The sequence below is a fragment of the Silene latifolia genome, chromosome 5 (genome assembly GCF_048544455.1).
Source record: "Silene latifolia isolate original U9 population chromosome 5, ASM4854445v1, whole genome shotgun sequence".
NCBI classification, from domain to species: Eukaryota; Viridiplantae; Streptophyta; class Magnoliopsida; order Caryophyllales; family Caryophyllaceae; genus Silene; species Silene latifolia.
The window spans coordinates 78,906,529-78,978,617 of record NC_133530.1 but is presented as its reverse complement, the minus strand read 5'-3'; the positions used below and the strand labels follow the sequence as shown (position 1 = coordinate 78,978,617).

Sequence of the window (72,089 nt, the reverse complement as noted above, 5' to 3'; positions counted from 1 at the left end):
CTGTAAAGAACTGTTAATTCATCTGTTTCAGACTTTTTAAATCATTTAGACATATTTTAGGAACAAATCTATGTTGTGTGGACCTGACATTTCTCTTTGCTGCTTATTTTAAGTAGAGTGTGCTGTGCTGATATAACTCCTGTCTTTTCAGGTGCAAAACATGCAATCATGCGATGACTTCTGATGACATAGAAGACTGGGTCAACCACCAGTTGGAGGATACTACTCATCTGTTACATGGTGTCATCCATGCTAACGGATATGGCCACCTTCTCAGAGTCAATGGTAGAGAAGGTGGCTCAAGGGTTCTTTCTGGATCTCATATCATGGACTTTTGGGACCGACTTTGTAAATATCTTGGAGTCAGGTTAGGACTCTTGATTGTACATGGTGATCTTGCCTTTTTGTACTTTCTTGAGAGTGAAAATTTTAAGAAAAAAAAGAATATTTGGAGTGTACCATTACCCTCGTGGTGTTTATGCTTGTCCTGGAATTGGTTTGTCTACAATTTTGAATTCCTTTTTTTTTCCACTTCCATGGTTGATACAACTTGTGAAATCTTTTCTGTTGTTTTGTATACTGGGGAGAGTTCAAGGAGGTAAAATGAACGATCACAAACAAATAGACTTACAGATTGTGGTGCATCATGTATGCTAGATTCGTATTGAAAACCCATTTTATGGAGTGGGAGAAAAAATGATACGAAGAACGGAAAAACAAAGAGCAAAAAAGAGCCTGTTTACGTTCCTTTTAATTGTTAATGTGTTCATTTTCGGAATCTATTCTGCGAATGCATTCAGAATGTTCTATTTCTCTTCCATTTTCACCTTATATAAAGTACAAACATTTTTGTTTGGTTTTTTTTTTTGTTCTTATTTGTGTTCAGAAGCTTCTCAAAGTCACTGAATTTGTTACACGACAGATTTGTCTAGCTGAACATATTCTATAGAAAGATGATTTTCTTAATGGATTCAGTGTACCTTTATATTTAGGATTTCAATTTGCTTTGTGGAATGCTATGTGTTTGCAGCTTCCATTATCTGCTCAATGATGTAACTGGGTTTCCAAAGTTGTGGTTACCAACAGCTTTTAATTGTGGAATGTGAATGACACATTTTTGAGCACTCTTAAAAACCATGTTGTTTTCCAAATATCGACAGAAAGATCAGTGTCATGGATGTCTCTAAAAAGTACGGGTTGGAATACCGACTTCTCCATGCTATTACTAATGGACGCCCATGGTATGGCAACTGGGGCTATGAGTTTGGACCTGGAAGTTTTGCTCTAACTTACAACGCCTATTTGGAGGCCGTCGAAATTCTTTCCCAACTTTCATTATTCACGTTCACTTGTAAACGGAGGAAGCCACGCACTCTCGTTCAAGAGTTGATACTATTTTACCAGTCACTGTCAGAAAGGGAGCTTGTAAATATAAGGGACCTCTTCTCTTTTCTGATGAGTCTTGTTCGTGATCTGCAAAAGCCTCCCTTTTTGAGTGAAGGCCCCTTCAAAAAACGCAAATCTTGTGCGCCAGGCATTCTATGTGCATGGACAACAGTTGATGTTAAACGCGTTGAGGATGCAATGATCAGAGTTTTGCGTGCAGTGACTAATTGCAATTGGGTAAGCTGGCGAACTCTAAAAGGTGCTGTTTGTAAAGTAGGTCCATCAGAGCTACTTGATTATTGTCTTAAGGAACTTGGCGGAAAGCAAGCCCCTGACGGAGCATCCGTTAGTGCTCGTCATAATCCTGATACGGGTGCACTTGAGTTCAGGTATGCATATATTTGTGTTCTTTCTTTGACAAGATTATCATCTATATTGGTTTTTTTATTCTTTTTTTTCATTTTTTATTACTAACTAAAAAATAGTTTCCATATTTTCTGTGATCATTGTAAACAAGTTCCCTTTCCATTATTTTGTTTTCTTTTTGTTATTTAGCCATCGTTAATAGTATCACTGATCAACTTATGTCCGCTGGCCCCAAATAAAGTTGGGATTACGGCTCAATTCCTGTTATCTGATGATTCATTCAGTTACTGAAGCTTATCTGGATGTCTTGCTGCAGATTAGAGCATGGGAGCATCACAAAGCAGGGAAACATGAATTGTGGCGGTCAGTCTTTCTCTAATTGCCCACCTAGAGATCAAATTCTCCGGGATATAAAGTTCTTGTATGAACACATGCTTCATCCCCATACCATGGTTAATTATGGACCCGAAACAAAAAGAGATCATGCCGTAAATGCAGCTTCAAGGCTTCTCGACTGCAAGCAGTTTGTGAAGGACTATTCCCCGGAGACCACATTGTTGCTAGAGGACCCCACCATGATATATATCCTTTGCAAAGTTGAGCTTCCCGAACTATTCGAAGATCATGTCATACGCCCTCCGTTGGAACTCATTGCCCTCTCACCAAACGCTACCATATCAGACCTCAAAGTCGAAGCATCCAAGGCTTTCCAAGAAATTTACATCATGTTTAAAGGGTTCCAAGCACAAGAGCTAGTCGATTATCGAGGTGTAGATGATTCCACCCCAGTCAAGCTCTTGTTGACTCCCCTCACCACTGTAACCCTTCGGGGAAGCTGCCCGATGAAGAATGGTCTAGGAAGGTTCCGTTTGGAAAGAGGGCTAGAGAGGTGGACGGTTGATTGCAGTTGTGGGGCCCGTGATGATGATGGCGAAAGAATGTTGGCTTGTGATGCATGTGGTGTCTGGCAACATACTAGGTGTGCGGGGATTAGCGACTTTGAAGCGGTGCCAGCTAAGTTTCAATGTAGTAGGTGTAGTAGGAACATCAGCAGGGCTGCAGTGGCTAACGTCGCTATGAACTGCAAGGATGAGTCTATGGTGGCTGGTGGCGGGCCTTGCTACAGTGAAAAAGGCTTGGCAATGCTGTTTGATGTGCGTTAAGTGTTTAGCCCGTCTTGTATATTCTTTCTGAATATTTGTTTTCTGGCTGGGGAAAAATGTGTAGATATTCTGAAGGCTGGAAGAATGTTTGGAAGTAGTTTTTTTTTTGGGTTTTAAGTTCAGCTCTTCTTTTGTAGTTTGTACATGACTTTAGCCCTAACAAGAGCTTGTAGGATGTAGATACAAAAAATGAAAAATGAAAAATGAAAGATGAAAGAATCTAACTTAATTTTAGTGTAATTTCTCGTGTTGATTAATCTTTCTTTACACGTTTATTTCAATTTGTTTTAGTGTGTGCGTTAATTATCATAATATTCTCCATTATAGACATATTCAAGCCATGTTAATTCATTGTTGGCAAAAATAAAATAAAATAAAGACACATTCAAGCCATAATGTTAGCTAAAATAAAACATCAAGGTATTTTGGAAAGGACAATGCTAGGGTGACACCTGGTGTTCCATAATCTCGGTAACACATTAAAATAATCAAAAAATAAAAAAAATATAAGTTAGTTTAGATTTTGGCGAGATGTAAGGAAGGGCAGAAAAGTAAAGTATATTTTGTTTCCACTGTTAATGTATTGCGAAGGAAATAATCTACAGGTTACATCCTTCTTTCTAACCTTCTTTCTTCTTCATATACAAGGTTTACATGGCTATACCTTATACCCGACCAGCCATGGGGTTTAAATCTCGATTACGAAAGGAGCTTGCTATAATTAGCTAATACAAACAAATAATACTTCAGTCACGAATCTATTGGTATCGGTTTTGCCGACAACCGTCACATTGCAACCGTCACATCCATCTCCGATATTTTGTCGACAACCGTCACTTAATTTCCTTGAGATGTTTTAATAGCACATTTCGGTTAAAAAGTCGAGTCTATGTTGCATCGTTTCGCTCATCTACGGAAAAAGAGTACGTATTATTAGCTTATAGCGATGTCGCGATGACACATTGGGGATGGATATGACGGTTGGCGAGAAGCAAACTTAACTTAGCTTAATGGATCCCATCATTAACATGCATAAGGACGTAATATTTCATTTTTGCCCTTAGCTGAATTATTTGACTAATCTTATAAAAAATCTTAAAATGTCACTAAATTTACAAAATTACCTTGGTGTTACTCAAAATCGGTAACACCGGGTGGCGCCATCTCATTTTCCTATGTTGTGGACATGGCACGCCGGTCTGACTTGGAATTGACCCGAGGATTGAAAACACGAATCGAATCAACTTTGTGGAGTTGTCACCAAACTTCAGGAGAGTTTTAACTTCACCGTAAACCCCTTGGAATCACATACCACCCTCCTCCCTTGAAATCAAACACCATTTTCCCCTTCTACAAATTTATGGTAAACCAAACAACTTTAAGCAAGTATGGATTTAGAACCTCATACCCGCATACTATCAAACATTCAAACCCCATTCCGTCTTGTTGAACCAAACGACCTCTAAAATTCGTCCACTTGCATTCTATGTTAAAATGACTCTCATAACCACTTGGATTCCGACATCGTGAAACCAAAGATTTTGCATAAATGGTGAAGGTGTGTACATATTAGGAAGTCCTTTAATCAGACATGCGACCCCTCTCGCACTTAGCACCCTTTACTAAGTCAATCATCGGTTTTGAGCTATGAATTAGAGAAATGAAATTACGTAAGTAGTTATTACAACCGGAAACACCCATAATGATACCGTCGTTTAGTACCAAAAATAATTACCTATAACTACTAACAGAAGTTAGCGGAAGTAGGGTTGATCTCCACAGGGAGGCTATTATATCTATCTGCTAATCTAAGTCTGTCTGGTAACAAATGGGGGGTTTTAAATTTGATTACTAAACTAAAGGTGATTAAAGCAAGTGAATAAGGGAAAAGAGCAGTAAAAGCAAAGACAAGTGAAAGATGTGATCAAGTAAAGAGAAGTATGCTAGGAATTCGGTTCACCATGGTAGTTTACTAACTCAGTCATAAATAGTTCAGATGATCAAATGCGATAAGGGCAAGGGAAAGGTCCTTCCGGTCCGCTATCCACCCTAGAATACAACTAACTTAACTTCCGTCCTCATTAGGGTAGTCTACTGTCCATAAAAGGTCTGTTCATTCCAATCTTCCGATCTAGGACTGAATTTAACCAATTTAATGGGTTTAGAAGCGTGCACTCAACTAAACTATTACAATTATTTTGTTAAAAGACAGTTCTCACAATTAATCCTCTAACCTATTCACAACATCGTCAACTCACTACCATGACTCCCCTAATCCTAACATAAAGGAAATTAGCTACTCATGTTATTAATGACATAAACAATAACAACATTGAATAAACTTAAGAAAGACATGATAGATGAATAATAGAGATGAAGCATAAATTACTAATAAAAATAATAAAACAAAGATGAGAGGACAAGGATTAAGAGCAAACAAAGAATTAAATTAAGATTAAAAAGTAGAAAAGGATTACAAGGTTTAGATCCGGAATAAAGAGGCAAAGTAACGCAAGAGAGAGAGTTCCAGCGGTGATTAAGAGAGAAGAGAGTAACTAAGCGTAGTGTAATGTGTGTTTTAACCTAATGACATCTTCCCTTTATATAGGGAAGCGATTATTAATAAAACAATAAACATAACACGGAATAAAATCCCGAGTAAATAAGTAAATCATTCAATCGAGGCATTTCATTCCTCTCGATCGAGTGAATCTTCAGCCAATCCCTTCGATCGAACAAGTATGGCTTTCGATCGAAGGCCTCCAAATCAGCACACTTCGATCGAGCTCAGCAGGGTCTCGATCGAATTTCTTAATCCGTCAAAACTACTCTATCGACCAAGAAAGCACTCGATCGAGCAGTTGGCCACTGAAAACAGCTTGGACTTCGTTTGGTTAGCTTCTAAGGATCTCCTTCACGCTTCCCGAGGTACGACATTCCGCTCTAAGTCTCCCATCTCCTTAATGCATGCTAGGAGGGACGAATAAGGCATTATTTCACCACTTTGAGGTTCGTTCCTGCAAATGAGACAAAACAAACCAAAGTAGCCTATTCGGGGCATTTTGCAATACAAAACAATGAGAATGATATAGAAATACGTGCAATAAGAGGCTAATAAGACTATATAAATTGCACGTATCAAATCTCCCAAAACCGAACCTTTAATCGTCCTTGAGTAAACTAAATGCAAACTAATGGAACGGATAAGAAAACTCGGAGCTAGCTATAACTTGTCCACTTAAACCGTTTAATGCAAACAAAATTAACAATTATAGCTACAATAGTCAAACGCAAACGAGTTGTATGATGTCTATAAATAAGCTGAACTGTCAACCTTGCAAGACCTTTAAAATCGGACTCTCACGGGTCACTCTTCTCTCATGAAGCAAAGAGTAAGTATGAAAGTGCAAGAGAAGAAAAGAAGATAGTCACTCACCTAAACTACGACCCACATAGACATGCTTGTAACAAAAATGATAGACGATTCTAATCACCATAAATACATTCCAACCAAACAGTGTCCGTCACAGCCGATGGCTTACAAAAGTTATGGTTTAGTGAGGCAACGGGTAAGAAAAGGCAAAGCAATTATGGATAAAGTGGAGGTAAAGCGTCAAGCTAGCACCTAAACAAGACCATACTAAGCAAATCCGATTCTCCGCCGATTATGAAATCAAACACAAGTGCCCTTCACTGGCACACAACTCACTAACCAACAAAACAACTCCTCAAATGATATAAAAAATGCATAGGAGCAAGACCGTCAAAAACTTCCCTTTTTTACACGGTCTATTCTTTTTTTTTTCTTTTCTAATGCTTTTCTCATTTTCCTGCCCACATTTTTCTTTTTTTTTTTTCTTTTTTCACAACTTTTTTTTTCTTTCAATTTCAACATATCCTCCTTTCTTTTTCTTTTCTACCAACTCCATATGAAATAGAACGAACCAACTTTCATCAATGGAAAATATACCACAAAAACACACTAAACTAGCTTGACAGATAGACTTAATTTGGGTGTAGTTAATGGGTCAAAAGGCCGAGTTTGGCTAATGTGGAGCTAAATGGGTGAAAATGAAAGAAAGGGAAAAATTGCAAGCACCTCCCTGCATGTGACACCGACCACAAACCCGAATGTATGCAAGCAAAAAGCAACCGAATTTCATGAAAGTGCAAAATGATGAACATGTTATGCAAGGAGTATACTACTCTCAATTCCTACATGAACTGGTCATGAATGACATCAGTTATACGACTCTAATAACTTAGAAATTTTAAAGTAGTTTGCCAATTTTTCAGGCCAAGTCTATATGTTCAGCTTTATTTTTAACATTAACTCGTAGACAATGCGCATGACAAAGCTAATAAACTGCCAATCCGATGCAAGGCTTAAGTGAAATGACAAGTTACAGTGCAAAATCATCACAGAAATCTACCGTTCCGACTCGACCTATATGCAAAATTAAACATGATAAATTTTTTTGAATTTTTGAAAGTTTTCTATTTTTTTTGTGATTTTTCATTATTTTCTGAAATAAAAAACAAATGCAAGCATAAAAAGAAACGTGAATGCAAAATAAATGCAAATTCAGACTCAAAGGATGCAATACCCTCCCCGACAACGGCGCCAAAATTTGATACCGTCGTTAAGTACCAAAAATAATTACCTGTAACTACTTACAGAAGTTAGCGGAAGTAGGGTTGATCTCCACAGGGAGGGACGAATAAGGCATGATTTCACCACTTTGAGATTCGTTCCTGCAAATGAGACAAAACAAACCAAAGTAGCCTATTCAGGGCATTTTGCAATACAAAACAAAGAGAATGATATAGAAATGCGTGCAATAAGAGGCTAAAAAGACTATATAAATTGCACGTATCACATAACATTGAAAACACCAATAGGATCTCACCGAAATCAACCCATATCAAGTAAATTCAACTCAAATTTCAGAACATTAAAAACGGAATACAACTAAAATGTAAAACTTTAATTTTTTTTAATTGTCAAACAAATAGGAACAATCCTAAGAAAGAGTGTTTTATACATGGACATCAGTTCAAATTCCGTCGGCATTAAAATCGTTCTTACGGGCTAGTAGGTGACATTATTGGTCGCAAAATCAAATTAGTATTGTGGGCTTGTAGGCCTGCCTTCTCCCCATTGGGCACAGAGTTAAGGTATCATGTAGGTTGGGCCTTTTTGTACAATGCTCTAAAACATTTATCGACGGACAAACAGCCTACTCAATTGCTCCGAATTCTATAAGAAATAATGAATGTATGTGCCTCAAATTCATGGAATAATGAAGGGGTAAATTTTATTTGGGAGATAATTATAACACCCCGGTTCAAACTGGGTCGGGAGAGGTTACTTATGATAGCTCACCAGGTTGTGTACATAGCCCACAGATCAACACGAGTCTTTTATAGCGCATTTTGTCCTAACTCATGCGCATCCTGGAAACCTTCCCAGGAGGTCACCCATCCTAAGACTACTTCCAGCCAAGCACGCTTAAATGTGGAGTTTTTTTTGCATGGATGACCATAAAAGAAAGTGCACTTTATTGATATGAGTAGTACTTTCAATCGCTTTAAACACTAGTCATTTAAGCTCATCACCGAACCTTTTCAATTAACGTGGAGTGTTACAATAATTACTGGGAAAATTAATTACAGGGGTAATGAGTTCTTTGATAATAGATTTGACATATAAGAGTAATGATTACTGAGAAAATGTTTTACTCCCTTAATCATTACCGGGGGGGTAATGTATTACCCTTTCATGGGAGTAACAGATTCGGGAGGTGAATAGTTACTCCCATACCAAACATGAAAAATGCATCTCATATATCACTCCCCCCTCCCACTTTTACCCTCAATCCAAGCAAGCCCAAAATATAAATAGTTGTTTGGTTGATAAAAAAATTTCAACTGACTATCAACTTTCAATTCATAGGAATTAATTACAACATCCACTTTGGGTGAATTTGGCAAACCGCGTTTTATTGCTCATGTAGGTATTGAATTCCTTAGGAATTTTAAGTGGCCAATGCCAAATAGGTAAGTCACTCTTTACATTATGTAGTCATTAAAAATTCCTTTCTAATTCCTATATTCTCCATAAATTAAAATATGGCAACTAAATAACCTACCGTGTTTTTCAAGTGGACTAAACGACTCCTTTTACACCGTAAAATAATTAGTCTTCTACAGTACAATTTTAGGGTGACATCATCGTATAAACAAATTAATGTTGTCAGACCAAATCATTAACCAAAAGTGGTTCATATTTAAGACAATTTCAAATCCATACGCATTTCTTATCTAATTATGGTGTTAGTGAAATTACTCTACATATAATATTGTCTAATGACAATTTCAATTTCATGTCAGAATATGATGGACCATGGCAAAAATTTTGATCATATATTCATATAATTTCAGAAGTAAATTTTTTTACACAATAAATTAATTTTGGGACAAAATGCCCAATAATGTCATTCTTATGGAAATCAAATGTTTATACAATTCTCCAACTCTTTCTTCCAAAGGTCTAATTCCACCTTCTAATGCTTCACAACTTCTTCTCAATGAAACAATATCAACATTTCCCATTTCGGACTTCACTTGATCATGTAACATCTTCGCGTTCATGACCATAACTTCCAATTCCTTCATCATCCAGGGAGCGGACTTTTTTCGCCTTTCCGCGTTTTCATTCATGGTAATTTGCAACTCATTCAATGAACTTGACCAAGTTGTAGGTAACTTGGATCTCATTTTCATGGACCCTTGCCTAGATTTGAAGGACAATGCTCTTTGAAGAAGATGACATCCCATAGATGCTATTTCTTTTGAGCCACTTAATACTTCATGCAATTCTTGTTCTTGCATGTCATTATTACTTACTTTGATTGCCTTTTGGCTCATCAATTTGTTTAATTTAGGACTACATTTATCTAATTTACCACATTCTAATTCTATGTTACTACATTCTTTAACTATTTCTTGTGTACGTACCAAAGTTGGTACATTAATAGTTGCCCTTACAAAATCTATGTACTTTTGAATCATACTCATCTTTTCCACCAACCCGTTACACGCATCAAGCAATTCAACGTTATCCTCTAAATAATCGTCAATTATTTCCCTACCCGTGGTAGACAAAATAACTGAACCAACAGTGACACTCAAAGACTCATGTGCTACGATTTGAGAACTAATCGTAGCATCAAGAATATCAACAAGCCAACCTGAACTGATACCACAATCCTGGTCCAATGGCCTAAGACCATCAAGCCTCGACGTGACCTCTTCAGAAAAGCGACTTTGCTCTGATAACGGTGCCACGATCGGAGACGTAAACCTCCTTGTCATTGACAATTTTGAAGAGATGCTTCTAACAAATGTTTGTGCCCTCATTGTTTATGACTTGTGTATGTATAATTGTATGTGAATTGATGTATTGATTTTATTTGAATAAAATGTTACACACAAGAGGTCACATATATATAGAGGACCCAAAAACCACACGATAAAATACAATAAAATATTAAGATTCACAAATTCTTACTTAAGACCGGCAGTATCCGTCTTAAATTGTAGACGGATACCATTTTGTGAGACAAAATGCCCATTTGGGTGATAGTGGGAGGCACATGGGGGTGTCCCCACCTTGTCCCCTCTATTTGTTTTGTGAGTGTAGCTTCAATATTCGGCCGTCTTTAAGAAAATACCAACTCATTAAGATTAAGATCTAATTGGGGTGCCTTTGCTTGTTTTAGGGGGAGCTAAAAAGCAACATGGTGAGGGACCCACATGAAGATTGTATAGATATGTGCCCTTAAGAAGGGTTAGGATATGAACCAATGACAACGAGAGTAGGGGACCAATATGGGTGCGGGTCCCATTTGAACCAAACTCCAAATGATTTGGGCCGTATGATTGAGCATTTAATGAGCTGTCTTGGGTACTGTGGCCCACCCAAATCTTGCCACGTTTCAAAATCCATGCATGACATAGTCACATAGGTAGACACCCGTAGTGTAGTCCTTAAATTAGATCCATCTTTTTTTTTTTGCGATCATTAAAGCGACGTTAAGCGTCTTGGGAATGAGCACGTATGCATTTACTCAATTATGTGTAGTTTAATACGTGGATTGATCAATAAGTTGGATGAGTTTGAGATGAGTTAGTTGTGCTAAACTGCTTATTAGAGTAAGTAAATCGGCTTTTAAAGGATGTGTCTAGATATGATAAACAGATGTATCTGGTTGGATTGAGTCGCGTTGGATTAGTTCAATTTGACTTTTGAGGTGTATTGGATACGTGTGTTCGAGTAAGTGTACATATTGCGAGATCAACTAAGTTGCGTTAGATTTCATGAGTTCAATAGCATATTTTAATAGTGCTTCAGGGTTATTCTTTACTATTTTTATTTTTGAGTGTCTCAGTCATTTATTAATTATATTCCCCTTATTTGACATGTTTTTACTTTGTTACCTTACCCAAAGATCCTTACCACATCTACTGATCTACGTGCAACTGAATCCTTACAAGTTACAAGGTAGAATACAAAAAGTGAATGATTTTTTATGACTATGTGCATGTTTGTTTCACCATTTATATTTGCATAAAACTATTTTGCACAAATATTAGTGTAAAATTACAAGTTAACTGACTTAAATATATCCCTAAGGTAACTACTTGTAATAAATTATTTATTAATTTTACACGTAAAATGATTTTATATGAAACTCTATCGTTTAATTTCACTCCTTAGATTTTGTGGAGAAAAAAAACATAAAGAATTGACTGTAATAAGATGGGGATAAACCAATAATAACATGTATGAATACTTTGTATGGTGTAAAGTTGTTGTGGAATATTTTAGTCGAAATAGTATTACCTCTGTAAATGAATTGGTTGGTCATGATTCATGGGCCTCATGACTACGTATTTGTCATGGTAATTTGAGATCTGAATCAATTCATCAAGCAGGCATTTGACCAACTCTTGACTCTTGATTCTTGAAGTTGGTCATGGTGTTTACTGTTGTTTAAGCCCGAATATCTAGTTTTGGACACGGTTAAATAATTGGGATATTCTCTCGTGTACCCCTGAACTTTTTCGTTTTCTAAGGTGTACTCCTCGTTTTTCATAAAAAAACTTTGACCGACAATAATTCTCTGTTACAAGTTCAGAAAATGGTACTTTTTTTTTTCAAACAAATTATCTCGTCAAGGCCTTGAATTTGAAAAAAAAATTCACCGCATTTTGAGCTCGTAGCCGGTAGTTATGGTTGGTCAAACATTTTTTAACGAATAAACTTTGACCGACCATAATTCCCGACTACGAGTTAAGACGTCGGTGAATTTTTTTCTCAAACTGAAGACCTCTTAAAGACGGTCAATGTGGAAACAAAATTTATCGTATTCTGAACTTGTAGGCAAGAGTTATTGACGGTCAAAGTTTTTTTACATGAAAAGAGGGCTATATCGTAGAAAATGAAAAAGTTGAGGGATATACGAGAGAATATCCCTAAACAATTTCAATAGATGGCGAATCTAGAATTAAATTTTGTAACGAATTTTTGTCATGTTGTTTTATACTTAAGTTAAAGTCTCATATTTAAGAATTTTTTGGGTAGCAAAATTCAATATTCTTCACCATTTTTCGGATCCCTTGCTACTAGCTAGGTTCCTCTGCGACTTATATGCTATTACTATCAATCAAACATCAGATACTAATTAACATCAAATATTTCTAATTAATTATATGCTATTAATATCAATCGAAAAATCATGATCGTCTAAGAAGTAATGATATTTTATGTGGCAACAATTTTCTCAAGCAAGTGATTTAGGATTTCAATCTAGTTATTAGTGGAGTATATATTTTTTTTATGTAAAAAATTGCAAGAAGTAAATGCTCGAAATGATACACCGTATAATTCAAGGTAATTAATATTAAAATACAATTTTAGAAAGCTAGCCATATTAACAAAAAAATAAATCAATATAAATTATAATTGAGTTATTATTTGTCAATAAAATAACAATAATATATAAATACTTTGTCAGGACTGTGCTTAAGCTCACTCCGTCAATTAAATATTTTTATAATTAATGGAGAAACTATTATTCAAAAGATATGGCCATTGTTTAAAGTACATTTAGGCAAAAATAGAACATGCAAATGACAACGAGAGTTTAATGTGTTGGACTACTGTGTATCACGTTTGTAAATTGTAATCTCATGCACCATACCTATCTACATTTGTAATTTAATAACAAAAGTGTATAGGCATAGGGCAGTTATTATTTGTGCAAAGGTGTAAAGGGGGGGATTGTTCTTCATAAGTTGTGCGGAGTATATTCTAGATTTCTAGTGTTAGGTTGCTGCAACTTGAAGTATTGTTTTATGTAGTAACATGCAAAATTATGTGATTCATTTCATCAGAAGTAGTGTTGAATAATTAAACATTACAACATTGATCAATAATAATTATAAATATAACAATTAATATGCGAAGTAGTACTCATTTCGTATATCAATACTATATATTAAATCCAAAAACCAAGGGACTTCAATGTAATTAAAGAAAGTTATACAAATTAATTATACTACATAGTTTTAAATCACTAGCATCGTGTGATGGACCCGATTAAGGGATCTCAATGCAAACATTATATAGTTTGGGTTAAAATTAAATTATATAAAAGCTTGGTAATTTTTCTAAACATTTGTAAGAGACTAAAACATGGTCAATTTCCTTAAAATAAAATAATTAATTAAGATCGTCAATTTCCTTAAAATAAAATAATTAATTAAGATGGTAAATTTCAAGGAGACTAAAGAAAGAAGATGTTTGGTAATTTTCCTAAATATTTATAGAAGTCTAGAAGATGGTCAATTTCCTTAAAATAAAATAATTAATTAGTATAAACATGTACACTTATGCTATTAATTATTATCATCATAAAATTATATATTAAATTTAAAATCTATGCAATTTTATTAAACTTTATAGTTTATTAGATGTATAGAGATGTTAATTATTTAACATACAATAATATAATATAAGTAAGTTATAAATAATTCAAGTTAGATTTCATAATATATAATATTGCATAATTGTTTCAATTTGATTTAATGCATATATGTAATATATTTATATAAATATAGAATCCTCTTAAAATTGCATGCTTAAGTAGTAAAAATAATTTTGTCAGTAAAGAAAAGAATTGTAGTAACATTGGATATAGTTATATGACAGTAATCACTCATTTGAATAATAAAAGTAACAATTATCAGCTAGATTAGTGAAAGTGGTAGAAACAACGGGAGTAGTGAAATAATCAATATTAATGCGGCAATAGTGAAAGTAATTATAATTACGGCGGGAGTAGTGAAATTATCAATATTAATGCGGCAGTAACAATAATTACGGCGGGAGTAATGAAAGTAACAATGATTACGGGCAAGTAATGAAATGTTATTACTATTGTTTCATTAATAAGAGTAAAATATTAATAGCGGGAGTAGTGAATTTGTTTCAAAATTTATTTCATCGTAATTTTAGGATATGTCATAAAAAATATATTAATGATAAATTTACGGGTTATGCAACTTTAAGTAATTTTATTTAATGAAAAAAAAATTTAATGGTAAGTAAAGGTAGCCCGGGCGAAGCCGGGCACCAATACTAGTCTTAAGATAAATACCGAAACAGATAGTCTTGTATAAACTGTTGTTTAAAACAAATACAAACATAATCATATTTATGGAAAGGTAATCACGAGTCTTTTGCCAATATGACCATTATACAGAAAGTATTTTCTAAAATAACCTTCTAGTAAAACTTATTCTCAAACTGACCATTCTTTTGGATAATCCATTTAATTTAAGGAAAATCAAATATATTCTCTCCCCTCAAAATTTATTTCCATCTCCTCCATTGATATATTTCTCTTTATTATTCTTGATTGTTATAATATAAATCACCACTTGATTGTTATAATATAAACCACCACTCAAATGAGAGGTGTCCCACATTATTGGAAAAAGAGATATTAGACTAATTTATGACAAAGGGGGTTACTCCTCCTATTGCTAAAATTGGTTTTAACATGAAACTTCCCCTGTGTTGTAGAGTGGTCCGTCTCTCCTCCGTTTGGCTGCGACCTGACCCGTTTGCATGTTCTAACATGGTATCAGAGCCCAAGGTTTCATTATGCATTTCGAATTTAAACTAGGCTCAAAGATGCCATCGGTGGAGGGCCTCTTTGAGGGTTCGTTAATTCCTACAGCGATGCACTCCCATGGTTTCGCCCTGGGTTTCGATGGGACCTCACATGTGAGGGGGTGTGTTAGAATATAAACCACCCACATGTGAGGTGTCCACATTGTTGGAGATATAGAGATTGGACTAATTTATAATCAAGGGGGCTACTCCTCCTATTGCCAATTAGTTTTAGCATGGAATCTCCCTTGTATTGTCGAGTGGTCTGATCTCTCCTCCGTTTGCGTATAGCTCGACCTGTTTGCATGTTCTAACATTGATGTCCTTATAGAACACCATTGCACAAGGCCTTCATCCTCACAAATTAGCTACTGAAACAACTTAAATTAGCAAACTTAATGATGGGGCATATTCTGCACCCGCTGACCGAGTCAACATATTGAGCAAGGTCAAAGATAAAAGACAGGAAGTCAACGTCTTAGACAGCCTAACCGACGCAGCTTGTCGGCCTGTCACTTGGGTCTCGGCTAGGCAACTAGCCAGCCGGGAGGCTTATCCGCGTACTCATATCCAAGACCCCTCGGCATGGAGTCAACAGGGCCCGCCGGCCTGCCATGGGTCCCTCGACCGAGGGTAGAACAGTCTTTCCACCTGCTCTGCCACTTGGCCACTTGGCCACTACGTGACAAAAGGTGAAAGTCTATAAATACTCCACTTCTCTCATTGAGAAAAGGATCCGAAAATAATCAAATAAACTCACTATTCATCTGGTATTAACTCCCTTATCTCTCTACAATATACTTTGCCAAGTAACACACAACTTAATCTCTTTAAGTTTACTGACTTGAGCGTCGGAGTGAGTTCGCTCGGTACCAAGCCGAGCCCTCAGTTTGTTCATTGTTTCAGGAGAGGCCGAAAGGAAGAGTCAAGCAAAGTCATCATTCTACAAACTTACGTAGTAACAAATCCTGCTCCAGAATTACACCCGGAACAATTGGCGCCGTCTGTGGGGAAACGATACTAAAAGCTAGTCAAATCTCTTACAAAAAAAAAACACAAAACAAAACCCACCCAGCAAGCTAAGAAGATGTCAAAGCAACAAGAAGTAATTGTGAGCGACGAAACTGCATTCTATCAGGATGACACAGTCCATAATTTTGAGATTGGGCAGTCCCCCACCGGCCGAGTAATTCAACCGGCGTACGGGATGCCAATACAACCAGAAACACTGCTGCCTGCCGGCCAAGTCACTGTCATGGGACATGTGGTCGATGCAGCCAAATTGAAGCTATTCCTGGACCTGATGGGTAATACGCCGATCACCCCCGCTGCAACGACGGTGACGGCAGCACACCCGCAGGTGACCAGGGCCCATAAAGTGACCCCGAACAACTTGTCCGGGGCGATACAAGGAGCCATGCATACTAGGACGCCGGCGGAGCACGTGCTGCCAGTGGCAGACCAAAGTCCTTCCCCCACTCGCGGGAGGACAGCGTCGCCGCGGCAACAACGAGGCCCGCCCCGAAGAAATGAAGAAAGAAGTCCGACTATCCAAAGTCGGGCAACAAGAAGCCCTTCCCGCTACGAGGAGAGAAGCCGGACTAGGGTTGCGAGGAGCCGATCGCCACGCGTCATTCGACACGTGGTCAGACAGCCCCTCAGTGCCTACGTCCTCGGAGTCTCCGTGCCAACCAAACTAAAACTGCCGTCCCTATCATATAAAGGGGATAGTGACCCAACCGACCACGCCGAGGCTTTCGAGTCTTACATGTCGGTATGGGAGCAGCCTGATGAGGTATGGTGCCGAGTCTTCTTAACAACCCTGCATGGGATGGCCCAGAGTTGGTACAAGGGGCTGCCTAATGGTTCGGTATACTGCTACGCCGACCTAAGGGATAACTTCATAGCCCGATCGCTGCAACAAGAGAAGGGCCGTGGAGACATCGGATCTCCTCACTATCCGACAGGGGGAGGACGAGTCTCTACGAAGCTATGTGAAGAGGTTCGACGCGAAAGCTCAGCAAATCCGTGAGCTGAACACCGAGCTGGCGGCCTTCGCACTGATGAAAGGCCTCCCGAAAGGCGAGCTCAAAAATGAGCTGATCAAGTGCGAGGACCTCAACCTGGACTACGCCAGAAAGATGGCGGACCGAGCCGTAAAGGTGGAGGATTACCACAAGACCTGGGTAGGCCACAGTGAAGCTGGGCACCCAGAAAGGAGGAGCCGCCGGGACAACGCTGATGAAGGTCGCCGTGACATGAATAGGTCACGGCCTGAAAGATCTAACAGGAAACAGAGCTCGGCGGGCGCCGGGAGGAGTTCGGGACCATACACCCAGAAGCGGTATCACGGTCTTACCCCCCTGGTCAAATCACCGGCCAGGGTCTTTTTGCCCTGAGCAAGAATGAAGGGCAGAAGTGGGCAAGACCCCCCAAGACGAGGGCGGAGGGCGACGCAAGCCAATTTTGCGATTACCACGGCCAGCCCGGCCATAAGACCGACGACTGTCGGCATCTGAAGAACGCCATCGAGGAGCTGATCCGAAAGGGGGCCCTCAGCAAGTACGTAGCTGGGGCCCCGGAAACGAGCTCCGACTGGGCAAACAGGAAATCAGTATTCCAGAGGATGGGAGTGATCCAGGTGGTTATCGGAGGAAACGAGAACGGAGGATCGGCTAACGGGCACAAACGACACCTAAATGAGCTTTACCAAGCCATCAACTTTGTGCCCACCACAGCGATCCCCGCTTCCACCGTCCCCGATATAACCATCGGAAAGAAAGACTACGAAGGAGTCCTAGCCCCGCACAGCGACCCGCTGGTGGTCCACCTGGACATATCCAACCACTTGGTTAAGAGGTGCCTAATTGATACAGACGCCTACACGAACATCATGTACAGGGAATGCTTCCTCAACCTCGGTCTGAAGATTGAGGACCTGAGCCCCTGCACCAACCCACTATACAGCTTCTCTGGGGCCGGCCTGGTGCCCCGGGTCAATCAGTTTGCGGTGATGTTCGGCGAGGCGGATGCGGCCAAGAACGTTTTATCTGAGTTCGTGGTCATTGATGGTTCGTCCGCCTACAATGTTCTGATAGGCCGGGTTACTTTGAGCGAGGCCGATGTTGTAATGTCTATCCGGGCCCTGACATTGATGTATGTCTCGGACCGGGGAGAGGCACAAAAGCTCGTCTCAAAGGACGAGAGAGACAAAATTGTCAATGTCCAAATATCTGCCAGAGGGTGTAACATGCAATCCCTCAAAGTGGCGAAGAAATCAGAGAAGGGGAAGAGCCCATCCTTACAACAGGAGGGTGATCCGATGAACACCAACAACGTCAGCATGGTCGAGGGAGCCGAGACCGAGCAAGTGGAAATTGACCCAGGACGCACCGTAACTGTCGGTGTCGGCCTGGAGCCAAAATTTAGAGCCGATCTCCTGGACCTGCTGAGGAAGAACAAAGACGTCTTCGCGTACTCAGCCGCCGAGATGCCAGGCGTGAGCCGGGAGGTGATCGTTCACAAGCTGGACGTGCTCTCCAACGCTCACCCCGTCAAGCAGAAGATGAGGAACTCCTCGGCCGAGAAAGATGAGGCCATCAAGGCCGAGGTAGACAAACTATTAGAGGCGGGCTTTATCATGCCCTGTACTTACCCTGAGTGGCTAGCAAATGTTGTAATGGTAAAGAAGTCATCAGGGGGTGGATGATGTGTATTGATTTTACAAATCTTAATAAAGCATGCCCTAAAGATTGCTATCCCTTGCCTCGAATAGATAGTTTAATTGACGCAACGGCAGGCTATACTATGCCGAGCCTGCTAGACGCCTTCTCAGGATACCATCAGGTATTCATGGCCGAAGAAGACATGCCTAAGTGCGCATTCATCACCATACACGGCACATACATGTATAAAATGATGTCGTTCGGTTTGAAAAACGCTGGCGCAACTTACACTAGGCTGGTGGACAAAGTGTTTCAAGATAAAAAAGGGCGAAACATCGAGGCTTACGTCGACGATGCTATTGTAAAAAGCAAGTTTGACAGCGAGCACTTGGCCGACTTGAGCGAAACATTTTGTTCACTAAGGAAATACAAGATGAAACTTAACCCAATGAAATGCAACTTCGATGTCCGGGCAGGTAAGTTCCTCGGCGTGCTTATCAGCGCCAGGGGAATTGATGCCAATCCAGAGAAAGTCCAAGCAATCTGGACCTACCGGAGCGAGGAATCGAAAAGAGGTTATGATGTTGGCCAGGGAGGATGGCGGCTCTCGCCCGTTTCATCTCTCGGTCAGCCGACAAGAGCACCCCATTCTTCAAAGTGTTGAAGGGGAATAAAGACTTCAGTGGGGGAGGAACGAGCACGGCTTTCGAGCAACTGAAAGCTCATCTTCTAACTCTCCCAACCCCGTCCGGCCGATCTTTGGGGAGACGCTATATCTATACATAGCGATTACCTCGGCCACGGTCGATCTTGTAATCGTCGAGAGAGGAAGACAAGCAAAGAACACCCAATCTACTTTGTCGGCCATACACTGCTTTGCCCGCCGAAAGAAATTACCCACGATTGAAAAAGCGACCTTTCTTTGTCGTCGTTGCCGCAAGGAAACCGAAACCTTACTTCGACGCGCGCATCCGTGACGGTCTTAACCGACCAACCATTGGAGAAAGCATTGGAAAAATTTGAACAATCCGGCAGCTCATCAAATGGGCGGTAGAGCTATCCGCCGGCATTCAATACAGGTCGAGGCACTCGATAAAGGGGCGAGCACTTGCGGACTTCTGGCCGAGTGCGCATACCAAGAAGAATCGCGACCCGGCGTATGGGAAGTATATACCGACGGGTCCTCTACGGCAAACGACTCGGAGCCGGCATCCTTATCATCAGCCCAAACGGGGACGAGTTTGAGTATGCCTTGAAGTTTACCTTCTCGGCCTCAAACAACGAATCCGAATACGAGGCGGTGATAACTGGAGTCGAGCTAGCTAGAGCTGCCGGGGCGGAACACATTGTGTTGAAGACAGACTCACTATTGGTGACTAACCAAATCAGAGGAGAGTATGAGGCTCGAGACGATGGGATGGTAAGATACCCGGAAAGGGTAAAAGGCGACACTTTGCAAAATTGAAATCTTTCCAAATCCAATGCATCCCCGGGTTTGAGAACAACCGAGCCGACGCTCTCTCAAAACTTGCAGTTCAACCATCAAGAATGTCACCGGGACCGTCTTGGTGGATATCAGGAATGCTAAAAGCATCACTGAGACCGTCGGCATGGTGGGCGACATCGAAGCCGAGACGACGTGGATGACTCCGATAATGAAATACAAACTAACAAAAGAGTTACCGGAGGACCGCAGTCTCTCTCAGAAAATAAAAAGGATCGCCGCAAGGTACTTGGTATTTGAAGGAGAATTGTATAGAAGGTCCGTAATAAGACCACTTTTAAATGTGTCGGCCCAGCCGACGCGGGGCTCATACTGACAGAAATTCACGAAGGCATCTGTGGACATCACATGGGGGCAAGAACGCTAGCCCACAAAGCTCTCCGAGCCTGCTACTTCTGGCCTACCATGCTTGAGGATTCCAGAGTTAAGACCAAGAAGTGCAAGAACTGTCAAATGCATGCTCCGGTTATACACGCACCTTCCCGAGACTTGCAACCAGTACTTAGCCCCCTACCATTTGCACAGTGGGGGATGGATTTATTAGGGCCATTTCCAACGGCCTCCGGAGGAAGGAAGTACCTCATCGTCGCCGTTGACTACTTCACCAAATGGGTCGAAGGCGTCGCGGTACACCGCCAAGACCACGGCGGCCGTAAGAAAGGTAATCTGGGAGAACATCATAACTCGTTTTGGGTTACCCCAAGTCATGGTATTTGACCACGGCCGAGAGTTTTGGAGTGACATGGTGATGAACTGGCTAGAAGAGCTCGGTATCAAGTTTGCATACTCCTCCGTCTGCCACCCTCAGAGCAACGGGCAGGCGGAAGCAGCTAATAAAACAATCCTAAACGGGCTGAAAAAGAAGGTTGAAGATCTAAAGGGAAGGTGGGCCGATGAACTACCCGGCGTCCTGTGGTCCCTTAGAACCACGGAGAAAGAAGCAACGGGTGCACACCATTCCACCTAGTCTATGGGTCTGAAGCCGTCCCCGCCAATTGAAGCATCGGTGCCGACATTCGGAACGCAAACCTTTAACCCGATCGAAAATGAGGAAGGCAAAGCCTCCCTGACACTGTCGAAGAAAGCCGAGACACGGCACGGCTTAACTTGGCAGTGTATCAAAACCGAATGAGAAGAGCATACAACCGTAGGGTCCACAAAAGAGACTTAAAAGTAGGAGATCTAGTCCTAAGAAAGTCAGCCGCGACCAACAAAGGAAACATCCATGGTAAAATGACGGCCAACTGGGAAGGACCCTACAAAGTGGTTGAAGAAATGAGGCCGGGGACATACCGGCTGACAGACATGGAGGGAGTGCCTCTAATGAGCCATTGGAACACAGACAACCTAAGGAAATATTTCATATAGCGGTGGAGGTGTCCGGGACCGTTGTGGACACCCCAACGTGTGATTATACTTTATAAAAAGTGATCCAAGTTTTCCATCAAAATACTTGTCCCCTCCATAGTCATGCCAGAGTAGACACCGCGGCCAAAGCCGGGCAGTCACTACCGAAGTATAAAAGCGTATAAGCACTGTTGAGACGCAAATCTAACTGGCCCGGCCAATCCGGGAGTGGCAGAGGAAGCGATCAATATGTCTATAGATACGGAAAGCAGTCAAAACGTAAACTCGGTTGCCTCGGCCAAAGCCGGGAGTGACGAGGGAAACGCGACTTGCCAACAGCAGTTGATACTCGCCACAACGACCAACATGCTTAGGAACGTATAAGTACGGTTGAGAAACGCAAATCGGACGCCTCAGCCAGACCGAGAGTGAAAGAAGAAGCAATCAACACGTCTCACGATACGAACGCTGTCGCGCAGAACCCGTTGCCTCGGCCGGGCCAAGGAGAGAGCGACGGGGACACAACGACCGATACGCTAACATGTTCACAACGGCGGTTGGGAAGCGCAATCGACGCCTCGGCCGGACCGAGAGTGAAGGAGGAAGCGACCGACATGCCAACATGTTTAAAAACGTTAAGTACCATTGAGATACGCATTCTAACTGCCTCGGCCAAGCCGAAGGCAAAAACAAAAAAAAAGCGCTCAATTAATAACGAAAGAAGACAACTGAATGAAGGATTGTGATCAAAGCCCCGGCCAAGCCGAGGGCCAATAAACAAACTCTTATTAAAAATGTTCACAGTTAATACAAGAAAGAAGTCGACGACCGTCCCCATAGGGATAGCCTAAACACTACCTACCAAAGTTCAACAAAAAGAGAAAGGTACAAAGCAAAAGGTTACGGACATAAGAATTGAAAGCGCCAAAAAAGATGGCGAGGAGGAAAGGCTCAATAGTTGGCCCCCAAACAAACAAACTCGTCTCGAAGGGCGGGTGAATCCGGTGACGACCGCCCGTCTCCCTATGCCATTTTACGCTCGCCGTCGAGCCGAGATCACCATCGATGGGCGACCCGGAGCCGACTTGGCGCTTCACTGCCTTTGCCCTCTCAGCTTCCTCCCTGGCCGCCTTCACCTTTTCATCATGCGCCGCCTTCTCCGCAGCCTCCTCAGCGGCCTTCTTCGCCTCTGCCTCCTCCGCAGCCTTTGCCTCCGCAACAGCCGCCTTATCATCAAGCAGCTGGTCAAATTTTTGCCACGGGAAAGAGCCTTCAGGAAAGAGCTATCTCATTACTTCCCTGGTGGCTTCTTCGGCCTGGTCCCGGTACTGGGTACACATCTCAGGGATGACGGAAGTTTGGAGCGTCTCAATGTCCTTCTCCCTCTGAGCAAGGACGGCCCTCGTGTTCCGATGCGCCTTCGCCTGAGCCGTATACAGAGACTTCCATTCTTCCCTCTTATCAACAGCAAAGTCGAAAGCAGCCTGAAGCTTGTCCCGCTCCTCCCGCAGCTTAGCGGCGTCAGCCTCCGCAGCCTCAACCTTGGCCCTCTCGGCTAGGACCGCCTTGTCAGCTTCCTCCCTAAGCTTTCGCTCAGCAAGGAGGTCTTTCTTAGCAGCCTGGAAGTCCTTCGCCGACCTCTCGGCCTCCTTCTTAGAGGCGGCAAGCTCGAGCCTAAGCCGTTCAAGCACAGGGGCAGCTTCAGCCATGACCTTTTCTTGCTCCATAATATGAGCACCGGCCACGTCAGCCCACTTTGCCAGCATCTTGGACAACCTTATGCCCTCCGCCCTAATCTGGGCGGGGGAAGGCTTCGGGGAGGAGGAGACGACGGTGGCATTTTTATCACCCGTCTGCACATGCCGCTTCTCTAATTGCCGTTCAGAGGGACCGGTAGACGGCGGCGGTTGATCTATAAAAAATTCGGACAAAGCATCCATGTCAACATTCATTGACATGCCAGAGAGCCTGTCATCAGGAACGCCTAATGAACCAGCTAAATCGAGCCACGGGTTAGATCCGTACCAGGCTTGGCCTTCTTGGTTGGAGGACCATTTTCTTTCCTACCTCGGCCTCGGTAAGGCGGCGCAGACTCGGTCTCTTTTCTCTTATTCAAAGAAGGAGGAGCCTCCGCGACAGTGACCTCCTCCTCAACATCGATGACCACCTGCTGCTTTTGGACCACAGGGATTGAAGACTGAACCGGAGTTGACGCCGTCGCCGCTGTAGACATTATCTTTTGTTTGCGGCGTGGCACGTTACTAGCAACCTTCGCCTGAGCCGCCGTCACATCCAGTGCCTTCAACTGCTGGTCTATGAGTTCGTTAGGAGCCGGTCAGCGATCACGTGTCTGGTCCTTAGGATGCAGGTCAACAACTTTCCCGTTCTTGTCAAGTCCCAACCTCTGGAGAGCAGAGACAGACAGTGCCGGGCCAAATCGGTATACAAAAGAAACGCATCAGGAGTTAAGCAAAAGAAATAAAACAAGTTCAAAAACAGAAACATAAAAAGCAGAGATGAGCCTCACACCGACCCCACTCACCCCGTTCGAGGGCCGGTATGAGGCCGACGTGGCAGAGCAGCTCATCCTGAAGAACGATCTGCGTCGGAGGCATCCATCCCTTCGGCGTCCCATCCTTCTCGGCCTCAAACAGCTTCATTGCCCGCCTTTCGTCCTCATTAAGATAGACCTTCAAGGCGTCCATCTTAAGCTTATTCCGGGAGACATATTTCTCACGCTCCTCCCGACTCTCACACCGCAAATTGACGCGGTGCTGGAAGGACCGGGGCAGTGGATAATCCTCCGGAACCTCAACGTATACCCACCGCGCCTTCTAGTCCTTGCAGGAAGTAAGCTTAGAGACGGTGATATAACCCGGCTCAGTCTGTATGCTGTACCACCCCGTGCCACCTAGGACATTCTGTCGAAGGTGGTGAAGCCGGCGAAATAGGTTCACCGTAGGGGCCTCCCCTTTGAAAAGACACAACCATACAAAACCAACAATCGTCCTGACGGCCAACGGATGCAGTTGGGCCACGGCGACGTTCATGGCTTTAATAATAGCGACAACGTATTCATTCGGAGAAACCGGAGCCCATACTCCCGGTGTCGATGTATCGCCGATCTGACCCTTGGGAGGGCAACAGACCGCCTGACCCTCCTCAGGGATGACAATTTTATACCCCCTACCGAAGGAGTAATGATCTTCAAAAAGTTCAGAATCAGAACAACTGGCGAACTTGTTCGTCCAAGCACGATCAGGACTGATCTTACAGGCGTCGCCGTGATCCAAGAGATGCGGCCTCTCCTCATCAGAATGAGTCCCTTCCTCATCGTCATCATCAATACCCTCCAAATATCCCTCATCAATTTCAGGAGAAGGAGACCTGGGGCCCCACCCTTAGCGGGTAACGTAAGCGGCTCCCGCTCATCGGGATGCGACGGTTCGCCCCCCGGCGCAGAAGTACTAGGTCCAGCATCAACAGAAGACATGACAACAAATACTTAACAAATAAAAGTTGAAAAATTTGTTTGTTTACCTTGGAAAAGTGTTACGCCGAGTAACGCTTTGAAGACTAGAGAAGTTTCTTCAAGAAAGCTAGAGAGAAGAAAATTTTTTGAGAAAATGAATATTTGGTGGCCAAAATCAGGGGCTAACTGCTCTATTTATAGAGCAAAGCCCATGAAACGGACCAATCAGGGCAAAGCCCATGAAGCGTCAACCAATCAATGCCGAGCCACGTGTCAAGCATGCAGCCATGGAATGTCAATCGACATACGATTCTTTAACCTTCTTTGACACGCTCCTTGAAAGAATGCCAATCGACGTATCTTCTTCAAAACGCTCCTTGGTATCTACTTGCCAACCGGCCCGCTGTTCAACCAAACTTGGCAGCGCCGTCTCGGGGGCAATCAAAAGCACACGGCACTCACAACCTCGGTCTCGGCCAGCGCCATTTTCTCTTTCCACATTTGATGTCCATTACACATCCATGTGGAGGGGGGATATGATACGGCCTGGGCAGAAGCAAGCCGAGGAAGAAGAAGCCGGGGAAGAAATTTTTACTTGCGCAGAATACGCTCAACACTCATCGAAGGTCCATACCACGGCATAGACTACGCTGGGGGCAAATTGATGGGGTATATTCTGCACCCGCTGACCGAGTCAACATATTGAGCAAGGTCAAAGATAAAAGACGGGAAGTCAACGTCTTAGACAGCCTAACCGACGCAGCCTGTCGGCCTATCACTTGGGTCTCGGCTAGGCAACTAGCCAGCCGGGAGGCTTATCCGCGTACTCGTATCCAAGACCCCTCGACATGGAGTCAACAGGGCCCGCCGGCCTGCCATGGGTCCCTCGGCCGAGGGTAGAATAGTCTTTCCACCTGCTCTGCCACTTGGCCACTTGGCCACTACGTGACAAAAGGTGAAAGTCTATAAATACTCCACTTCTCTCATTGAGAAAAGGATCCGAAAATAATCAAATAAACTCACTATTCATCTGGTATTAACTCCCTTATCTCTTTACAATATAATTTGCCAAGTAACACACAACTTAATCTCTTTAAGTTTACTGACTTGAGCGTCGGAGTGAGTTCGCTCGGTACCAAGCCGAGCCCTCAGTTTGTTCATTGTTTCAGGAGAGGCCGAAAGGAAGAGTCAAGCAAAGTCATCATTCTACAAGCTTACGTGGTAACAAATCCTGCTCCGAAATTACACCCGGAACACTTAAGATTAAATATTTTATTTGGCTGGTTGAAATAGCGAAAACCAAACAAGAAACTCTTAACCATTGTCCACAATCATCCTAAACAAACAAATTGACTGTAATTTTTTTTTTTGTTGATCAGGAGTATCCCCTATTGACAGTTCGGACAATCTTCTTGGGGATACTGAAGGCAATTTAATGGGTTGACCCCTCCCAAGTTTAGCTTTTTCATTCGTAAGAGTCAGAAATCGAACCTCTGACCACTTGTTTAAGAGATAAAATCTCTTACCACTCACACCAGCCAATTTTGATACTAATCAACTGTATAACTATATGTTAACCTTGCTTTGAAAATGGTTAATTATCTTTATAGAATTTTGTATTCCGTAGACCGTAAATAAGAAAACTTTGATTATGCAAGAAAAAGAAAAAAACAATGTTAAGAATTACTCCCTCCCAAGTCCCATCCAAACCAAAGTTAACGGTTGCTTTATCACACTTGTCGAGGCACGTTTTGCAACGTGAATACCTTTAGTTACACATTATTAAAAATTATAAAAATTTGATATTCTTATAACATTCATAACGATAAATCAAACAAAATCTCACATGACTATATTTTCTCTTATATATTAAGAATAATATCAAATATTCCCTCCTACGACCATGAATAAAATCAAAAAGCAAGTGTTACCTTTGGTTTGGATGAGAGGGAGTATAACATTCTGATTCACGAAATGAGCTAAAGTCTTTGGGCTCATAATAGAATTTTGTACTCCAGGGAAGAAGAAAGTTTAAGTAAAGAGAAAATGCCTTTCTTAATTTTAATTAATGGTTAATTGATGAACAATGACTATTTTGAGAAATAGTTTTAGAAAATGGTTATTTTGGAAAATACTATTGTTATAATGGTTATTTGGGTAAAAGACCCACTTTTTACACTTCTTTTTTATAGCTCGTTGAGCGACATCTGATCTATTCGTCTCATTAAGTCATGTAATTTGTTCGTTATACATATTTTGCATTTCAGACGATTTGATCGAGCTCGATAATCACCAATCTGGTTGATATAGAGTTGAAAGTTTTTTTTTTTTTTTTTCGAAGCAATAATGATAAAATCCATACATAGTATGAAACCCTATTTCTTGTACGTACAATTATTACATGTACTTAGAAGAATCACATCAAGATTTTTTTGTTACAAGATTATCGAGAAGGTATGCAATTGAATTAAATCATGAAGCATGATCATGTCGTACAGACTAATGTACCTCATTAATTGGATACTCAATGCATGAACCTTACACTTTTAATCATTTGTATTGTGCCGCAATATTTGTTTCATTAATTATCATCAATTTTATGATTAGATACGACAAAATGTCTATCTGTGAAAATTAAGCTAAATAAGATTCCCTAATCTTATCGGTAAACTCAAATTATGTACTAATTATTTGGGTTACACGACCCAATACAGATGATAATGTGCACTCTTTTCTACGTGGTTATCTTTTAGAGGCACCTTAATTCCTAAGTAAATAATCCCCAAAAGTTCGACGGCAACCGACGTATAACGCACACCATTCCATTCCTAATGAGTAGCGTGATCACAAGATAAACCATCTTATACAAATGTGCTTGAATAACGAACGATAGGTTTTAGGTAGACGGTAGGCCTGTCCAATTCTGACCCGACCCAATCCATTTTTTTCAAGGTTAACGAATCTATATATAACAACTATCTCATGTTCTCCATACGGAAGTACAGAGTAATTTTCATTACTTTTTCAATTACGAATTTTCCTCTTTTACATATACTTTTCTAATTCTACTCCGGCCATTTTTCATATTCTGTCCTACTTTTCACTCAAAACTCAATAAAAACCAAACCATCGTCCATTGTCGACTCCAATCCCTTCACCCACCTTGCCACCTATCATCCTCCACCCAGCCGTCCCCCACCATCACGCCCACCCAACCGCCCCGTATCTGTTTCTCCACCCATCGTCTCCAACCACCCACCACCTTAACCGCAACCATTGTCAGCTTGTCTAGTACCCTTCAATCTAAATGGATAACCATATTTTTTGTATCGATAAACAATTTGCTAGATAGAGCGTCTACATTTGATCGGTATTGATATAGGGTAGATTGAAAAACATTAAAAAGAAAAAGACAGACTACGCAACCCCTAAATCCATATAAAAACCCTAATTTCATAAATTTAACAAACAAAATCAATAAAAAGTAAGGCCTTGTTCTTTTCGACTTAATTCCAGCTCACTTCAGCCTACTTCAGTTCAATTCGGCTCACTTCAGTACTTCAGCTCAACTTATTTCAGCTCTATTTATTTCAATAAGTTTCGATTCAGTTCAGCTCTATCCAGGCCAAAATAACAGGGCCTAAGTAATAATGATTACAAAAAATAATTTTAATAATTGATAAATAAATAAATTACTACATCAGGTTAGTGAATTAACATAAATAAATATAGAAATGGGAAGACAAAAATAAATGAATACTCGTAAATACATGATTAGCAAAAAGACTAGGCTGCTAAATACTAGAATTAACTATCAAATTAACAATTTATAAAGCCAAACTATACTCAAGATTACTCTAATTGATAAAGCAATATAGTGCAAGTAAGGGTCGATCCCAAGAGAAGGACTTTTAAGCTAAATACTTGAATCGTAAACTATTGAATACTAATGACAAGTTTAAACAAACAATGGTTATCAACAATGACAAACAATCGATAAACATAGATAGGGGGGGGGGGGTGAGTTGATTGGTAACATGAAACAAAGTAAAATTGCAATCTTTGTCTAACAAGCAATATAACAAACACTTGGTGGGCAAGAAAATTCAATATTAAAGAGGACTTGGTGCAATCCTTCCTTAGTAACCAACAATAGTAAAGTTTGACTCTTTTATAACTCTCCTCTTATTATCCACCCAATACTTTCAAATCAAGATGTTAACATACACAAATTAAACCATCCATGTATGTCCTTCAAGTTTAATCAACAATTCATTAAACCATGAGTGCAAATCAAACATGAGCATTAAGAGTTGTGCCAAGATAAGAAGTTAGGATCAATTCTCACAAGATTAAACCATACAAATGAGAAAAGACATGAAATTTCCTACTTATTGCATGAATCCTTTAAACTAAATCAACATACAACAAGCTTGCTCCAAATAATCCTAGATAGATTAAACCATTTCTCTAGAATTTGCAATAGTTGGGTAAATAAGATGTAAGAGTGATCAATTCTAACATTCATCTACTCAACATAAGAATTAAGTATAAGGAAGGATCAATAGATAAATAAGAAGAGATTAAAAGAGTCTTACAATACCAAAGTTGGAGACTTTAGATGAATTACACCAAGCAAAGAAGGATTAGCCTTCCATATCCTTAGAAAAACCCAAGAAATGTGGAAAGATTAACATCCAATGCCAAAAGATTACAACTTTCCTCCTAAAAATACCAAGTTCTCTTAACAAAACAAGTTTTTAAATTATTGCTAAACAAGATGCTATGATTAGATGATGGTAGGAGTCCCTTTAGATCTCAAAATTCTAGATATATATAGGGAGGCACGAGAATCTAGGTTAAGTCCCTTAAGAAAGCCCAAAACACGGAACTAGAGTTGCGATATCCAGAGCAGAGCGCAGGCTGCGTCATATGACGCAGGCTGCGTTTAAGACTGACAACAACATCTTTCAAAGGCCATATCTCCCTCGTTTCTTGGACAAATGAGGCGTGTGATCTACCGTTGGAAAGCTAAGATCACAAGCTTTCACCTCCAATTGCCTTGCGTCGATACGAGCTCTAGAACACGAGATATACTCATTTGAAGTTGACCCTTGTGAAATCGAGTTTTCAATTCTTCATTTTGGCTCTTGTTTGTGCATGCCAAGGCTTCAATTCTTCCTTTTACTTGCTTCTGTTGACTTTGCACTTATTCCCTTGGATTACCTTTGCCTCTCCTCCTTCACCTTGGTAAGTTATAAGCTAAAACTCTAAAATTATAACCAAAAGTGCAAACCGGTATATTACAACAAGTCCAACTAAAACCCGGTATCAAGCATGTTTATTGTGATAACATTAACCTATTGACTCGTCACAATTTGACACTATCAAATTCCCCCACACTTGGACTTTACTCGTCCCGAGTAAAACTCAAGACTAAGTAGGAAGGTACACAAGTCCATCAAGTGAGGGTAGGAGAATCCGATCACTCTTCCCTCACTACAACCTTCTTATACTTCCTCATTGACAACCACCGATAAAAAGGAAAATATAGACTCAAAGTTGACACTCTCTCTTCTCTCACACCCCCTCCTTATAACATCCCTCAAAACAAGACACGACACGACACAACTCCAACTCATTCCAACTCCACCCTTCCTATATCACCAACAAGAGATGGCCACTCTCACCTTATCTCAAGGTGATAGCAAAGTGGCCTAGGCAACTCCTAAACCATCACATTACACCACTTATATCACCCCCTTATCACTCCAAGCAAGGTATGATGATGCTACTTGGTTGGCCAAACACCCTTAAGAATCAACAACTCAAGTAGCCAATCGGAAAAACCACCAATTTGAAGCAAATTTTTGTGACACAAAAAGAAATTAAGTCCTAAAGCTAGCCTCCTTCCAAGACCCTCCTTATCACTCCCTTCTTATCCCTCCATATTTTTGGTGTTGTCTTTTTCAATTTTTTTCATTTTTTTTGTTGAAAATCCCTCATTTTGCCTAAGGTGCCCTTTCGGGTTTTCGCCTTAACTTTTCCTTGCCTCTCATGGTGGCTCGCATCTCTATTTTTCATTTTACCCAGAATGCCCTTTCGGATTTTCATTCCGTCCTCGGCCACCTTTTCCAATCCTGCCTAGGTGCCCACCCTTGTGGGTTTTCACCTAGCCGAAAATTTCATTTTTTTTTTTCAAAAATATGCATCAAAACATGAAATAAAGCTTACATATGTTACAACCAAACTTCTCCCCCACACTTAGTTTCCACATTGTCCTCAATGTGGTGGAGAGTACTAGAAATGCAAAGGAGAGTAAAGAAATGAAAAAGGAGTACGGGTTGCCTCCCGTAAAGCGCTTTTGGTTTTCGCCGTTTGCTCGACGTCTTTTAATATCTTCTTCTTTTCAAAAGTCAAGAGCGGAACAACTCAACGCCCTAAGAAACTTATCAAATGTATTAGCCCATAGACAAGAGGCATGACCATGGCATAGATCACCCACATAGTAAGCATAAGTAAGGAAATAGTAAACATAAGATAAGTGTCTCAAGTTTTCATACCCAAGGAACGGTTTCTTGTCACGATAAGGCTCTTTGAATGATGGAATGGACTTGGTGAAGAACATGTAAGAATAAGGGGACTCATGAGCTTCTTTGGAGAGTGAATTGGATGGTACTTCAAAGCAAATTTGAGGCGGTTCCTCTTTGCGGGGGTACACCTCTACAAATTCATTTTCCATTTCTTCTTTAGCATCCTCCTTAACCCCCACACTTACAAGTTTCATAGGCTTTGGAGGTTCATAAATCACGTCTTGAAGAGCCTCCACCTTCTCTTTTTCTATCCCAACCACCTCAAAAATCATTGCTTCTTGGTCATTCTTCTCAAACACTTCACTCCCCGATCCTTTAAAGGTCAATTCCGGGCAAGAGTTACTATGAACCAAAGAGTTGTTTCCAAGGTGTGAGTCGTCAACTTCGGTACAAGGAATGTGAATAGGGATCTCAATGGATGGCAAGGCCAAAGAAGGTTTCAAGTCACACATATCATCTTCCTCATCAAATAGACCCTCAAAATAAGAATTGTCAAAGGTGCAAACAACCTCTTCCTCGACCTTACATCCCTCATGTTCATCTGTTTCAATAATTTGACCCAATGACTCCTCACACCACAACTCCTCACCAAGGCCACTAAGGGCCGAGGAGTTGTCCTCATCCACATGACTATAACTCGAGGAACCATCATCACAAGTGCACAAGGTGTCGGTAGATACCACAACGGGGGAGTGGCATGGAAGTGTGGTGAAAACATAAGCATCCTTCTCATCATCCCAAAAACAATACTCTTTATAAGAGTAGCTCGTATCAAGATTAAAGGGAGGAGGGTTTTCAACTTCAAGATCATTCTCTTTATCAAAGGAACCATAATCAAAACACTCATTGTCTAAAGTGTGAAAAACCTCTTCATCGATTTTATTTCCATCAACTAATTCACTCAACGATCTCTCAAGAGTAGAATCCTCACTCACATAACTATGAATCGGGGAATCATCACAAGGAGGGTCACTAGCAACACAAGTGAGTTGTAGGGGAGGTGAAGTAGTCAAGTCACAACTATAAAAACCCTAATTTCATAAATTTAACAAACAAAATCAATAAAAAGTAAGGCCCTGTTCTTTTCGACTTAATTCCAGCTCACTTCAGCCTACTTCAGTTCAATTCGGCTCACTTCAGTACTTCAGCTCAACTTATTTCAGCTCTATTTATTTCAACACGTTTCGATTCAGTTCAGCTCTATCCAACCCAAAATAACAGGGCCTAAGTAATAATGATTACAAAAAATAATTTTAATAATTGATAAATAAATAAATTATTACATCAGGTTAGTGAATTAACATAAATAAATATAGAAATGGGAAGACAAAAATAAATGAATACTCGTAAATACATGATTAGCAAAAAGACTAGGCCGCTAAATACTAGAATTAACTATCAAATTAACAATTTATAAAGCCAAACTATACTCTAGATTACTCTAATTGATAAAGCAATATAGTGAAAGTAAGGGTCGATCCCAAGAGAAGGACTTTTAAGCTAAATACTTGAATCGTAAACTATTGAATACTAATGACAAGTTTATAAACAAACAATGGTTATCAACAATGACAAACAATCGATAAACATAGAAGGGGGGGGGGGTGAGTTGATTGGTAACATGAAACAAAGTAAAATTGCAATCTTTGTATAACAAGCAGTATAACAAACACTTGGTGGGCAAGAGAATTCAATATTAAAGAGGACTTGGTGCAATCTTTCCTTAGTAACCAACAATAGCAAAGTTTGACTCTTTTATAACTCTCCTCTTATTATCCACCCAATACTTTCAAATCAAGATGTTAACATACACAAATTAAACCATCCATGTATGTCTTTCAAGTTTAATCAACAATTCATTAAATCATGAGTGCAAATCAAACATGAGCATTAAGAGTTGTGCCAATATAAGAAGTTAGGATCAATTCTCACAAGATTAAACCATACAAATGAGAAAAGACATGAAATTTCCTACTTATTGCTTGCATCCTTTAAACCAAATCAACATACAACAAGCTTGCTCCAAATAATCCTAGATAGATTAAACCATTTCTCTAGAATTTGCAATAGTTGGGTAAATAAGATGCAAGAGTGATCAATTCTAACATTCATCTACTCAACATAAGAATTAAGCATAAGGAAGGATCAATAGATAAATAAGAAGAGATTAAAAGAGTCTTACAATACCAAAGTTGGAGACTTTGGATGAATTACACCAAGCAAAGAAGGATTAGCCTTTCATATCCTTAGAAAAACCCAATAAATGTGGAAATATTAACATCCAATGCCAAAAGATTACAACTTTCCTCCTAAAAATACCAAGTTCTCTTTAATAAAACAAGTTTTTAAATTATTGCTAAACAAGATGCTATGATTAGATGATGGGTAGAAGTCCCTTTAGATTTCAAAATTCTAGATATATATAGGGAGGCACGAGAATCTAGGTTAAGTCCCTTAAGAAATCCCAAAACACGGAAGTAGAGTTGCGATATCCAGAGCAGAGCGCAGGCTGCGTGTATTTGCGCAGGCTGCGTTTCAGACTGACAGCAGCATCTTTCGAAGGCCATATCTCCCTCTTTTCTTAGACAAATGAGGCGTGTGACCTACCGTTGGAAAGCTAAGATCACAAGCTTTCACCTCCAATTAGCTTTGCGTCAATACGAGCTATAGATCTCGAGATATACTCGTTTGAAGTTGACCCTTGTGAAATCGAGTTTTCAATTCTTCATTTTGGCTCTTGTTTGTGCATGCCAAGGCTTCAATTCTTCCTTTTACTTGCTTCTGTTGACTTTGCACTTATTCCCTTGGCTTATCTTTGCCTCTCCTCCTTCACCTTGGTAAGTTATAAGTTAAGACTCTAAAATTACAACCAAAAGTGCAAACCGGTATATTACAACAAGTCCAACTAAAACCCGGTATCAAGCATGTTTATTGTGATAACATTAACCTATTGACTCGTCATAATTTGACACTATCAATACATAAGATTATGTACAGCCTACACGACAAGGCTAACATAAGCTAAAGGTATCGGGAGTATTGATTCAGTCATTCTTCATTTCTTCCCCCATTAAAAAGAGCCGCTACTACGCTACTTGAAGCAATTGCCACATGACATCGTACTGACCTATTGAATATATAAATACTGCTGGATCTATTATTGGAATCCATTGGGTTTTTTTTTTTGAAACCCCAGGAGGGTACAACCATATTATAACTCAAGCAAACGGCTTACAACATCGGGCAAACACCTATTCCACACAGATCTTCCTACCGACACCGGTAACACATGCGCAAGAGCATGAGCCACCCCATTATTAATACGACTAATATGCGATTGTGGGAAATAATCTGTATACTTCCCTTTAACATGAAGGATTATAACGATATAATAAAGATGATCTATGGTCATAAAATAAAATACATAAGCATAAGTAAAAAGATTTAGAATTAACCTCGGGTCCTTGCAAAATTGGCCTAAGAACAATATCAAAATTGATATTCGCCTATTAGTTGCACCCAAGACGATCTAAGATATACCCTTTGATTATGCTAGAAATCAATCTAAAATTTTCAGTAAAATTTTATTAAATTTTATTGTCTTTGTGTTTTTTTGTGATGAGCAAGAGGAGGCTAGGTCAGAAAAAGAATTAGGTTAGAAATAATTCTCCACCAATTTCGGCCAACTGAACCGAAAATAAGGAGTATTTTTCCTTATTTTTGGTCTTTTCAAAAATATATAAAGTGTGTTAAATTGTCATCTAGTGAGGATCGAACCCATGACCTCTTGGCTTGTGTACCCTCACTATTACCACTATGACACATTCAACTTGTTGATATTAAATACAACTGATTATATTTAACTACGAATTAACAGATTAATTCGTCCAAACTAACCTTATATATATTAAATTTAAATATAACTTATTATATTTAATTTACGAATTGACAGTTAATTCGTCTCAACTTAATATTATTTAATTTTCATTAAATAATTATCTCATCAACACATTGACTAACTTTTTAGTCATTTTGGGCATCAATGTAATTATATTTCTATAACCACATTTCTCAAATACGTCCTATAGGTGTGACCTTTAGGGACCAGTTGATCACCGCCATCTGTATGATAATAACGTCAAACTTTCTAGCAAGCCAACCGTTATTAGGTAAACGTTAATCAACTGATTAAATATACGAAGTATACCCTTGTGAACCTGTAAGAGATTTACAAATGTTATCACACTAATTTGTGGAGGACACCAGCTCCAACAAACTCCCACTTGTCCTCACAAGTGTATGTGCGATAACCGATTCTCATATCCATTAAAATTTCTCCCACTCAATGTAAAACAATTTGCAAATCCGAATTCACAAAGGTCGTATTTTACAAGCAATCAGTATCAAGAGTGGTTTTCCCGACTAGAGAGTAACTTAACTGATAAAGAATCAACATTCGAGCATGGCCATGCATTTCGATTCAACTCCTCGAGTGGCCCCGAGAAATAACTATACGATAAGGGATGGATATTTTCCTCAACTCAAATCTTGCGATGTAAGCACGGTATGAAATGACCCGGAAAAAATTTACTTAGCCCCGATTCACGGTAGAGACCGTGAGAAAGAAACCAAAGTCACCCAAAACTGCCTTAATCTCAAGAGACAGTTGATAGTCAAAAGAATCGACTCTAGGTACACAATAGATGTCCTATCCACGACCTGGCACCGAATGTTATAGAACATTTAGGACTCCATTACGTTGTCACAAATAAAAATTGTCCTACGAGGTATCGTCATAATCTCGTATCTGTGATCGATTAGTCAACCGTTTAACTTATGGCTCGTTGAACCCAACATCAATCGACTGCACAATATAATAGCCGGAGTTATCAGCTCACATTGACGATTACGGACAAAAACAAATATAATGTAATTCGATTCACTTTGTGGCGTTCAATGTTGTCAAGACAATCCACATGAAAAACAAAATATTATATATATAAAACGATGAAGTTATAAATAATATATGAAAAAGATAATGTATCAAATCCATAATCAAGTACTACAACTTAGGAACATGTTTAATTCCCATGGAATTAACATGCCCTACATGCTTATCATAATTCAACGGTTTGGTGAGAGGATCTGCGATGTTATCATCCGTCGCAATCTTGTCAATCACTATCTCTTCTTGCTCCACGTAATCACGGATCAGGTGAGCCTTCCGTAGTACATGTCTAGATTTGTTGCTAGACTTTGGCTCCTTAGCCTGGAAGATGGCACCTCTATTGTCACAATAGATGGTGATCGGGTCATTCGAACTAGGAACTACCGAAAGCCCTTGTAAGAATGGACGCATCCATATCGCTTCCTTTTTTGCCTCCGAAGCGGCATAGTACTCGGATTCAGTAGTAGAATCTGCTACAACACTCTGTTTGGAACTCTTCCAGCCGACCGCAACACCATTAAGAGTGAAGACGAACCCGGACCGAGATTTTGAATCATCTCGATCTGTTTGGAAGCTAGCATCTCACAGAATCGTTGCGCATAGCTTAGTATCGCCTCCATAAGTCAGTACCCAATCCTTAGTCCTCCGTAGGTACTTGAGGATATTTTTTACTGCTATCCACCGTGTCTCACCTAGAGTCTTTTGGTACCGACTCGTCATACTCAATGCATATGCCACGTCTGGACGTGTGCATATCATGGCATACATGATCGATCCTATTGCAGAAGCATAAGGAACACGACTCATGCGCTCAATACCTTCAAAGGCGTCGTGGGTGATCGAGACTTGCTCAATCGCATCCCGGTCGTCATAGGAAGGTTCCCTTCTTGGAATTGGTCATGCTGAACCTTTCAAGAACCTTATCTAGATAAGATTCCTGACTAAGTGATAACGTCCGTCGTGATCTATCTCGGTAGATACGGATTCCCAAAATACGCTGTGCCTCACCCAGATCTTTCATCTGGAAATGGTTCTTCAACCATTCTTTAACCGAAGATAGGAGAGGAATGTCATTCCCAATCAGGAGTATGTCATCGACATACAATATCAAGAATACAATCTTGCTCCCACTCGACTTGATATATAAGCATGGTTCTTCGACCGATCGACTGAAACCATACTCTTTTATCACTTGGTCGAAACGATGATTCCAACTCCGAGAAGCTTGCTTAAGTCCATAAATGGAACGCTTAAGCTTGCATACTTTCTTAGGATGTTTAGGATCTATGAAACCTTCGGGTTGCACCATGTACAACTCTTCCTCCATATAATCGTTTAAGAAGGCGGTTTTCACATCCATTTGCCAAATCTCATAATCATGAAATGCGGTAATCGCTAAGATTATCCGAATGGAACGTAGCATGACTACAGGTGCAAAAATCTCATCATAATGCAATCCTTGCACTTGAGTGAAACCTTTTGCCACAAGTCGTGCCTTATAGATATCCGTTGCGCGTCTCTACGAACGATTTATTTTGTAAAACCATTTGCATTTGTAGAGGTTTTACCTTATTAGGTAAATCAACTAGATCCCATACGTTATTCTCATACATGGAGTCCATCTCGGATTGCATGGCTTCGAGCCATAGCTTTGAGTCGGAACAGGCCATAGCACCTTTATAGGTTGCGGGTTCATTACTTTCTAGAAGTAAAACATCATTCTCCTCGACCATACCAATGTATCTGTCCGGGAGGATGAGAGTCTCTACCCGACCTCCTAGGTTCTTCGGAATATTAACCGTATCATCGGTTGGAGGTACACTTCCTCCATCTCTCCTCGGTTGTTGGTTCTGTAATCTCCGACAGCTCGAAGGTTCTATTACTCGACTTGTTCTCAAGAAATTCTTTCTCTAAGAACGTCGCACTAGCCGCAACAAATACTCGATGTTCGGTTGGCGAATAAAAGTAATGACCAAATGTTCCTTTTGGATAACCTATAAAGTATGTCTTGACCGATCGCGGGCCGAGCTTATCCTCGTGTCTCCACTTGACATAAGCCTCGCAGCCCCAAACCCGAATAAAGGACAAGTTAGGTACCGTTCCCTTCCGCATTTCATATGGAGTCTTGTCGATGACTTTAGACGGACTTGGTTAAGTATAAGAGCAAAATGACAAAGAGCATAACCCCATAATGAATCAGGCACTACCGTGTGACTCATCATGGATCGAACCATATCAAGTAAGGTTCAATTTCTCCGTTCGGACACACCATTTAATTGAGGTGTTCCAGGTGGAGTTAACTGTAGAGCGATTCCACAGTCTTTCAGGTGTTGATCAAACTCATTTGAAAGATATTCGCCACCCCGATCTGAACGGAGTGCTTTAATCTTTCTACCCAGTTGGTTCTGTACCCTATTCATGTATTCCTTGAATTTCTCAAAGGACTCACTTTTATGCTTCATTAAGTAGACATATCCGTATCTACTCAAATCGTCCGTGAAAGTGATAAAATATCTATAGCCATCTCTAGCGGTAATTGACATAGGTCCACATACGTCCGTATGTATGAGGCCTAATAGGTCACTAGCGCGCATTCCAACACCTTTAAAGGAAATTCGAGTCATCTTGCCAATGAGACATGATTCACACGTGCCATATGCAGAAAATCCGAATTAGGGAATAGTCCCATTATCGACGAGTTTCTTTACGCGTTTCTCATTTATGTGTCCCATTCGACAATGCCATAGATAGGTTTGATCTTTGTCACCAACCTTTAATTTCTTATTATTCATGTGTAATACTTCCGTGGTTTGATCTAAGATATAAATTCCATTCATGGAAACTGCTTTGCCATAAATCATTTCATTAAAAGAGAAAATACAACTATTATCCTTTATTGAAAATGTAAAACCGTCTTTAGCAAGTACGGAAACAGAAATAATGTTCTTAGATAAACTGGGTACATAGTAACAGTTATTTAAAGATAACTCAAAACCACTAGGGAGTTGGATTACATATGTTCCCTTCGAGGCAGCAGCAACTAGTGCTCCATTCCCGACTCGCAGGTCCACATCACCTTTTTCGAGAGGTATGATGTTCTTTAGGCCCCGCAAATGATTACACAGATGAGAACCACAACCAAGATCTAGTACCCAAGTTCAAACTTGCATGGTTAATCTCAATCATATGAATATAAGATGACATACCAACGAAGCGACACGATGCCTTTTGATGTCCTCACGGTAGACGGGACAGTTCCTCCTCCAATGTCCGGTCTTGTGACAATGGTGGCACTCTATGTCACCGCCCTTGCTCTTTGTCTTGCCCCGTGAGCCACTAGTCTCACCGGGCGCACTCTTACCGTTTCTGGCTTCTTAAACTTTGGCGTACCTACGCTAGGTCGCCATGAGCCTTGCCCTTACCTTTACTCTTGTTGTGAATCGTGAGAACATCCCGCTTCATGCTCCCACTCAATTTCATATCCTTCTCGGTCTGTACGAGAAGGGAGTGTAGCTCATGAGAACTCTTTTTCAAGTCATTCATGTAGTAGTTCGCCCGAAAAGGGCAAAACCATCGTGAAGAGAATGAAGCATTCGGTCAATGACAATGCTCTCACCGATTCTACAATTCAGTGACTCCGGTTTCTCGACATTCTCAATCATGTGAAGAATGTGTGGGCTAACCGGTTGACCCTTCTGGAGTTTCGCATCAAAGAAGCGACAGGTATGCTCATATGTGATGATTCTCGGTGCCTTTGAGAACTCATTAGTGAGCGTGGTGAAAATCTTGTTTGCACCTTGGGCAATGAAGCGTCTCTGCAAATTGGTTTCCATTGCAAAGATGAGTACGTTCTTTATCGCACCCGCTTCCATAACGAAATCACTATAAGCGAGTGCCTCGTTGGCTTCTGCATTGGGCCTGGGTTGACCGGTATTGGCTCAGTTAAATACCTGAGCTTACCGTCGCATGGCGCATTCCGTAGTGCCGCCTCCCGATCCGCCAAATTGGACCCATCATTCTTCAGTCGAGTAGACTGATTCATTTGGTCCATGAACATTTTAAGCCAGGACGAACGATCTAGTGTGGCACTAGGCATTGGGATTGCGTTATTTCCAGCCATTTGTTGTAACAGTATTATTGATAATAAGCGTGTTCTACACTGCGAAAGAAGAATAAAATAATAAGCATGCATCGTTTTTATTTTAAGTCTAATGAACTAATGTCATAACGCGAAGACTCAAAAACATTTATACAATTGACCTCCCTCAAGAATTATATAAATGACCCCAAGACTCAATTCTCTGTAAATTGATAAGCTAACCTTTTAGCTAATTCTACCGTTAGAATTCTTGGTCGATAAATTTCTGTAAATTCTATCTATAGTCCATCATAATCACGAGAAACTCTTCGGACTATGATGTTGAGGTAAACTAAGTCAACACAACTACTTACCCAACGTAGAAGGGGTCATATTAGGCCTACCGACGAAGAAGGGACTCATAGATGTTTGCCCTTATAAAGACTAATCTCAATTTCCGTTTTAGAGGAAGATCCCATCAACTTTTTAATTCATTTTAAGTGAACTATAATCTAGCATGCGAGAATGATTTAAACTAAGGTGATGGCTTAAAGACTGTGACATCTGCATGTCCATGAAAACTAACATACAACCTATATGAGTCAATTTTCATGCATTTTAGTAGTAGGTGGTTTGGTTTTAGGCGGAATATGATGCATTTACTAGCATGTGAATGAAAAGCAATAAAATGAAAAACGTAAAAAAAAACAGTAAAAGTCCTAGTGTGGCCTATCCTATCAAAATGAACAATAAATACAAGTTTGGAATCCATCCTTGGACCCGAGAAGCTTGTCTTGATGTTCCATCTTGATCCATGTAGCGGAAGTGAGCTTGAATCTTCATCTTTAGTCTTCTTTGAAATTACAATAATTAAAATTACATAATTGACCTATTAATTACATTCTAATTTCAAAACCCAAAACTAAAATAAGGAGATTCGAGATCTCATAATTACATAAAAATTATGTTTCCTTCATTACGAAAACATAATTGACTAAGGCCACACTAAGTATTACAAATTACAACCGATTGCAAAATTAAATACGTAAATAAAATTCATTCATTCGATTCATTCAACATAATTAAAAGCATCAACTAAAAATAAATTAAACATACATAATACAATAAATAAATTATGTTGATTAATTTATCCAAACCACCTATTTAAATTAAATTAAGTGACAATTCCGCAATTTAATCACATTAATTTCAAACTTAATCCATATTATACTTGTAATATGAATTCTATCCGTCAAAAATTTTAAACTGTTTTAAAATAACTCGGTATCATTAAATTGTGAACCGATTCACAATAACTAATTGGCCAAAATAAAGAAAAATAAAATCCAATTCTCTAAATTTTACTCGGCCAAAAAACGAAAAATCCCTTTTTTTTTTTTATATGACACGGCTGAAAAAAATAAAAAAAAAGCAACTCCTTTCCTATTCTAATTAGGTAAATAGGAAAAACAAGGGAAAAAAAAACTTTCCAAAAAAAAAAATTTCTCTATTTTTTCGGCAAAAGGCAAAAAAAACTTTCCTAAATTTTTTTTTTTTTTCTTTTTCACGGTTTACCAAAAAAAATTAACAATTTTTTTTTTTTTTCGTAAACCCTAAAAAGAAAACAGCCTACTTTTTTTTTCTTTTTGCGGCAATTATGCCCTAAAACAAGATTTGATGATCAATTGTTTACCTTTGCTATTAGAACATGATTAGCATATGAAATAATAAACATGATTAATTTATATGCCAAAAAACTATATAGAAAAAACAATCTTTTAATCATAAACATGACGATTCCATTTGATTTTAACTTAATCTGCATTAAATCAAAAACTACCAATTCTTCATATGATAATTTTAACTGATTATAAACTATAATATGAAAAATAGAATGGAAAAACTATCATCAAACACAAAAAAACGGCACAACAAAAAAAACGGCAAAAAAAATTTCGATCCAAAAAATCGAAACCCTAATTTTTCTTCTCGAAAATCTTATCGTTTACATACAAATTTTATGAAAATCATCAAAATTAAAATCGTAGCCTTAGGCTCTGATACCACTTGTGGGAAATAATCTGTATACTTCCCTTTAACATGAAGGATTATAACGATATAATAAAGATGGTCTATGGTCATAAAATAAAATACATAAGCATAAGTAATAAGATTTAGAATTAACCTCGGGTCCTTGCAAAATTGGCCTAAGAACAATATCAAGTTGCACCCAAGACGATCTAAGATATACCCTTTGATTATGCTAGAAATCAATCTAAAATTTTCTGTAAAATTTTATTGTCTTTGTGTTTGTTTGTGATGAGCAAGAGGAGGCTAGGTCAGAAAAAGAATTAGGTTAGAAATAATTCTCCACCTTTCTTTTTATATAGACCGAAATCCGAAATCAATTAGGAAAGGGAAACCTCCCTAATTTCGGCCAACTGAACCGAAAATAAGGAGTATTTTTCCTTATTATCAATTAGGAAAGGGAAACCTCCCTAATTTCGGCCAACTGAACCGAAAATAAGGAGTATTTTTCCTTATTTTTGGTCTTTCCAAAAATATATAAAGTGTGTTAAATTGTCATCTAGTGAGGATCGAACCCATGACCTCTTGGCTTGTGTACCCTCACTATTACCACTATGACACATTCAACTTGTTGATATTAAATACAACTGATTATATTTAACTACGAATTAACAGATTAATTCGTCCAAACTAACCTTATATATATTAAATTTAAATATAACTTATTATATTTAATTTACGAATTGATTAATTAATTGTCTCAACTTAATATTATTTAATTTTCATTAAATAATTATCTCATCAACACATTGACTAACTTTTTAGTCATTTTGGGCATCAATGTAATTATATTTCTATAACCACATTTCTCAAATACGTCCTATAGGTGTGACCTTTAGGGACCAGTTGATCACCGCCATCTGTATGATAATAACGTCAAACTTTCTAGCAAGCCAACCGTTATTAGGTAAACGTTAATCAACTGATTAAATATACGAAGTATACCCTTGTGAACCTGTAAGAGATTTACAAATGTTATCACACTAATTTGTGGAGGACACCAGCTCCAACAGCGATCACCTAACTGACGTAAATAAAGAACAAATGTTTAAAATATCATCTATAGCTAGAAAAAACGAACTACGCCCCGACTTCCGTTGCTTCAGCGCCTCCATCACTTCTAAGCAATCGTCTTCGACCTCGATCCTATCATGCCCCATCCGAGTTGCTTCCTCCATACCATCGAGCACTGCCACCGCTTCCGCTATCCTCGGGTCCCACACTTCGCGCCTTTGTATCGCCAGCCCCCAACAGACACTTCCCACCACATCCCGACACACCACTCCAACACCCACTCCAACACCCTCCTTCACCCCCGCATCCACATTTAGCTTGACCCACCCCTCCTCCGGAACCCGCCAACCCTCCCGTCACGCTACAGCTCCTCTCCTGTCATCCCCCTTTTCTTGCCCCAACCCTTCCAACCGTGCTCCCTCCATCTCCCCCACCACATCCCAAGCTCGCTTAACTATGGCACCCACTTCCACCCGCGTATCCTCAAACACGACCCGGTTTCTCGCCTCCCAAATAGCCCAGCACCCCACCATCATCAGCTCACGCCCCTCCTCATCCATCTCCTTCCACCTTCCTTCCACCCAATCACGGATACCCATAACCAAGCCCCCCCGCTGAGGTCCCACCTGCAAGCTTTCCCACACCCCCTTAGCCACCCAACAATCCCTAAACAGATGAAGACACGACTCATAGTGACACCGACACAAAGGACACATAGCATCCTCACTACCGACTCGAGAAGAAATATTTACCTTTGTAGCTATCGCGTCGTTGCACATTTGCCAGAAAAAGAGCTTTATCCGAGGCCAAATCCGCGTGTTCCATAGCTTACTCCAAATCCACTTCTCCCTTTCCCAGCTCGACGGTTCCGCCATGCTCAAATCAGTCCCCTCCCACATCCTATAGGCCGATTTAACACTATAATTACCGTCCTTTTCGAGCGCCCAAAACCACGAATCCGGTCGAGGTAGCCTCCCAAGTTTAATATCTCTGATTCGTTCCCTTTCAAAAGGAAGGAAAAACTCCTCAATCTTTTGTTCATTCCACCCACACCCATCACTATTCAAAAGCTCCTCCACCCGCGCCATTTCCCTTCCAACCACACATGGAGAGACCACCCTACCTGAATGGGTCGAAGGCAGCCAAGCATCACCCCAGATAAGAGTATCTTGCCCGTTTCCAATCCTACGCCGAAGCTCTCTACCCATTCCTTCCCTTGCCTCCACAATGCCCCTCCAAGTATAACTTGGATTGTGTCCAACCCGAGCCCCAAGAAAGCTACAATTTTGGAAGTACTTGCCACGCATCACCCGTGCCCAAGTATAACTTGGATTGTGTCCAACCCGCCTATGCTCTTAGGTCTGCAAAGCCGTTTCCAAGCCACCCAACTAATCGTCCTTTTCCCCTCCTCCGCCCCCCACCAAAACCTCGAAACCAATTTCCTCAGCTCATCACAAAAAGTCGCCGGAAGCATAAAAATACTCATAACATAAGTAGGAAGAGCATTGGCTACTGCCTTTATGAGAACCTCCCTACCCGCCCTAGACAAGTACTTCCCACGCCACCCTTGTAATCGCTTTTGAAGCTTTTCACGAATAATATCAAGAATTGGTTTCTTAGATCGACCCACCACGGTTGGCAACCCGAGATACCTCTCCTGTTCCTCCACTTTTTCCACGCCTAAGAAATTCGCAATTTGCACCCTTCGATCCTCTCCCACCCCCTTGCTAAAGGAGACCGTCGTTTTGCTTAAATTCACAAGCTGGCCGGAAGCGTGTTTATAGCAGCGAAGAATACGGTTAACAGTAGCAGCCTCCTCCATTGTAGCCCGCAAAAAGAAAATACTATCGTCCGCGAAAAGTAAATGCGAAACCACAGGGGCCATCATCGAAACCCGAACCCCATGAAGAGCATCTCGTTCCACCGCACGCCTCAATAGATTAGACAATACCTCGGCACATAAAATGAACAAATACGGAGACAAGAGATCACCTTGTCTTAAACCCCTCTCTGGACTAAAACACTCCTTCGCATTACCGTTTATAAGAACGGCCGACGATACCGTTGAAACACACAACATCACCCTTCCCACCCAAGCCTCATCGAACCCCATATATCTCAGAGTAGCTTCCAAAAAATCCCACTCAACACGGTCATAAGCTTTGGCCATATCAAGCTTGATAGCCATATTACCTTCCACACTTCTAGAATTGTTCATGGAATGGAAAAGCTCAAACGCAATAAGAACATTATCCGTTATTAATCTTCCAGAAGTGAAAGCGCTTTGATTTTCGGATACGACCTCACCTAAGAATAGCTTCAACCGGTTCGCAAGAACTTTTGAGATAAGCTTATAAACCACATTACAGAGACTAATCGGGCGAAAGTCTTGAATTTTGTCCGGCGCTTTCTTTTTGGGGATAAGAACTATATGCATGTGATTTAGGCCCTCCGGCATAGGATCTCCACCAAGGACTCGAAGGACAGTGCGTGTCACTAGTGGTCCAACAATGTGCCAATAAGTTTGGTAAAAAAGCCCATTCATACCATCCGGTCCCGGTGCCTTGAGCGGGTGCATTTGGTTCAACGCCTCTAACACCTCCTCCTCCCTGTAATCACGCCTAAGAATATTATTCATCGCTGTCGTGACCCGTCCTTCCATCCCCACCAGCACCTCCCCAAATTCCCGAGCCCGCGACCTCCTAAAAAGGTCCTGAAAATACCCCGTTGCCACCTCGGAAACAGCCACATCACCCACTCTCGTCACACCATTGTCATCCACCAGTTTAGCTATGTGATTTTTCGCCTTTCGTTGCCCTGCTTGTCGATGGAAAAAACTTGTGTTCCGATCCCATCCTTAAGCCATAACGCCCTCGATCGTTGCCTCCAAAATTGCTCCTCTTGTCGACACAAATCCGCCACTTCGCCCACCAATTTCCTTCGCTTTTTAACCTCTTCCACCGACCTCCCTCCTTCGTTGAGCCGAGCAATTTGTCTCCTTTTCATGGCAATATCTTTAACAATCTTACCAATACTTATCTGCTTCCACGACTGAAGTTGGGTTTTAGAATTGACGACATGCATTGCGCTCTATTATTTGTAGTTATGAGACCAATCATATACGGAATTACGGAGCATACAATACGTAGCTGATTAAACACAACAAAAACTTATGAGACCATTGTCACCATATAACCATACAACATACCAAAGTCATGCTACATACCACATACGGAGTATATGATAAATGAGTTGATGATTTAGATATTCGCATTCAGCAACCTCATTGCTTGATTATAGTTCCAGCAACTTGATCGGACGCATATTGAAATAGATTGAGAAAAGTGAACAATCTTTCTCCCTTTCGGCATATTCACTGCGAAATTGCAGCCAATGTGTTCGCAATATTCTGATATATCTATAGCAGTCTACTCGTCCAAGACGAAGAACTCGGTGGCAAGAAAAAAAACTCAGTCAGAAACTAATTTCCACGATCTCAATCAATGAGTTATAAGAAGTACATTTCCTGTTTCTGAATCTTTACATGATAATTCTCTAACTACCAGAACAAGCAATACAAAGGATGCAAAAGAGCCTCTGGATTCGGAAGATCTGAAGAGGATAATGCACTGGTATCACTCCAATGTTTTTAGTAGTCTGAATAACCCAGCGGCTTCTCTTATCCGCGAGAATTCAATGCAGAAAGCTTGCACTTCGATAAAGAGATCTTGAACTAAATCATATATCAAAAAAGATGAAGTCAATTAATGCTTCCTTTAAATTTAAACTATTTTAAACACTAATAAAATTCCTGAAGAAATTCAAATAGAAATATCCCTGTAGAAATATAGATGACAAAAAATCTCTTATCAGGAAAGAGAGCTAGGTTGCTTCAGATGGACCACCAGCTGTAACACTGAAAATTATTCCCTCTATTTTCATAAATTTCCCCATTTGCTACTTTGTGATCGAAATTTTGAAAAACGGGACTAATTAAGTGAAATGGAGGGAGGATTTCTTATAGAAAAACACAAAAGTTATTTCACTGAGCGGTGGCAAATACATGGCGTTGTAAATTCTCTGTAAATACACAGTTGTGACAGGAACAAACACTGTGTGAAGTATATCCATTACTGTATTTTAACATTAAAACAGACAATAGAAGGGGAAAAAAAGGACAATAGAAGTAAACGAAGCAATCAAACAGCTTGGTATGAAATATAGAACTGCCAAGTAAAAAATAAGCAAACTAACCGTTAATAATCTTATTACGTATTAAGCTCTGTAGGAAGACGCATACGAGCCTGACAAGCCTGTTCTGCATATATTTGTCCTGGAAAACAACAAAAACCAAATTTCCACTTTCAACCCTATGATCAACTGGAGAATCTTTAATATGTGGGCTGTTTCTAAAACAGAGAGGATCGGAACACCTTTAATGAGTGCTTTTTAAATACATAAGCAAAAGTGCAATCATTATATTTTTCCAGATGGCTCGAAGTTAGCAACATAAATACATACGGAGTACTTTCTTCGAGTTAAATGAATTTCTTTAGCAAGGATCTATCACTTCGCTTACGAGCTATGTAACAGAACTCAGATTTGGATCACGACAACAAACAACTAGGGCAATCGCAGGCAAAATTTCACCCTCCAAGAAAGTCTTCAGTTTGCAAGCAAAATAAGGCATTTGCACATCAGACTAAATAGATTCAGATAAGTAGAACTAGTAAAAGGTCGAGAAAAAAAACATGCTCTGTATTGAAAGGAAGATAAGCTGCTACTAATATGGCACTTAATTCCTCAAAACAATAAAACACCACGTATTGCATACTAATACATTCCATTGTCCCACGTTCACACATGATAATGCTAATATTACATGGTACAATACCTGAAAGCTGTACTCTTACAATATGCGATATAAAGGAAGAGCGCATCTAATATTGCCCAAAAACCATGGCAATTTTTCTACGATGCAGTAACAACTACAGTCAATCATTCTGTCAAATATCCACTGCATCTGTTGCCCCCACTGCCCCCACCAGTCCCAAGGAAAAGGAGAAAAATTGCCAGTCCAAAATTTAAATATTTCTCTCCCATTCAGTCCTAGATGATATCTAAAAAAAAGCACTGCTCATCTTGGTAAACAACCTGCAGAAAGAGCCCCTTCAATGTTTGGCACTAACTGGGCAATATGTAGCTCACTAACTTAGCCAATCAGGTGCTACATAGTGTTATAGAATTCGATTTTTGATGGATCTGATGGGTACTACTTCGGTTCTATGGAATATTATCCATTCCAATAGGGTGCATCATATAGATCCTGTCGTTTCTACCATCTATGTTACTTAATAGGTTGAAACTATTTGGCACGTGCGTTTCCAAGAGCCAAACTAGGCTCTTTCATGTGTGTGTCTGTGAGGAGGAGGGGGGCTCGTTTCTGGCATGAAATGAAGTGTCCAAAAGTCATAAGGTTGCCCGATTGTACAATATCCAACACAATTGCACAAGTAATGTGAAGAGTCCGAGTAAACTACCACTGTACACTAGAAAAGCAATAGCAAATTTTAATCAAGAGGTACTTCTGTAAGTGAAAATAATCATGGTCGGATTTCGGTGCTACAGACAGATAGATCAGCTAGGTGCATCAAAGTAGTCCAGGGGTGCAGATTCAGAGTCACCACGTCTCCAATCATACCTCAACATTGAGACAGAATTATTTAATGACTCTCAAAATAGAATGAGACACTCATGGGGGTACAATAACAATAAAGCCTTAGTCTCAAAAGATATGGGGTCGGTCGCCCATTACTCTCAAATTCACATCCAGAAGCAACTATCACACTCACCCTACATATATAGTCTGTGTACTAAGATCTACTGAGCATATATGCCATATCAATATTTGCATAACTGAAACAGAGACAAGGACAGGTGAACGGATTGACCTTGATACTTTCACAAGAGGATATGCAATTTGTTATGTACATATGCACAAACTCCGTGGGAAGGTCCACCGCCGTTGTTAGTCGGTTAACAACTTCCATCGAATGTAGACTCATATCCATATTGACGAGAACCGTGAAATAGCTGCATAGCTCATAAGGGAAAAAAGAAACAGAAAAATAATGTAAGAGGGGGAAAATAGTTGGAAAAATGTGAACTGTAAGCAATTCATATGAAGGAAGCATCCGGAGAGAAGAGGGTAGAGAGATTTAGAACGCACTCAGAAATTTCAGGTGAATTCATTAACTTGATAAGAACTTCAACCGCAATGAGAGGATTGTTCTCCACCAACTCCTAGAAAACATGACAAAAATTCCATCATATTAAACAGGGCTTGTAAACATGTCGGTCATCCTCCTATTGCTCGATGTTTATATATAACATTAACTGAGGAAAGGGGAAGAATATGCACAGGGATCCAAGTTAAAGGTCTGATATCAAGACAAACAAAGTTAGAAGGCAAGTTCACGAAATTGTTACCGGAAGCTTTCTTGGTGTCAGTCCACAGTGATAAACCAGCTTCGAATCATTTTCCAACTCCAAAAGGACTTGCTAATGCAACAAACGAAAAGAATATGAGGGTAACAAGAAATGCCAAGCAGTAGAGCATACAATTTACAAATTAAGTGTCCAATCTCATAGAATTCCTGTTGAAGTTGACGCTTGGAACAATGGTCAACCACTAAAGAGCAAAATACGGGATCAAGAGAAAACTAACAAGTAGCTGCGTAAATATCATCACACAGTCATGATCAACAATACACCAGCGTATCTAAAGAGCCGATTGCTCAAAGTGGGGCAGGATATCTCATGTACGCGTTCTTTCCTTTGCAACAACAGAGAGATTTTCTATGTGATCCACTCATCCACTGTAGAATTGTAGATAGGACCACCATTTGTAGCTTACTAACAGATTAAGGACAAAGAGTTGTGGTAGTCATTTAAGTTTCATCAGATATGGATCCACACACAACACCAACAGAAAGGCACCAAAAGGAAGTGCTTAAAATTTTTAAAGCACCTTAAGAAAGCAATTTTTTCAATTCATATAAGAAAACTACATTCAGAAGAATAGAGTCCAAGATTTTTTGCCTATATGAAGTTCAAAACATCCAATGCGAAAAAAATGCACATGGACCAAACACTTGTCAATTGTCACTGTTAACACCCCTATTTTTCATGCTTCCAGGGATAGACACCTCATAAAAATAATGTACTACTATGTACTACTCCCTCCATGTCAATTATATTGTCCCTCTCCCCTTAAAATTTTTCCCAAAATTATTGTCGCATTTTTAAATTTAGTAAGGAAAACACATGAGCATTCAATATTACACTTAGGTGATTAACTACCCCTATCACCAACTCAATAATTTTTTTTTCACTCTCTTTGATTCAAGGGGTAGAAAAGGTAGTTCATACATTTTCCTTAAATCATCTCAAAAAAAGAAACGTAAACAATAAAAATGGATGGATAAGAGTAACTTTTTTCCTCAGACAACACAATAGTCGAGTAAACAAACTGTATTACAGAGAGCACACTAATAATCCAACTACTATCACTATGTTAAAAATCTAGACACAAAATAGTCTCGTTCTTATTCAGCAGTCTTGGTAAGAAAAATAAAATTACATTCATCTACCACAGCGCTACACCAACTACAAGATTACGTTTACCACTTATTTTACAGATGATGAATTAAAGATATATATATAAAGGGGAAAGAAGAGGACTAAACACTTCATATCGTCCAATATTTGAACACCAGAACTACTATGACTATGCAATAAACCTTGACAAAAAGTAGTGTAGTTCTTATTCAGCAGTCTTGGTAAGGATAAGATTACATTCAACCACCACAGCGCTAGGACACCTACAAGATTACATTTACCTACTTATTTTACAGATGAACAAATTGAAGATATATAAAGGGGGGAGTAGGACTACACACTGCACGTTGTCCAGCATTTCAAGTTTTTAACACCATAAAGAGTTTAGAACAGTAATCAATCACCTCTTGTTGTGTAGGAGCAAGAGGACCTTTCAATGCCTTAGCAATTAGATCCCTAACAGCTGCCCCTCTACTTGTATCCGCGCACATGCCATAATCCCATAAAAGCTCATGGTTATTGTCAGGGTTGAGCCACACCAGCTGCATGAGAGCTTATACAGATCAAGTCCAATTGTCGCTAATTACAAAAATCAACAAACACCATGGTTCAAAATCTCGACCAAGATGTATTGCATCGGCCGAGTTGTATCGTTTATTCACTTTACCGATACGAAATATCGTCCGCTAAATCACCCAGAATTACTGCGATTCATCTGCGAAGACGGTACCGCTACCGCAACTATGACCGATACCCATATTTTGAACCATGACAAACACAGTTAGAAATCTAACCTCTCCATCTTGAACAGGTAATCTTGGTGGAAAAGGCCTGATCCAACTAGGCTCCATCCCTTCTAATGATATATTTTGCAATAATCCAATTATCGCTTCATCTCTATTCCCAGAACCTATTTTGGGTTTAGCTCCGGGTTGCAGGTCAAATCTAAAAGTCAAGCAATGATTAAGAACCGCAAGATAATCCAACCCACAACCATGACAAGATGATGTAATGAAAAGAATCGTACTCTGCCGAAGATGCGTCACATTGAGAAGGCACGTCAGGGTCTGGTATCACATTTCTAACCGAAGCATTCTTAAATAAGGAATTATAATGCTCTCGAGGAACTTTACTGCAATATTGCTCTTGTAACAGTTCACGGGTCGGGAAAGCCTGAAGGTGAAAGAGTGTCAAAACTCAAAAGCTATTATCCTATCAATAAACAACACAGTTAGGAAGAAGAATTCTCCATATAGAACATAGAAGTACAACTTTACCGCCTCCCAAACAAATTTCCAGCTTCACACACAACTGTTTATACTCCCTCCAATTTATTGATATCTCCCAATTTCAACCATGGCACAAGATTTTACGAAAACGGGAAAAATGAGTTAGGACTTAGGAAAGAATAAGTGTGACACTTATTCCTTCCCCGGAAAATTGTGCCAAAATGAAAACAGATGATATCAAAGAACCAACCGAAAAAGGATATTTGGAAGATATTTATAAAATCAGAGGGGGTAAGAAGTAAGCATATGCAGATTTGCATAAATCTAAACATATTTGCAGCTTTTTGAACTTACGTGGGCTGAAGAATCAAACCCTTTAATGTAATCTGTAGCACAGAGTTTGAAAGCCTACATCAATGAAGCAACCATATCACTCTTACCAACAGCAACTCTCAAGTCATAATAAAGCAATTTTCCTTACAAAGACATGTCGAATACTAAATAGAGGACAACCTCTTTTGTACTCTTGTTGCCAGCTGAACCCAGCAATTGGAGAACGAGTGCCCTCTCATACTTTGCACCTTCGTCATCAGATGCGGCCTGTGAAATGATACTCGACAAAATTTCAGAGGCATACAGAGATTAACATTGAAGAAGTGCATTTAAAGAAGGAAGCAAATAATAAATAATACTCCGTAATAAGTAAAGCTGAAGGTACACAGGTGAATATTTTATATGAAAGCATTCTAACCTATAAAATAACTATTTGTTCTTCATTGTAGTATGAGGTCAGTGAGGTCACAGAGAGGGAGGACCAAAAGCCCACTGGACCATCAAAGGTAGTCCAAACATAACTTGTCAACGGCAAATACATACCATCATAACGAACCATTGAAAAGGGAAAAATGCTAGATAAGGAAAAAGGGAAGACCAGATAAAGATGCTATGAAAGGAAAAGAAGGAATAACAAAACATTTGTGAACAGATAAGAGGACGAAAACAGGAAAAATAAGACTTGAGAGAAGAAAAAAAAATGGAAAGAAAAAGACGTACGAGAAATCCTAAGAAACACAAAACAAAGTTACAAAGTCAAACTGTCGCCCATGTAAATTCATTCTCCACTCCTTATCCGAATGCATGTTTTCTTCAAGACAAATAAATCCATGCCATCCCCAATTGGCCACTCACCGTTGTCCATGGATTCTGACTATTCTCAGATCTTCTTGTGTCTGTCACAAAGACACGCTCTCTACCTAAAGCAAGTTAATCTTGCCCATCCACAATCTGGGAATGGAAAGAAGTTTTGGGAAACCCCAAGATTTTTCTTTTGCCAACCACATCCTTAATATGGCAGTGAAGTTGTCTACCATGGAAATGTAGTTCAAGATGTATCCATTCTGCCAACCCAAATTTAACATGAGGCCTATAGTTGCTCCGGAACAGAAGCGAAAGAAGCCACATCTGTTTCGAGACTAATGAGAGCCTATGCAGCTAAGAAAGAGAAAATAGCTTTCCTCTATACAGTAGGAAAGCACATGATGCAAGCACCTCAACCAGCAGCTTCTAATTATCATTTTTATACCCAAGATAGTAACCTAGTGCAAACATAAGCCCTTTCTTAGACAACTGTGTTAAAAATTCAGAGAAGTCACCAAAAAGATGAACGCACCATAACCTTCTGTACAAGGATTAAGTGGTGAATGGTAAGATAACTAGCAAAGAAGCAAGCGAACCACTTTCCCCCTCACATAGTTCCCTCATCGAATTGAAGTTCCAAGAAGAATCGTTTTGACATCCGTCAAAGGCCAAAATAAAGCAACGCGCCTTATCAACTAAAGATATATTTTAAAGGTCGATGAGAACATAAAAAGGCTACTCCCAAGCCCAAAGTTTTTCCTGCTGGTTAAAAGCCTTCATAGCCCCCATAGACTTGACCGTGCGGGTGACACTGGCAGATTTCAGGACTTATTGAAGAAAACATCGATTTATAATCAACTCTACTATATCTTAATCCAAAATAGATGCAAATTCTTTTGGCAACTACCAAGTCATTTTTCAACCAAAAAGATGTTCAAGGATCAAGCTACCAAAACAAAAACTTCCCTGTTTCTGGTGTAGGTAGCTTTATGAGAAAATTTGGGAATTCATAGACAAGGTACAAACAAAAGGCTTTATATGGTTTGTACTTCGGAGACACCATCCTCGATCCAAAAGCTCGATCATTAGTCAGCTATATGACAACAGCATTTTGCAGAAAAAAAAAATCCATTTATGCGATCAATAATAAGAAGCCCCAAATAAAACAAGACTTGGAAAAAACTATTTTATAGAATGCCAATGAAAATCACGTATTGCAATGACTTATCAACAAAAATGACAGTCACAAAATGAAGGTACTATGTGCCGGCCATAGTCACACACTCACATACTGACTTGAGTAATGTATACAAAGACAATAAAAGGCTTAACTCGCCTTGCAGCTTTCTTATCAGCATCCTTAATTTGGGGCACTACTTTCAAAGTTTCAAGGCACACTGATAAATTGTATACTAATTAATTGTTCACATCAAGAACAATGCTCTGATTGTTAAAGTTTGACAATATAAACTAGCGCTACAGTATAATAAACTTATTGTGCGCCTGTGCGGCCATTAATTTACAAGCTTCTCTATGACATAACTAAGGATACATGTGTGATAGGAATAGGAGGCTATTCGGCACCCCAATCTCCAGCATCTCATGCTTGGTAACTTTTTCTGATTATTGGATGAGTAGATGCACAGAAGAATCTGCATTCTATGGAACATGGGACACTGAGCAACCAATGTAAGGAGCGTGTATCTTCAAGCATAGAACTAATTCAACTTCCTACCGACTCCCAACTCCAAGCTCGATTTCAGAGAAAATTATTTAAAAATATATCATAGAAGCGATCAATAGACATGATCTAAATTAACATGATTATGATGATAGGCTGGTTCGTGTGAAGAGAATTTATTCTATGATCAACCCTGAATCATGTCAGGCAAGCACGAACGGGCTCCGTAAGATCCAGTCGAATGTGTGATTTTGGGTGGAATTAATGAAATAGGCTACTTTCACGAGAAGGTGGCGAGGTTTAAAATTATGCAAGTATACTATAAAATGAACAAAAAACATGGTCCTCGAGAATACTTAAAAATTGCAGAAATGCAAATACTTACATTGACCAAAACGGAGATAAATGGATTTTCTGAAGGTTCCTGTGAAGAGTATGCTTGGTAGATGATACACAATCCATAAAGACGCTGAAATGGAAGAAGCATTGGTTTGTCCTACAATAAGAGACACAATTTAGCAAGCTTATTAATTGCGAAAGGCAGATCTGCACAAGGAGTGACATAATACTCTATATATGACTTATCATCGGGAAAGAGAGCTACAGCAATATAACTTCAGGAAATGGCTTTTCAATATGAGACCCAATTTGAAAACAATAATATATATACAAAAAATTGCATTTCTTGAGGAGATTATTTATTACTACAATCCCCAACCACAATGGTAGTGACTCTCAAGCCTTTCAAGTCTTCCAAGCCCCGAGTAAAGCTGCATCTACAGAGTTAGCAGCAACGAAGAGGAACGATTTTGCATCCCATACTGAAGCTCACGCATATTTAAGTCAATATTACAATTGGTAAGGAAATTAAGACTGTTAGGTATTGAAAAAGATGGCCAAAGCTCCTTAGTTCAGTAATGGATCACAGTTACCAATAAAATCATTTCAATCTCTCTCTCTCTCCCCAAACAAAATTGGCAGCATTTGAGTGTCCTAATAGTCAAGGATCAACTCCTCTACTATTGTATGTTTGTAGCACATGGTCACCCCTCAACTCAATGAGCTGAAAACAGTTCTAGCTAATGTGGGATCCAAGATAGGCCTAATACTTAATCATTCTGACTCACAGTCTCACACAACTGGTGGCAAATTAAGTTCCGACTCTCAGTATTATCAAGGTCCAAACCTCGGTATCCTAATTCCTAGAGTGATTACAACTCAACCCAATGAGTCAGAAACAGTTCTAGCTATCGAGAATTATAAGTTATGCCTAAAAATTCATTACCCTACAAATCTATATCGCCAATTAAAACTAGGCATTTGCTAGGTCACACGGTTGCTTAATGTCAAAGCTCATCTATACAACTAGAAAATCATGAACAAAATAACTCCGATCAACTTGACTAGCAGCTAGGTGGACATTTAGTGATAAGATAAGCATCACAATTCATGTCCGAATAAGAATACGAATGAAAAGGCGACATCTAATTAATTATTCACAAAGTTTATGTTTGCCATCCCGTCAAAACACCGAACAACAATCAAATTTCCAGATGTAAACAATACACAACAATCATAACCTTTTCTCGTGAGTTCAGCACGCTTCACTCCCAAAACATCACTCAAACCCTAAAAAAAATCAAATTCCGACACAAATACGAACTTTGATATTGCGCAAACACTGAAACAAGCAAACACAATCCTAAATCCAACTAAACAACACTAAAACCCTAAAAATCAACCAAAAACCCCAATAAAAACACTAAAATAAACGACATGAAAAGAATAATCTGGTGAAATTAAAAACAAGAGAAGAGAGATAGAGATATACGTCTAAGAGAGTGGCGATAGCAGTGCAAATACGGAAGTGAAGCGAAGAAGGGAAATTGGAGGTGAAATCCGCCATAACTTGATCAAAAGATCGTTGCTCTGAACTAAGAAGTGAGAAAAGTGCGCTGGATTCTTGTACGCTGATCATCTTCGTCGACGTTTCGTCGCGTTTCCTTTTGGGTTTACCGGTGAAATTGAAGATGGTAGAGTGAGGAAGGGAAATAATAAAAAGGTATACGACAGTCTAATCAAATAAGGGTGCGTTTCGAAACTTTTTTTTTTTTTTTTGAGGGAAATTCGAAACTTATTTGTAATGTCGGGTCAATCCAAAGATGTTATCGATTTTTTTTTTTTTTTTTTTTTGGGTACCCAATAGGGGCAAAGCTCGAAAAAGAAAAACGAACTAGCAACTAAACAAGGGAATGCAACCCCGAATAAATCTTCTCTAAGTATAGTACGGAGACCGTCTGGTGGATCATCAATGAACGTAGTAGAAGTAGCAAAGTGAATCCCAGCATTAGCTAACCAGTCCGCCACACTATTAGCTTCCCTAAAGACAGCCGTCTAATTTAATGAGCTCTTTGCAACGAAGGACGATGGGTCGCAAATTGTTACTAAGAAGGTGATCTTGTCGAAAGAAATTAACACATGTCTTATTGTCCGTATGGACCAAAACCTTGGGGAATTTTAGCATCCTTGCCCGTTCCAGCCCGTCGACAAGAGCGCGCATTTCGGCTCGCATAGAAGTGCAAATGCCACTCAAAGAGATAAAAGTTGAAAGAAAATTACCCGTAGCATCTCTAAATAGACCTCTGCATCCCGCTAGGCATGGGTTTCCTTTGGAAGCTCCGTCGGTGTTGAGGAGAACTCAACCATGAGGAGGAGTACTCCACCGTATATAACGTTCCACAAGTGAAGATCCTGGTGATGAGTCATATTTATATACATTTATATGTCTCCCCTTAATCACTTTTGATACGGTTTTCGTGCTAAATTACATTGATTATATGTCTTTTATGCTAGAATGTTGTTATTTCCGCTTTTTGGTGTTTAATGCAGGAACCTTGCATTTGTGGAGCAAAAGAATAAAATGTAGCACCGCGGAGTGGGCATGAAGGAATACACGGAGCATGATACGGGAATCTAGAGGAATAAAGGAAGAGAAGTGAAGAAGACAACACGAAGAAAAGAGCTGAAATAGGAGAATACTCAATCAAGTAGGCACGAACTTGATCGAGTGGGTGTGTTGATACGTGCATTTTATATAGTCTTTTTGAGCCTTTATTGCACGTATTTCTATGCGATTCTCGTATTGTTATGCTACAAATGCCCCCGAATAGTCTACTTTGGTTTGTTTTGCTTTATTTGTAGAAATGTACCAAAGAATGCGGAATCGAGCCTTTTTACCGCCCCTTAGTTTGCATTTACGGAGATGGAGGATTTGGAGCGGAATTACTACTGCCTCGGGAAGCGTGAAGTGGTCTCGGAAGCTAATCAACGAAACAAGGAACTGGTTCAGTGGCAATGTACTCGATCGAAGCCTTTTGTTGGCCATTCTGTTCGATCAAGTAGATGTGGGTGGTGAACAATGCTCGATCGAGACCCTGCTGTTCTCGATCGAGAGGTTTTGCCAAGTATTTGTTCGATCGAGGAGTTTCAAGCTGCTCGATCGAGGGGATTTCTATCTGAACGCGAGATTTTATTTCGCGTGAACTTATTTATCTTATTAAGTTGTGTTTAATAAATATCTTTCCTATATAAAGGAAAGACGTCATTAGGTTAGGTTATCTTTTACTCAACTTTTAATCTTTCATTCTGCATACTTTACTCTTAATTACTCAGTAGACACTTTTCTTCCATTATTCAACGTAACTTTGTTCTCTATTTTTCGGATCTGAAACCTTTGTATTTCCTCTTTACTCTCTTCATTTTATTTAATTCTCTCTTTGCATATCTTTAATCCTTACTTTTAATTTCTTTTTTAATTAGTATTGTTAAGTTTATGTTATTTCATCTTATTCATCTTTATATCATGTTTCTTATTGCTTTATTGTTTGTTATCGTTTTATTTGCCGTAATGAGTAGTTAATTCCTCTAGTTCTAGGATTAGGGGAGCCATGATAGTAAAGCAATGATGTTATGATTAGATTAGACGGTTTTGATCGTGAGAATTGATTCATAGCAATTTATTTGTAATCGTTTAGTTGAGTGCCGCCTCTAAACTAGTTAATCCGGTTAAATTCAGACCTAGATCGAGAGATTGGAATGAATAGACCTGTTATGAACAATAGACTACACTAATGAGGGTGAAAGCTAAGTTAGTAATATAGTATTTTAGGGCGGATAGCGGACCGAAATGACCTTTCCTTTACCCTTCTCACATCAGACCGACTGACCTACCCTTAGCAGAATTATGTGATATCATGGTGAATCGACATCCTAGCATTTCTTTCTTCATTTGATCACATCATATTTCAAACCTTGCTATTTTAATTGTTGCTCTTTCTTTGCCTTTTAATTCAATTATTAGTTTAGATAAAACAATTCAAAACACCGCCCAATTTGTTACCGTGACGGACTAGAATAACAAGTAGATATAATAGCCTCCCTGTGGAGTACGATACTCGACTTACCTCTGCTATATTAGTTAGAGCCGGTTGGTTTATTTTTGATAGGGTTGCGACAGCCGTGTCATGTGTACTCGATCGAGTGCACCTAGGCTCGATCGAGTACATATCGAGCTGGCAACTTTCGCACAATTTTCTTAAGTCGGTTACACTTTATTGTAAATACCCAATTCATACCCTATGTTATTTTTATGCTTTATTTTACTTCTAAAACCCTAGAAAACTCTTAGTTTAGTTCGATTGCTATTATTCCGGATCTAAGCACTCTCTAATTACGGTATTCATTAATCTTTCTCTAGTTATTACTGATTCAAAGTTCTAGTTTATACAATAATTTCATTGTTCATCTTTTATGCTTGCAATAACTGACGCATTATACGTCGGTTGAAAGAAATAACCGATGTATTTGATCAAATACGTCAGTTTTGCACATAACTGACGCATTATATACGTCGGTTTATTTAAAGAATTAGCGCAAATAGCTTAGCTAAAGGCCGAAAAATGCATTCCCGCCAAAAGTAAGTACTTTTTGCGTTGTGTTTTATAGAACTGACGCAATTTAATTGACGCAATATGGGTTTTTTCTACCAGTGACTATTAGTATGAGTAGCTAATTTCATAATTTAGGGTGAAAGGGGATCTAGGTTGTTAGAAGGGGATAATATAATGAATTGATAGTTAAATTGTTTTTGGTTGTTGTTCAATTGTTGTCTTAAATCTATTGATTAATTATTGGCCAAGATTAGTTCATTAGCATTGCGAATTAGGATTATTACCGACCGGATTAAGATAAATATAGGCTACGACAATTGAATAGGCTGACTTAATGATAGCGACCGCATGTTAAGTTTAGACCTATAGGACATTTTAGAATCGACCGATCATATGACCTTCAACAATATAAATTACTCTATCAACTAGTTAAATCATACCCCCGAATAACTACCTAGTAAACTTGATCCCTAGACTCTTTTAATATACATGAATTCACCTTTATTTTATATTGTCATTAGTTATTAGTAATCAAACAAACAAATCCTTCAAGTTATCGGTTACCTTTAACACAAACTTAAATACCAACAAATTAGAATAATTAACTCGTCTCCCTATGGATTCGACCCTTTCTTACTGCTACCTACTTGTTAGTTGAGAATAAGATTTATTTTGATAGGCCAACGACTGAAAATAACCTTATCACCTGGGCTCGGGTTAAATAAAGAAAAGGGGTCGAAGCCTTCTCGACATTTCGAACTGCCGGTTTAGGAAACTGATCGGATCAGCTAGGTTATCTTGTGCTATACTAAAAACGATATTGTTCCTCCAACGCAATATCCACCAGCAAGAGATGGTAAACTTCATAGACTAGTTTGAAGAGGCAAGAGATGAACCATTGCTTGCATTTTTCGAAACCCAAACCGAGAATGGGTCCGTATAAAAGGCGTTATTAGCAACATAGTCTCCAAGTTATGACCATGTCATCCGAAACCGGGCAACGATGGAGAAGATGATTAGTAGTTTCATCCTCCAAATTACATCTTGGGAAAATAGGATCATCTGCCAACCTACGCCTTACCGAGTTGATCGAGTTGATCTGAGCTTAAGGTTGTTTACCAAATAATGATATTGGCCTATTAATTGGTCAAACATGCTATAAAGTCTTGAATAAAACTCGTCAATTAATATTCTGTTTACTAAACAGGCCCTATATGAATCATATTCTCCTTCCGCTTGTTGTCGGCGTAGTGGGACAAAAACTTTTCCTGCAGGGTGTCGTAGCAGTCCACCGACCGCTGTGGGAGGTTTCTGAACTAGTTGGGCCATCCTGATCAGCGTGGTTGGAAACTCTCTACACCATGCGATGTCGGATGCCTGATGGGTGCTCATGTGGCATTTGAACGAGGCGAGGTGGTCATCTGGATCAGGGAAGCCATTGAATATGATACCAAACTTTTGAATTTACCTGTCACAACCCTTGATCTGGCTTGTGAAATGTGACACTATGGATATGTGAATGCTCTTGGTCAGGTCCGTAGCTACCTTGGTGTTCTTCTCTCCACTGCCTTTTGTTTCGGCTCCCTTCGGGGGTTTCACTCGGGGTGTTGGTTGGATCATCGTTGATGTACTTGTTGCTGTGAGGAGGGGGGGTTCATGGTTGAATGAGGCTTGGATTCGTTTTAAGAACCTAATTCATGAATAGCTCCTCAATAGTGTTCCGGGCCTTATCATCATCGGTGTTTTTCTGGAATCTACCATTGGAATGAGCATCAAGAACAACTCTATGATTGTTGTACAAACCGTTGTGAAACTAATTACATAGGAATCGTGGTTGGAAACCATGATGAGGAGCCGAACGGACCAGCTTCTTAAAACGGATCCAAACTTCATTCAAGTGCTCAGTGGGTGCTTGTTTGAAACTCATAATTTGCCCCCGTAAGCATTTGTTCGCTGCGGTGGGTAGTAACTCTCGTAGAATGTAAGGACAAGTGGATTCCAATCAGTAACCCATGCGGGTTCCTTTGTGAGGTCTCGGAACCACTCTCGCTCTAGCGTTATCCCGTAATGATAAGGGAAATAACACTTCCTTCACTTTTTCTTGAGTCACCCCAACAGTTAATGGGATGGTGAAGCAATAGTCAGTGAAAATCTCCATATGATTGCCATGTATTCAGTAGCAGCACCCCCAAATTGATTCCGTTTCACCAAATTGATGTAGGACGGGCAGATATCAAATGTACCATTATCTGCACAAACTCCACAAACTCCTTCACATTCAAATTTGGATCGAGCAAAACACCGATGATAAGGCCTATGCAATTAGTTTTACAACGGTTTGGATAAACTACTTGCTCCATAAATTTCAAATTTAGTTTCCAATTGCATAAATTATTTGCTCTGGAATCCACTAAATCGAGTTTGTTAATTTTGTTCAATAAGGAGAAACTGACATGCCCAAGTCTTTTATGCCATAAATTAGGATCGTTTTGCATAACGGATAAACAATTAAAGGTTTCCCTAGGGATTGATAGGATGTCGCAACCTAATCAAAGATAAATACCCTAGACACAAATGAATATTGTAATAGAGGTCGAACAGAAGGAGACGGGAGTTGTTATACAAGTTGTTATGGGGTGAATTCTATCAAGGTCGGTAAATGTATGATTGCTTGGTTTGGTTGGTAAACTTGTGATAAAACAATAATAAAGGAAGAGTCCAGGAGGTCGGGTCACACATGCAAATTATGTAAATGCTCAAGTTAAACATAGGAATTGATAATATCATTAATTGTTTAGGCTTAAAGACAACCACCTCTCGGCCTTATTGTCAAGCATATATCGGGTCCTAGCGAACTCTCGTTATGACTAGGTCGTCTACTAAAACATGCTTAGTCTAATTCAATTTCGTGCCTCTCGACTTATAAAAGTGAATTAACAAATTTAGTCTAAGATAGTGATCATTTATCAAAGATTAACAAAACAAAGCAAACATGTAATAAAAACTTTTAATCGATTACTATAACATCTTAATTTAACAATTGGAAAAACTATTTGTGCATGGCTTCCCTTATTCCCTAGACAAAGTAAACTAATCTTGCATAATGTAAACTAAACTAATGACAAATGATAAAGTAAACAGGATAACTAACTAATAATGGAAATGACAAAGGAAATAACAAAACAATACAAGAAATAGAATTACCTCAACAAAGGAAATGGACTTGGAAATGAAAAATAAGATAGAACAAATGGAAATGACTTGTAAATGAACTTGTAATATAAATTGAAGTAAATGCTTAAAGAAATGTTTGTAACAACTAAAGAAATGCTTAAAGGAAATCTAATCTAAATTACATTTTATTCTAAAACTAAGAATAAAGCGTATGGGAAAGTGTAAGGAAATGTGTGGATACAACACCTTTTATTTATGACCAAAGGGAGTAACGTAAACGGGGTAGAATAGGGGCACCCCGATCGGGGCAACCCCACCCCGATCGGGGTCGTGGCTTTTTACTTATCCATCTTAACTTCTTACTTTATGACAATGTGCAATCCAATGCAAGCGTTTTTAAGAGTCCGTCTAAGGCATCCTTTGGCATCCAATGCATGCATATGGCTTGGTATTTTAGTTGGAATTCATTTCTTTATATATCCACCAACGAAGATTGGTTTCCTCTTGCTCGGGTTTTCCAATTTCTTCCCAAAATTCCCCTATGCTTCCCGAAACACCTTTGCATGGTCAAGACTTGATCTTATTAGCCTCGTGAATTTGGGTGAATGCTAATTTGACGGGAAAAAGTTACCGAGTGCTTTATTTCCTAAAAAATATAATGAACACGAGCAAAAACACCTAGAACACGGAATTAGCTCACAAACACATTAATAAAAGTGCGATAATCAAATAAACCGAACTAAAATAAGGGGTTAAAGTATATATAAAATGTACTTATCAGGCATACTCTCTAAGTCGACCACATATATGTTTTTGACACGCCTACCTTCAAGAACAATTTCATTTGTACTTTCTATGATTACATGACAAAGGTTTGCATGAAATTCAACTTTTTTTTCCTTTGTCACGTAATTGAGAAGTAGTAATCAAATTGTGTTTAAGACCCCTTACAAGTAGCACATCATCTGTAATACCACGGTTTTCTGGTCCTTTGTAACTCGGTAGAGTAAGTGAAACTCAACCGAGTAGGTTGTTGGGTAACTTCTGGTCAGGTTATTGTCCGGGAGAACTCGGCCGAATAGTGAGATACTTGGTCGAGTAGGTCGTACTCGTCCAACTACACCAGGTACTCGACCGAGTACCTGGTCTGACGGGTTTATTTCCGTGGTTTTGATTAAGGTGATTAGAGATTATAAATTTCGTACTATCAGTTTACAAATCACTTTTTACAAAACCTAACGACGCCTATCACCTCTCTAATCACCCTAATCACTTCCAAGACCATTTAATTGATCTTGAGTCTTCTTCCGTCTTCTTTATATCAATTCCGTTGGTAAGTCACTAGTACTTTGTTAATTAGTATGTTGTCCTTTAGGGTTTTACCCTAATTGTTAGTTTGGGAAAAAGGGATTAACTGGTATATTTGTGATATAGTATGGTTGTGTTATTGCTAGGTGATAAGTTCGTGGAAGGACAATTCTAGCTTTCACTGTTATTTGTTGATTGCAGATTCGCTAATAAGGTAGGGTTTCCCTACTAAGTTGCATGATTAATTGAATATAAGATGATGATGGTTGATTTATTGGCATTGATTAGTGTTATTATTTTAATTGTGGTATATTGGATGATTTAGTTTGGTTGTTTGGTTTGTTTGTGGTTTTCGAGGTGCGTCATCGACCGAGTAGAGTCATCATCGGGAATGGCTTCACGCCCTTGATTTGCCCCTTGTGGTTCCCGTCACAAGGGGGATGTGCACATTAATGGACATGAGTTATTCGCTCTTGGTGTGAGCGGGGCTTACGTGGTAAGGCTGCGGTCCCCACTGCGGTGTGGATTACCTATTGCGATGGGTAATCTGGCAGGGCTACACACTTTAGTGTGTAGTCAGTAATTGGTGATGAATTGGAGGTTGGAGGAATGTGAATGGTTGATTTGGGTGCTTATTGTTGTTTTCTTATCTTGGTTATTCAGTGAACTGACCCCGTTTATATTTTACAAAACTGTGGTGATCAATTCGGAGGTGGTGAGCAGTTGTTTAACAGGTACTTCTATGGATAGCTTGCAATATCTAGCTGGGATGGAGTCATCACTTGTTTTAGAGTCTTTAGTCTTCCGCTGACAGTTGTTATAGTTTTGGATATTTTGGTTTTGCCGGTTGTAGTACTTTTGGTTTCGGTTTTTTGGTTGTATACATTTAAACAGTTGAACTTTAAATTATGTTCTTTTATGGTCACTTGTGATATACTTTACCTCCGACAACCGAGTTGGTAGCATCCCCATATGCTAGGGTGGTCTTGGTAAGGCACCTTGGTATATATGGATGTTACAAAGTGGTATCAGAGGGACAGTTTTGGAACCTACAACCAATGAACAAAATTAACATAGGATGTCTAACTAAAATGAACCCGAGTAGAAGTTGTTTGGAGCTACCGCAAAGGCTTGGGCGACGTCCTAAAGCCGCATTTCGGCCCTTACAACTTTGAACCGGTCACTACGGGTGTCTTGGGGAAATCGTTACATGTGTTATATATGTACCTTGTGAGAATATTGGATGGAATAAAAGTGTATGATTGCATATATATAGTATTGTGGATGATATGAAGCATGTTTGAGTGTTAATAACTTGGCTTTTGATTGATAGTAACATGTTTGAGAATGGTATATGTATAGATATATGTGTTGTTAAAGTCGAAGGGTAGATTGTTTGGCATGATTCGACCGAGCAGGGCATGTACTTGACCGAGTAGGGGATACTCGTCCGAGTAGCCAGGCACTCGACCGAGTGTGGGTATGTGAGTTTTGAACAGTAGCTACTAGCTATGACCACTCGGCCGAGTAAGTGGGGCACTCGGCCGAGTGAGGCGTACTCGACCGAGTACCTAGAGTACTAGGCCGAGTATGCTTTACGTGTTATCTGAGGTCAGCTACTGAAGTTGGATACTCGGCCGAGTAGTGTCAATACTCGACCGAGTACCCCCAGACAAGTACTCGACCAAGTACCTCTTTGGCGACCCTATTGTTTATTTTGAGTCGTAGGCTATGTGCTTACATTTATCTTGGTTATATCAGCTTAAAATACCGCCAAAGAGATCAGCCGCGTATATTCAGGCATCTGTGATGAGTCTTCAGGAGGTTGCCAGAATGATTTAGCAGCAAGAAGCGCTCATGGAGGCACTCAAGAACGTGGGAAAAAGGGAAGAGAAATCGGTGGATGCATCCCGGCTGAGCACCACCATTTCTTGCTTCAATCCCACTACCTATGAGGGCACTGGTGAGCCAAAATGCTTGAAAATTAACATCGGGAGATGGAGAGTGTGCTAGAGGTAGTTAAGTGTCCGGAGGAGTTGATGGTAGAACATGCTGCGTTCTACCTAAGGGATGAGGTTGGAGTTTGATGGCAGAATGAGAGGGAAAAGGCTCGCGTATACTACAGGAATCTGGGTCAACCTACAATTCCATGGGCAGAATTCAAGAGAGCTATGAGAGATAACTTTGGTCTGGAGCATATTCGTCATAAGTTGAGGGTTGGGTTTGATTCCTTTTCTATGGTTGATAACATGACCGTCACGAATTACTACCACAGGTTTATCGAGCTGTCACGATATGCGGAGGATATGCAACTGAGTCAACGAAGTTTGGCTCTTTGTTTTGAGAAAGGGTTAGCAGTGAAGATTATGGAGAGGCTACCAGCTGGGGTAGTCACTGATCTGAAAGAAGTCTATGGAAGGGCGGGGCACGCTGAGAGGCTAGTGGACATGGCCAAGAAGGCCAAAGAAAAGGGTGTAGAAAAGAGAAAGGTTGAGAGTGAGAATGGCAATCAGTAAAGCAACAAGAAGAGCAATCATAATCAGGTTAGGACTTTTTCGGAAGGAACTAGCTATGGCGAGGGATCTAAAGCTTGGGGAAGAGGCAGCCGGAGTACTAGTGTGAATGAACTCCAATCTTCAATGTTTCAACTGCGGTGGAACGGGTCACAAAAGGTTTGAGTGTACGAGCGCCGGGATGTGGAGGTTTTCCAAGGTCATACCAAGGAAACATTTCGTATGCTCCAAGTCAGAGTTTGGCTAGTAATAGGCCAGCTGGATTGTGGGGTAATCAGGGAGGCCAAAGCAACAACAATGGCGGCTACAACCACAATAATAGAGGGTTCTATCAGCGTCCGAACAACAGTGTGACTCAGAACTCGGCGGCTAAGCCTACCACTTCAGCAACTACGGTTCAGGGTGGAGGTCAGAAGAACATCGGCAAACTTTTTATGATGGGAAAGAAGGAAGCTGAGGATGATGCTCATGTGGTTACTGGTACTTTTCTTGTTCATAACACACCGTCTTTTATTTTGTTTGATTCAGGGGGAACCCACTCGTTTGTGCCTAGGGGTCGTGCCTTAGCTTGGGTTTGGAGGAGTATGAGTTGGTAAAGGATGATGTGTTTATACCTTTGGGAGAGTCCGTGTCATGTACAAAGTTATATAAAGGGGTGTCTATGATGGTTCGGCAAGTTGACTTACCAGTCAACCTGTTAGAGTTTCCTTTGGAAGGGTTTGAGGTTATAGTCGGGATGGATTATTTGGGTAAGTACGAGGCTAAGATAGATTGTCGACAGAAAATGGTGTCTCTAAAGGGACCTAAGGGAACCAAAGTGTCATACATGGAGTTTGTTGTAAAGCCCAAGATGAAGTTGATCGCGGTGATGACTTTAAAGTCATATTTGAGAAAGAAGTGTCCTTTGATGCTTTGTCATGTGTGGGATACTCGGATGAAAGAGCCGTTAGCAATAGATATACCAGTGGTTAGTGAGTTCGGGGATGTTTTTCGGGATGAGATACCAGGGTTACCTCCTAAGAGGGACATTGACTTTAGTGTTGAGCTTAAACCAGGGACGGGACCTATATCTAAGGCTCTGTACCGCATGAGACCTAAGGAGTTGGAGGAGTTGAAAAAGCAGCTGAATGAGTTGTTGGACAAGGGGTACATTCGACCTAATGTATCACCTTGGGGTGCACCAGTTTTGTTTGTGAAAAAGAAAAGGTAGTATGAGGCTATACATCGACTACAAGGAGTTAAACCATGTCACCGTGAAAAACATGTATCTTTTGCCAAGGATTTATGATCTTTTCGACTAGCTGAGTGGCGCAGGAGCGTTTTCTAAGATCGATTTGAGGTCAGGTTATCATCAGTTGAGAATAGTAAATGAGGATATTCTAAAGACAGCTTTCCAATCACGGTATGGTCACTATGAGTATGTGGTAATGCCATTTAGGTTGACTAACGCACCAGTAGTATTCACGGATCTTATGAATCAGATCTTCAGCCCATTCTTGGATAAGTTTGTGGTCATCTTCATTGATAACATATTGGTCTACTATAAGACTAAGGAAGAGCACATGAGGTTAGTATTGCAGACTTTGCGAGATAATCAGTTGTATGCCAAGTTATCTAAGTGTGAGTTCTGGTTAGAGAGAGTGGCTTTTCTGGGCCATGTGATCTCGAGAGATGGTGTGTCGGTGGATCCTAGTAAGATTGAGGCAGTGTCAAACTGGGAAGCACCGAAGAATGTTGCTGTGATTCGGAGTTTCTTTGGTTTAGCTGACTACTACAGCCTACAGGAGGTTTGTGAAAGATTTCTCTAAGATCGCCTGACCTATGATAGCTTTGATGAGGAAAGAGACTAGGTTTAATTGGGATGAGAGTTGTGAAACGACGTTCCAAACATTAAAGGAGCATTTGACCACAGCTCCCGTTTTAGCTCTACTTGAGGGAAGTGAGAACTTTGAGGTATATACCGATGCTTCAAAGAATAGGTTAGGTTGTGTTTTGATGCAGAATGGGAAGGTTATCGCCTATACTTCGAGGCAGCTGAAGCCGTATGAGGAGAACTATCCTACTCATGATTTGGAACTGGGTGGAGTGGTATTTGCTCTAAAGATTTGGAGGCACTATCTCTATGGGGCGACCTTTAAGGTGTTCTCGGATTATAAGAGTTTGAAGTATATCTACACTCAGAACGAGTTGAACATGCATTAGAGACGGTGGATGGAGCTGATCGGGGACTACGATATGGAAATCATCTATCATGAGGGGAAAGCTAATGTGGTGGCAGTGCTTTGAGTAGGAAGAGTGTACATTCATTATGTACCGCTATATCCTTGATCAAACTAAAGGATGAGATGACTAAGATGGGGATTCATATGATTCGAAAGGGTGATGTCATCGGTTGACAATAAAACCTGAACTTTACGGTGATATCAACAGGAAACATAAACTTGATCCAAAGATTCAAGAGTGGAAGTCAAGGGTAGAGAGTGGTACAACATCGAGGTTTTCTATCCACACAGATGGAGATGGGAGGTGGTTTGTACCTAATGACGTTGACTTGAAGAAGTTGATCATGACGGAGGCTCATTGCACTCCCTATTTGGTACATCCTGGTGGTAACAAGCTCTATAATGACTTGAAGAAGACATTTTGGTGGCCCGGTATGAAGAAAGATGTTGTTGAGTTCGTGGCTAGATGTTTAACTTATCAGAAGGCAAAGGGTGAGCAACGAAGACCACAAGGTAAGATTCAGTCACTTGAGGTGCCGGAATAGAAATGGGAGTCGATCTCTATGAATTTCTTCGTGGGATTACCAAGGACTCAGCAAGGTAATAATATGATTTGGGTTATCATTGACCGTTACGAAGTCAACTCATTTTATTCCAATGAAAGATACTTGGAGTAAGATTCAACTAGCTTTGGGGTACAGGAAGCATGTGGTACGATTACATGGAGTACCTAAAGATATAATGTCGGATCGAGATGCGAGGTTCATATCACGGTTTTGGCAAGAGTTGCACGAATTTATGGGAACTACCTTAAAGATGAGTATAACATTTCATCCTGCGACTGATGGTCAAACTGAAAGAACCATCAAGACTTTAGAGGACATGTTACGAGCTTGTGCCATGGAATTTGGTGGGAGTTGGGAAGATAGGCTGGATTTGATAAGGTTTTCATACAACAACAGCTATCACTCTAGTATTGGGATTGCACCTTTTGAAGCTTTGTATGGCAGGAAGTGTAGGAGTCCGGTTTGTTGGGATGACAGTGATGAAGCTGTGATCTTAGGACCACAGATGGTGTAAGACATTATTGAGCAAGTACACTTGATACGTTAAAATATGAAAGCAGCCCAAGATAGACAAAAGATTTACGCGGATTTTCATCGCAGGGACAATGAGTTTGTGGTAGGTGACAAGGTCCTCTTGAAAGTGTCAGCTATACGAGATGTTAGGAGGTTTCACAAGAGAGGAAAGTTGAGTCAGAAGTTCATCGACCCTTATGAGATTTTAGACCAGATAGGTGAAGTTGCCTATCGGCTAGCTTTACCACCATCGCTTGATCGGGTCCATAATATGTTTCATGTATCACAACTTTGAAAGTATGTGAGTGATTCGTCCCATGAACTCGAGGTCGAGAATATTGAGTTAGATAAGGCTCTAACTTATGCGGAGGTTCCTAAGGAGATCTTAGATCGTAAGGTACGCAAGACAAGAAATGGTGAAACTGTCTTGCTTAAGGTTCTATGGTCTAATCACAATGTGGAAGAAGCCACTTAGGAACCAGATGAGGCTATGAGAGAGCGCTACCCACACCTTTTTGATAAGGTATGTTTGGTTACGGGGACGTAACCGTTGTCTTTTAAGCGGGTAGAAGATGGTCACATGCTTATTTTGGGTTAGTTTGAGGTTGAAATGGTTGTGTTGTTAGTATCTTTGAGCTATATTTGGTGTTATTAGTACCTTTGAGTAGTTGGTGTTGCTTTTGTTTTGCGTATGGTATGAATTTCGGGGGACGAAGTTCGTTTAAAGGGGGGGAAGACTGTAATATCACGGTTTTCTGGTCCTTTGTAACTCGGTAGAGTAAGTGCAACTCGACCAAGTAGGTTGTCGAGTGACTTCTGGTCAAGTTACTGTCCGGGAGAACTCGGCCGAGTAGTGAGATAATCGACCGGGTACCCCAGGTACTCGATCGAGTACCCGGTCTGACGGGTTTATTTCCGTGGTTTTGATTAAATTGATTAGAGATTATAAATTTCGTACTATCAGTTTACAAATCACTTTTTACAAAACCTAACGACTCTTATCACCTCTCTAATCACCCTAATTATTTCCAAGGCCATTTGATTGATCTTGAGTCTTCATCCGTCTTCTCTATATCGATTTTGCTGGTAAGTCACTAGTATTTTGTTAATTAGTATGTTGTTCTTTAGGGTTTTGCCCCAATTGTTAGTTTGGGAAAAAGGGGTTAATTGGTATGTTTGTGATATAGTATGGTTGTGTTATTGCTAGGTGACGAGTTCGTAGAGAAACAATTCAAGCTTCCGTTGTTGTTTGTTGATTGCAGATTCGCTAATAATGTAGGGTTTTCCAACTCAGTTGCCTGATTAATTG

The 72,089-nt window shown here is 40.0% G+C and overlaps 2 protein-coding genes across 2 annotated transcripts in view; one reads left to right on the top strand and one right to left on the bottom strand.

Moving 5' to 3' along the window:
• The window catches only part of LOC141657606 (PHD finger protein At1g33420-like), a 6,446-nt gene extending 3,291 nt beyond the window's left edge, over positions 1-3,155 (top strand). The window contains exons 3-5 of the mRNA XM_074464890.1: positions 152-367; positions 1,161-1,775; positions 2,069-3,155. Coding sequence (XP_074320991.1) covers positions 152-367; positions 1,161-1,775; positions 2,069-2,915 — 1,678 coding nt within the window. The 3' untranslated portion in view covers positions 2,916-3,155. The remainder of the gene's footprint in view (positions 1-151; positions 368-1,160; positions 1,776-2,068) is intronic.
• A 44,048-nt stretch (positions 3,156-47,203) lies between these two features.
• Positions 47,204-57,605, bottom strand: LOC141657605 (uncharacterized). Its single transcript, XM_074464889.1, has 12 exons — positions 57,367-57,605; positions 55,921-56,031; positions 53,231-53,317; positions 53,072-53,125; positions 52,516-52,661; positions 52,283-52,433; positions 51,893-52,030; positions 50,358-50,429; positions 50,098-50,171; positions 49,820-49,961; positions 48,123-48,201; positions 47,204-47,601 (listed from the first exon to the last, which is right to left on the bottom strand). The coding sequence occupies exons 1-12, from the start codon at positions 57,511-57,513 to the stop codon at positions 47,504-47,506; spliced, it is 1,299 nt and encodes a 432-aa protein (XP_074320990.1). The 5' UTR covers positions 57,514-57,605; the 3' UTR covers positions 47,204-47,503.
• Positions 57,606-72,089: the final 14,484 nt, after the last annotated feature.

Bases quoted from the DNA above. Each gene is read 5' to 3' on its own strand.
- LOC141657605 (XM_074464889.1), bottom strand. From the start codon at position 57,513: ATGATCAGCGTACAAGAATCCAGCGCACTTTTCTCACTTCTTAGTTCA. The intron at 50,172-50,357 runs GTAACAATTTCG...CATGTTTTCTAG, and splicing joins TGACACCAAGAAAGCTTCCG to GAGTTGGTGGAGAACAATCC. The intron at 47,602-48,122 runs GTTAGTTTGCTT...TATATGATTTAG, and splicing joins ACGTAATAAGATTATTAACG to TTCAAGATCTCTTTATCGAA.